This window comes from Oncorhynchus gorbuscha, linkage group LG02 (assembly GCF_021184085.1).
Source record: "Oncorhynchus gorbuscha isolate QuinsamMale2020 ecotype Even-year linkage group LG02, OgorEven_v1.0, whole genome shotgun sequence".
NCBI lineage: Eukaryota > Metazoa > Chordata > Actinopteri > Salmoniformes > Salmonidae > Oncorhynchus > Oncorhynchus gorbuscha.
In genome coordinates this window covers 64288946-64349775 of record NC_060174.1, presented here as the reverse complement: position 1 = coordinate 64349775, position 60830 = coordinate 64288946, and the positions used below count along the sequence as shown (strand labels likewise).

General features: G+C 42.4%; 4 protein-coding genes across 5 annotated transcripts; 2 read left to right on the top strand and 2 right to left on the bottom strand.

Annotated features, from left to right (window-relative positions):
- The first annotated feature begins 5801 nt into the window (after positions 1 to 5801).
- Positions 5802 to 14899, top strand: LOC123993739 (chordin-like protein 2). Its single transcript, XM_046296180.1, is given in 12 exon segments — positions 5802 to 5972; positions 6412 to 6524; positions 6789 to 6882; positions 6977 to 7122; positions 7377 to 7470; positions 7570 to 7631; positions 7953 to 8121; positions 12417 to 12605; positions 12681 to 12869; positions 13000 to 13022; positions 13024 to 13093; positions 13398 to 14899. Coding segments are annotated over 12 exon segments (1422 nt in total). The 5' UTR covers positions 5802 to 5824; the 3' UTR covers positions 13523 to 14899.
- A 12209-nt stretch (positions 14900 to 27108) lies between these two features.
- Positions 27109 to 38693, bottom strand: pold3 (polymerase (DNA-directed), delta 3, accessory subunit). Of its 2 annotated transcripts, none has more exons than XM_046296159.1 (12): positions 38561 to 38693; positions 38006 to 38061; positions 37794 to 37893; positions 37562 to 37601; positions 30151 to 30283; positions 29820 to 30066; positions 29653 to 29725; positions 29179 to 29326; positions 28839 to 28948; positions 28621 to 28721; positions 28414 to 28492; positions 27109 to 27726 (listed from the first exon to the last, which is right to left on the bottom strand). In XM_046296159.1, exons 1-12 carry the CDS (start codon positions 38615 to 38617, stop codon positions 27524 to 27526), a joined length of 1347 nt encoding a protein of 448 aa, XP_046152115.1. In that variant the 5' UTR covers positions 38618 to 38693; the 3' UTR covers positions 27109 to 27523. The 2 variants fall into 2 exon arrangements, with proteins under 2 accessions (XP_046152115.1, XP_046152123.1); XM_046296167.1 differs by having other exon boundaries at positions 28621 to 28712.
- A 14781-nt stretch (positions 38694 to 53474) lies between these two features.
- On the top strand, positions 53475 to 56223 carry LOC124007069 (sialidase-3-like). The gene is made up of 3 exons (XM_046317351.1): positions 53475 to 53667; positions 53880 to 54128; positions 54270 to 56223. Exons 2-3 carry the CDS (start codon positions 53898 to 53900, stop codon positions 55263 to 55265), a joined length of 1227 nt encoding a protein of 408 aa, XP_046173307.1. The 5' UTR covers positions 53475 to 53667; positions 53880 to 53897; the 3' UTR covers positions 55266 to 56223.
- Positions 56224 to 56305: 82 nt separating this feature from the next.
- On the bottom strand, positions 56306 to 58812 carry wdr73 (WD repeat domain 73). Its single transcript, XM_046317364.1, has 8 exons — positions 58687 to 58812; positions 58370 to 58437; positions 58174 to 58259; positions 57985 to 58073; positions 57836 to 57903; positions 57479 to 57643; positions 56984 to 57352; positions 56306 to 56836 (listed from the first exon to the last, which is right to left on the bottom strand). The coding sequence occupies exons 1-8, from the start codon at positions 58746 to 58748 to the stop codon at positions 56598 to 56600; spliced, it is 1146 nt and encodes a 381-aa protein (XP_046173320.1). The 5' UTR covers positions 58749 to 58812; the 3' UTR covers positions 56306 to 56597.
- Between the last annotated feature and the right edge of the window lie 2018 nt (positions 58813 to 60830).

The following is a 60830-nucleotide window of genomic DNA, read 5'->3' as shown; positions in this document are numbered from 1 at the left end:
CAAACTGAAATGGTCCACCCACACAGACAGCGTGGTGAAGAAGGCGCAGCAGCGCCTCTTCAACCTCAGGAGGCTGAAGAAATGCGTCTTGTCACCAAAAACACTCACAAACTTTTATAGATGCACAATCGAGGGCATCCTGTCGGGCTGTATCACCGCCTGGTACGGCAACTGCTCCGCCCACAACCGTAAGGCTCTCTAGAGGGTAGTGAGGTCTGCACAACGCATCACCGGGGGCAAACTACCTGCCCTCCAGGACACCTACACCACCCGATGTCACAAGAAGGCCAAAAAGATCATCAAGGACAACAACCACCTGAGCCACTGCCTGTTCACCCCGCTATCATCCAGAAGGCGAGGTCAGTACAGGAGCATCAAAGCAGGGACCGAGAGACTGAAAAACAGCTTCTATCTCATGGCCATCAGACTGTTAAACAGCTCTCACTAACATTGAATGGCTGCTGCCAACATACTGACTCATCTCTCACCACTTTAATAATGAAAAATTGATGTAATAAATGTATCACTAGCCACTTTAAACAATGCCACTTTATATAATGTTTACATACCCTACATTACTCATATCATATGTATATACTGTACTCTATACCAACTACTGCATCTTGCCTATGCCGTTCGGCCATCGCTCATTCATATATTTTATGTGCATATTCTTATTAATTCCTTTACACTTGTGTGTATACGGTAGTTGTTGTGAAATTGTTAGGTTAGATTGCTTGTTAGATATTACTATATGGTCGGAACTAGAAGCACAAGCATTTCGCTACACTCGCATTAACATCCACTAACCATGTGTATGTGACAAATGACATTTGATTTGATTTCTGTGTCTTTACAAATCATGTCCAATCAATTGAATTTACCACAGCTGAACTCCAATCAAGTTGTAGAAAAATCTCTAGAATGATCGATGGAAACAGGGTACACCTGAGCTCTATTTAGAGTCTCATAGCAGAGGGGTCTAAATACTTATGTAAATAAGATATTTCTGTTTATTACTTTTAGTACATTTGCAAAATGTAAAAAAAAAACTGTTTTCACTTCATCATGATGGATTATTGTGTGTAGATGTATGACGAATAAGGCTGCAACTTAACAAAAATGTGGAAAAAGTCAAGGGGTCTAAATCATTCCCGAATGCCCCGTACATGCCCTTCCCTTCAGTTGTGCTGTGCATTTTATCGTTCTACCAGAAGCATAACTGAGTAGATGTATTCAAAATGAAAATAAACTGAATTCATCCTATGTATCTGGCAAGAGTTTGCTCCATCAGACGATGAGCTGGAGGCTTACCAGAATGGAATGGAGTGGGACCCCCAGAAAGATGTTTACAGGCGCAGACTTAAAGTAAGACTGGAGACAAACACAGTCGCTCACATTCACTGAGGAACAAAACTGAAGAGCAGCACAGGACACTCTGCTTCCCACAATTGAGTCTTGCTCCAACTTAGATATACTCACTCTAACAGTACTCATTTGAGGTTGGGTTCAGAGCTGTTGTGTCATGTTTTGTCATTGGTTATCATGTCTTGTCTCTGTGCTTCCCTTCTATTCGTTTCCCTCTGCTGATCTTATTAGGTTCTTTCCCTCTTTCTATCCCTCTCTCCCCCTCCCTCTCTCCCTCTCTCGCTCTCTCTCTCTATCGTTCCGTTCCTGCTCCCAGCTGTTCCTCATTCTCCTAACTACCTCATTTACTCTTTTCACACCTGTCCCCTATTTTGCCCTCTGATTTGAGTCCCTATTTCTCCCTCTGTTTTCCGCTTCTGTCCTTGTCGGATCCTTGTATGATGTTCGCTGTTCTGTGTCCTTGTTCCGCCCTGTCGTGTTTTACCTTCTTCAGATGCTGCGTGTGAGCAGGTGTCATTGTCAGCTACGGCCGATGCCTTCCCGAAGCGACCTGCAGTCTGTGGTCGCGTCTCCAGTCATTCCTCTCTACTGACGAGTGGATTTCAGTTTTCCTGTGTTTGCTTTCACCTTGATAATATCCAGGATTATCGCTTTTGTCTAATACTGGAATAAAGACTCTGTTTTCGTTAAGTCGCTCTTGGGTCCTCATTCAGCTGCATAACATGTTGCTTTAAGAAAGTTTTTGATTGTGGAACTTGTGCACTGCACTTCAGGAACAAGCTGCGTTGGAAGAGGAGACAGCCAAACATACACAGAAGAGGGCAGTTTCTCCCAGCTCCAATTACCGTGACAAGTACAGCCATCTGATCGGCACCTCTGCTGCTAAGGATACAGCACATACAGTCTTATACTCAGCTGGACCCTCCCCAGATATTTGTGTTAAATGCTCTACAACAAAGCTTTCTCTACCCTTAACCTTGTTCTGAACACCTCCAAAACAAAGGTCATGTGGTTTGGTAAGAAGAATGCCCCTCTCCCCACAGGTGTGATTACTACCTCTGAGGGTTTAGAGCTTGAGGTAGTCACCTCATACAAGTACTTGGGAGTATGGCTAGACGGTGCACTGTCCTTCTCTCAGCACATCAAAGCTGCAGGCTAAAGTTAAATCTAGACTTGGTTTCCTCTATCGTAATCATTCCTCTTTCACCGCAGCTGCCAAACTAACCCTGATTCAGATGACCATCCTACCCATGCTAGATTACGGAGACATCATTTATAGATTGGCAGGTAAGGGTTCTCTCAAACGGATAGATAATCTTTACCATTCGGCAATCAGATTTGCCACCAATGCTCCTTATAGGACACATCACTGCACTCTATACTCCTCTGTAAACTAGTCATCTCTGTAAACCCGTCGCAAGACCCACTGGTTGATGCTTATTTATAAAACCCTCTTAGGCCTCACTACCCCTATCTGAGATATATAGTGCAGCCCTCATCCTCCACATACAACACCTGTTCTGCCAGTCACATTCTGTTAAAGGTCTCCAAAGCACACACATCCCTGGGTCGCTCCTGTTTTCAGTTCGCTGCAGCTAGCAACTGGAACGAGCTGCAACAAACACTCAAACTGGACCGTTTTATCTCAATCTCTTCATTAAAAGACTCAATCATGGACACTCTTACTGACAGTTGTGGCTGCTTTGTGTAATGTAATATTGTCTCTACCTTCCTGCCTTTTGTGCTGTTGTCTGTGTCCAATAATGTTTGTGCCATGTTTTGTGCTGCTACCATGTTGTGTTGCTACCTTGTTGTTGTCATGTTGTGTTGCTACCATGCTGTGTTGTCATTTGTTGCTACCGTGCTATGTTGTTGTCTTAGGTCTCTCTTTATGTAGTGTTGTCTCTCTTGTCGTGATGTGTGTTTTGTTCTATATTATTTATTTATTTATTTATTTTAAATCCCAGCCCCCGTCCCCACAGCAGGCCTTTTGCCTTTTAGTAGGACGTCATTGTAAATAAGAGTTTGGTCTTAACTGACTGGCCTAGTTAAATAAAGGTTACATACATTTAAAAAAACAACACAAAAACGTTCCAATAACAAAATATGCAGTAATTCCTTACTGCAACTAGATTATAGAATAGAATTATATAATTATTTTCCTTGTAAAGAGCAAAAACAAAGGCTAAACTCTCAGCAACCAACTGTTGGCCCTCATGGCTGTGCTCCGATCCTCTATACTTTCACTGGGAAAGGGACTCATTTGCGTGGGAGAAATGACAGGACTCTGGTGTAGACGGAAAGAATGCCAATAGAGAAAATTCTCTAAATTCTTAGACTTTCAAGTTACCAATTTGGTTGGAACATGGAATATGAAAATGTCAACCAGTCTAGGACAGAGGACATACATAATTCAAGAACCTTCCATCCATACCCACGAGTTTCACCTATTATATATGTCCTGGAAAACACGTAGGGTCTTTCAATATACAGCAGTAGGCCAACTGTAGGTTAATACTGTATAAGAACAGATTTGAGGTATTCCCTCTGTGCTCCTCACACATTTTCTCTAAATTCTCTTTTGCACTCAGTCACTTACTCATGCACACACACACACACACTCACACACACACACACACACACACACACACACACACACACACACACACACACACACACACACACACACACACACACACACACACACACACACACACACACACACACACACACACACACACACACACACACACACACACACACACACACACACACACACACACACACACACACACACACACACCCTCTCAGGAGGTGTTACTGCTGCCTGCCCCTGTGTCTTCCGCGCCTGTCTTCTGACCTTTCTTGGCCTGGATCTCATTCATGGCCAATCCTTTTGTTGGCCACTGGTACTGAGGGAAGAGAGACAAATACATGTTGTTATGCGAAGAACAGAGCACAGATCATGAGGAGATGTGATGCACTAAGGAATACAAATCAATACTGAGCCTCTTCACACTCAACCATGCCTGGTCGGCCTCTGGCATATGTTTATCTATTTTTGTATTTTTTGTTGAACCTTTATTTAACTAGGCAAGTCAGTTAAGAACAAATCCTTATTTACAATGACGGCCTACCGGGGAACAGTGGGTTAACTGCCTTGTTCAGGGGCAGAACGACAGATTTTTTACCTTGTCAGCTCAGGGATTCGATCCAGCTACATCATGTCTTTGTTATAATTTCATTGTTGGTGTCATATTCATGCCGAAGTGTCTCATTTAAAGACGCAAAACACTGTTTGGCATCGGACTGCCTATAAACCACTGTTGTGTAATCTCGTCTGGTCAAACTGAATCAGTGAGTCACACTTAAATGAGGATTGGAATGAGTTTCCTATGCTATGTGGACATTGCTGTGCTGTCGTTGTTTTATTCTGTGTTTTCCCCCATGCCCAGTCTGTAAAGATTTCAGCATGAAGGCATCTAGCAGTTTGAAAGTAATCGTTTTAATCCCTGAATGTTTTAATAAATGCTGGAGTAATGTTGAATAATAGTCTTTCCTCTCGTGTCCCATAACATTGCAGTGTGTTGGTAGCCCTACTAGGTGCGTTAGCCTTTTAGGAGGGAGGGTAGATGTCTTGAGACAAAAATACATTAAGGCCTAAAAGTATCTTTACATATGTTTTACTGCTTTGAGACCTAAAAAATTACACACTGTCATTTCTAATTGGGCAATTCTCCAACACGATTTACTGTGCATCGGCCCTTCAGTCTTCATCTCACATCTGCAAATTATCTTGACAGCGGAAGTGAGCTTAATCTTTTTCACTGCCATTTCAATTCCTCAACCATTGGACACAGTTGACAGTTGCCGTGGCCTCTCTCTCTGAGCCTCAGACTTTGTGTCCCTCCACCGCCGCCCGAACGCTGGTCGTTCCGTTGAGCAAACAGCGCACAGGTTCCATTGTGATCCAGTAGGAGCTTCGGTTCTCCCTATCGAAAGATCTTATCTGCCTTTGAATCTTTAACAAATAAGCAGCAGGCTTTTGACCTCAAGGTCATGTAATTTCCATTATGACATCATAGGCTCCCATCCCATTTTTTATTATGACATCACAGGCACCCATCCCGTTTTCATTAGGACGTCATCGAAATGTCTAGTTAGGGCTACTGTGCATTTTAGAGACAAAGTAAGTCTGCTTCATTTCTCCAAATAATTATTTGACAACATAGGGTTTATTCCTACTATAGGCCTACTTGACAACCAACACCCATAAGATGATTTAATATACTTGTATTAATTCTCATCCTCTATCTTTGAAAGCATATGATTTCAACGTCCTTGACGACCTGCATTTTGACAGCATCACGTCATTCATTTCACCCCAGTTTATAAATTGGCGTATTCTTCCTGTAGGAGGTGCCTTCGTGAAAACCAATGATAAATTAATGATTTTATGGGGAGTTTTACACGGTCCTGGGGTTTGCTGTCGCAGTTGCTGCTATTTCATTTCATATTGACAAGGAACATGAAGCATATTTTCTTATTAATTTGCATACGTATGTTCGTTGGTTGTGGCGGTGATGTTATAAGAACAAGGAAAGGTAGGACGGACGGCCTGCAAATCTAAAGTTAAATCGTTACCTGCTACTGATGAAATGCGTATATGATGTAGTTAAAAACAACATTTAACATTCTGAGTTTTACGATATAAAAACACAACAACCGCTACTTGCGATGATCTACGCTTGTGTCGTTTTTAATCTTCTGACTTTCATCATTGCAACTTTTTTTTTCTATATTTGGCAAGTGTACACAGTGCGTGTATTTCTGTCCTATCTATAAGGTTCGTGTAGTATTCATACAGTAACTTGTTTCACAACTTTGTTTAACTATCTTTATTCCCGAAGGCGTTATATTTTGATGAGATCAGTCTCTTACATTTTCTGTTGATGAAAACTCCTGCATTGCTTCATATGGTAAACGCTTCAGCTGCTCAAATGATTTCTTACCTTCCATCCTTCCCTTTTGTTTTGCATCCAGTGTCTTCAGTTTTCTGTACTTTCAAAGAGAAAACGTACAGTCCAGGAGACAGCTGGCATCCTTATCTGGAACCCTTTGGATTCATGTTTTGTATGCGCTGTTCCTGCACTAAGGTACTTTACCCATATAGTTAGAATACGCCATTAGTCCGTTTAGTCTCATCTGTGGGTTAACTTAATACAGTATGAAACCACAACACTGTCATATAGACTACTGTAATCAAACTGTCTGAATCTGAGTGATATTGGATCGTAGGCTACTGCATGCCGAGGATTTAGGCTACACGCTATCTATTATACTGGCAGTCGCTTGAAATGATTTTGGTGGGTGGGATTTCAAGGTATGCCTGTAAAACATGTACTGTTTCCCTCTCTTAGACAGGCCACGTGAAATGTAACACAATTAAGTGTCCTACTCTGCAGTGTGAGAACCCAGTGACTGACTCCGAGCAGTGCTGCCCTCGCTGTACAGGTAGGATCAGACATTGCCATTACAATACAGCAAGAACAACATCCTGCTTTGGCACTTGTGTACATTTATTTTGGGCTTGCCATTATCTCCTCAGATGAGCCTAGGATTCCAGCTGGCCTGAGAGCCCTGGTGAAGTCCTGCAAGTATAATGGAACTATCTACCAACCGGGGGACACCTTTGCCAACCACGACCTCTTCCCATCTCGCCAAACCAGCCAGTGTGTCATGTGTACATGTTCTGTAAGTCGCACTCTCTCTCTCTTCCTGTAGTTTACAGTGTTGATATTTTACAATGGAGGCTTGGGCGTTACAGCTTGTTATTCTGAGAATGTAACTGGGAGTTTTTCCTCGTGTGTCATATCTGACGACCTAGCCATAATACTGGAGCTGTTAATGTAGCTACAATGCCCGGTGGGAACCAATGCCACCCTATTCTGCAACGTCTGACATCCCTTCTGTCTCTCCTTCACCTTTTTGTCCACTGTTGTTTTTAGAATGGCAATATCTTCTGTGCTCTGAAAACTTGCCAGCCACTGACCTGCTCCTCGCCATTCTCAGTCCCAGATACCTGCTGTCTAGTGTGCAAAGGTGATCACATTTTATTTCTTGCAACATCAGATTTGCATCCCAACTTTCTGTTAAAGTAAATAAGTCAACGAGTATGTCTCCTGTTAACTCTGTGTTTAGATGGCGGCATTAATGTGTACACATCCGTGGAGCATAGAGGCCAACAGCTGAACCGAGGCGCTGTATGTCTTTTTCTGTTCATTCGTTAATGACTCTAGTCTTCTAGATTTGTAAAACCGTCATATCAACAAACCAAAAAAAACGACAACTAATGTTTCATCTTCATTTGTGAGACATGCAAATCAACTTTGATGAAACCGTGTGCGCAGGGGATTTTGATTTGAGGGGAGATATCTGTACTGTCCATATGTCCATGTTCATATCTACCTGTGTTACTGTATTTTAGAAGGGGGGGGTGGTTCAACTCATTGGCATTGGAACTGCACGTGAATCGAAAATAACCCCGTAATAACTGTGTCTATTTGTGTCCGTGAATATACAAGAGGCATTCATTGGACCAGTGTGCTGGAGAGCAGCTCCAAGGGCGCTCTGTCCGTTCTACTCCATCCACAGTCAGGGGTACTCCCAGAGGCCTGAGCCTGCCCAAACTCCACTTCAAAGGTGCTGCAGAGACCACTGTGAATTTCCTGCTGCAGAAAAACCACCAGAAGGGTGAGAATTTAATGACAGCCCTACATTGATAATAGACTTATTGATAATTCTCCTATTTTCAATGCCTACAATAGGCGACCGGTTCTCTGGTCATTGAGCAGTTCCATGTAATACAGTTTTCCACAAGTGTTTCCACACGCTTGCTGAATCTTTGGGCCATGTTCCCAAAACTCTCGACACAAAACACAAAACCACAAACACAAAATGCTAAACTCTATCTCTAGCAAAAGCAAACACTGCATTCAAAACTGTTTTATCTCTTTCCAAAATAGTTTTTTTGCATCAAAATCATACACACACACGTCATGAATAGATCTGTCTACCAACCAACAACACACGGATGTGCTCAACACAAAACACTACCATGAATATCCCATCAGTAGGTTTATGCCTTTTGCATTTTCCGTGTTACACTGTAGCTGGTTGTAAAAGGTTGTTACAGTAATGTATACCTACTCAAATATACAATATTAAACACACTCACATGCAATACCGTATGTCATTTATTTCCAACAATTGTGTTTTGTATATAACACTTTCCATACCCAAAAGGAGAAAACCAGGGAAAAAAATTCAGTAAGATAAAGGGTTTTCTGTACAAAAATGTAAAAAAGGAAAGTGGCTCATTCTTTCAAAACACAAAAAGACAAAAACACGTGCAAAATGTAAGGAATAAGACATTAGGCTGCATCCTGCCTCCTATTTGGATCTGGCCACAGCACCTCAATCTATAGTCGTGGCCAAAAGTTTTGAGAATTAGAATGTATGCACACATGACTGTAAGTCGCTTTGGATAAAAGCGTCTGCTAAATGGCATATATTATTATTATTATTATTAATTACACAAATATTAATATTCACAAAGTCTGCTGCCTCAGTTTGTATGATGGCAATATGCATATACTCCAGAATGTTATGAACAGTGATCAGATGAATTGCAATTGATTGCAAAGTCTCTCTTTGCCATGCAAATGAACTGAATCCCCCAAAAACATTTCCACTGCATTTCAGCCCTGCCACAACAGGACCAGCTGACATCATGTCAGTGATTCTCTTGTTAACACAGGTGTGATTGTTTAAAGAGGACAATGCTGGAGATCACTCTATCATGCTGATTGAGTTCGAATAACAGACTGAAAGCTTCAAAAGGAGGGTGGTGCTTGGAATCATTGTTCTTCCTCTGTCAACCATGGTTACCTGTAAGAAAACACGTGCCGTAATCATTGCTTTGCACAAAAAGGGCTTCACAGGCAAGGATATTGCTGCCAGTAAGATTACACCTAAATCATCCATTTATCGGCTCACCAAGAACTTCAAGGAGAGCAGTTCAATTGTTGTGAAGAATGCTTCAGGGCACCCAAGAAAGTCCAGCAAGTGCCAGGACCATCTCCTAAAGTTTATTCAGCTGCGGAATCGGGGCACCACCAGTACAGAGCTTGCTCAGGAATGGCAGCAGGCAGGTGTGAGTGCAGTGAGGCGAAGACTTTTGGAGGATGGCCTGTTGTCAAGAACGGCATCAAAGAAGCCACTTTTCTCCAGGAAAAACATCAGGGACAGACTGGTATTCTGCAAAAGGTACAGGGATTGGACTGCTGAGGACTGGGGTAAAGTCATTTTCTCTGATGAATCCCCTTTCCGATTGTTTGGGGCATCCTGAAAAAAGCTTGTCCAGAGATAACAAGGTGAGCGCTACCATCAGTCCTGTGTCATGCCAACAGTAAAGAATACTGAGACCATTCATGTGTGGGGTTGCTTCTCAGCAAAGGGAGTGGGCTCACTCACAATTTTGCCTAAGAACACAGAAATGAATAAAGAATGGTACCAACACATCCTCTGAGAGCAACATCTCCCAACCATATAGGAGCAGTTTGGTGACAAACAATGCCTTTTCCAGCATGATGGACCACCTTGCCATAAGGCAAAAGTGATAACTAAGTGGCTCGGGTGGCCCAGAAGTTAACTGACAGCATGTCAGTGTGGATTGCAGAGGTCTTGAAAAAGAAGTCAACACTGCAAATATTGACTCTTTGCATTAACTTCATGTAATTGTCAATAAATGCCTTTGACACTTATGAAATGCTTGTAATTATACTTCAGTATTCCATAGTAACATCTGACAAAAATATCTAAAGACACTGAAGCAGCAAACTTTGTGGAAGTTAATACTGTACATCACAAGCCATGTTCTCCCTGGCTAAACAGCAGGGTGTCACACCTTGGTCATTGTATTTTGTGTTTTTGGTATTTGTTTGGGTAGGCCAGGGTGTGACATGGGTTTATATGTTGTGTTTCGTATTGGGGTTTGTATTAATTGGGATTGTGTATGATTAGGGGTGTGTCTAGTTAGGCTTGGCTGCCTGAGGCGATTCTCAATTGGAGTCAGGTGATTCTCGTTGTCTCGGATTGGGAACCGTATTTAGGTAGCCTGAGTTCGCGTTGTATTTTGTGGGTGATTGTTCCTGTCTCTGTGTAGTGTTCACCAGATAGGCTGTAATAGGTTTCACGTTCCGTTTGTTGTTTTTGTATTTATTCAGTTATTTCATGTACCGCGATATATTTCATTAAAGTCATGAGTAACCTACACGCTGCATTTCGGTCTGACTCTCTTCATTCAACAGACGAACAACGTTACAGAGGGAAAGAATATTCTGGAGTGACGGATCCAGCCTCCGAAAGGCCCCACATCAACTTCACCACATGCATCCTTCATTGCCTGGAGAAGAGGCATGCGTGTGAGGGGATGGCGTTCATCCACCTTCCATCACCAAAAAAACTATTCAATTGGATTTAGGAATGGGAAACTCATGTTGTCCCAAGAGACAACATAACTGGACTGCTCTGGTCCACCCCTCTGCTCGGCTGGAATGAGGATGCCATGTAGTGTGTCCAGGAATGTGATGAGAAGGGCGGTGTTGTAGGGACCAAGGTTGGCATGGTGATGGAGGATGCCTTGCTGGCATCGCACGGTTGCGCACATGGTGAAATTCCCTCCACCCTGTCCAGGGACATTCACAATGGCACAGTGGGCAATAATGTTCCGTCCCCTTCTTTTGGCTAGGTTGAAGCCAGCCTCATCAATGTAAATATAAACGTGCAGAATTGAAGCGGCATCCAGCTCCAAGACTCTCTGAAACAGACAACGAGACCATATGTGACATAGACCGAGAGTGGTCAATGTGGTGAGGCACGATACACTGGATTACAGTACTGTAATGTGTCTATACAGTGCTGATATGATAGTAAAATCACAGTATATAGTACTTGCACATATTCATAGCGCTGTTCTTTAACCCTCTGAGTTTCGCTGAAATGGCACCCTGGAGACCCGTTTCATCCGGATTCGGTTGCGTTGTAATACACGGTCCAATGTTGACAAGCCCACCTGGTGAATGTTATTGTATATTGTGTTGTCTGCAATTATTTGGTTCTGGATTTCTCCTAGTCTAATGGTGTTGTTTGCCACCACCATGTTCACCATGGCCTGGGTCTCTGTTCTGGTGTGAACGGTGTCATCCACCATGGCCTGGCCGTCTCTGTTCTGGTGTGAACGGTGTCATCCACCATGGCCTGGCCGTCTCTGTTCTGGTGTGAACGGTGTCATCCTCCATGGCCTGGCCGTCTCTCAGTTCACAAATATGATATGATTGGTTACAGTAAGCTAAAATAATCTATTTTCTTTCAATATGAAATGACATTACTGTAACATTGGCCAACAATCACTGAGTAACAAAGGCCTTACTAATATGTCGGACTGCAGTATACTACAGTATACATACATAAAGAGCATAGTGTAGATGGTAGGTAACTTACTGGTTCTCATTTCTGAGTGTACGGATGATGTATGCAACCGTGTAGCGGCTCAGATTGGGCTGAACTCTGCCCAGCCTCCCTCATACTCAATCCATGGTTGAGCACATGGTCAACCAATGTCGCCCTGATCTCATCTGAGACCACTGTCCTTCCTCATCCTCGTCCTCCTCCTTACTCTCACTCCTTCACCTCTAGCTCTTGCTTCTCTTTGACTTCCATTGTCCTCCAAAACAGGAGAGCTCATCTGTGGCCTTTTTATAGTGCTATAGCTCTGATTTTTAAGTGAGCAATTCAGCAACTAGTGTTTACACCTGTGAGGAGTGGGTGTTGCCAATTGGTGTATAGAGCCTGGCATTGTGATTGGTGTTGCTTTCCAAAGGGACGAAAGAGATTTTCATTTTCATTGGGGAAAAAACTATATAACCCTTACAGCTTTGTGATTTGTAATAATATTTAATACAAGTTTTTTTTCATTTTTCTCTCAGCATGCCAATACAGCGGCAAGACCTACTCTCATGGTGATGTGTGGCACCCAGTCCTGGGGAAGGTCCTGGAGTGCATCCTGTGTACCTGTAAGGATGGCATGCAGGACTGCAAACGCCTCACATGTCCCAGCCAGTATCCATGCCAACATCCCATGAAAACCGAGGGGAAGTGCTGCAAGATTTGTCCAGGTAGTAGTGAACAATCATTTTTTTTCACCATAGGGTTTTTACAAGACAAGTAATCTCTCTGTTTCTTGCCCCTAGAACTTAAAGCTGAGAGCAACGGGACTGACTGTTACATGAACACAAATCTTGGACATGACCATAACAAACTCTCGGTGTACAAAGTTAAGCCACCGTCAAAGGATCAGACCGAGGACACCGTTAGGATAATTGCTATTGAAAGTCAAGGGACTGCTGAAGTTGAAGTGCAAGTATGGAAGACTGTAGGAGGTAATAGGAGGGGGGGGGGGGGGGGGGGGTATTAGAGGGCACTAGCATGGCAGTGTTAATAACAAAGTTACAGCAGTGGATTACCTTACTATTCGGAATATCACCCATTTTGTATTTTCACTTTTCCCAGGAGTTGTACAATTAATGGAAACGGGGAGAAGTTCTGAAGAAAGATCTTCTAGATAATCCAGATAACTACACCTTACTGGCAACATTAGGTGAAGGTGAGTTTATGTGATGTTTTCCAGTAATTAAAAGTAGAATAGTCCTCTAGTTATAAATCTTGTAATCCTTTTAGTTTCTTTTTAAGGAGAGCTTTTCCTTGCCAATGTGAATAGTTGGGCAATACAGCTCAAACCATTTCTAGACATAAGGTCATAGACTAGACATATTGTAGACCAAAGGAAATTTCATTTCACCAGATTAAAAAAACAACTGTTTTTCTCTGTGACCATCTTGTTTCCTGCTGGGGGGGGTTGCTTTTTGTCTGCTGTTGAATAGCCACATGTCTTTGTTCTTTTTACACAGAGACTTGGAAAAGATTCAAGGAGGAAGAAGACTATCAGAAGAGATTTCCCAATCCCAGGACCTGTGAGGATGGGATCAGGGAGTTAGTGAAGTTCTTGTATCCAGACCAGCTGTGCTCATCTTAACTTTCATTCTCTGACTTTGAAGTGACATATTTACTACAGAGGACATTGGTGGAAAATGCACAGCATTCATATCTATTTCATTAAACATGAAGCAAACCATTGCTTATTGGTTAGAGAATAACAAGCTTTTGTTTCTTTTTAAATGTCAACATAACTCATAACAATGTGATGTCCCATATTCTCAGTAACAACATTGTTGGTAGCAATTTGGTAGTAGAAGACACAAAAATAGGGGAGAAAACTGCAATGAATTTAAAGCATTATCTCATTTTTGTTTTATGGCATGCTGGAATACAGTAAATCTGGTATTATCTAAAAATACAGGTGTACATGTATATATTAGAAAAATACTGCCAACTGGCCATAGCATGTTTTTATAGAGTAGGCTATATTCACAATCACTTTACTCTTCTGCAAAATACTGCTTTTTGAAACCATATGCCTTTTCTGAATGTACCAAGAAATATTAATCAACATATTTATTGTAAATACAAATATGTTAACATATGTAATTTTGGCAGAGTTTATAATATTGGTTTGTTTGATATGTTTGTACATTATGTATACATTTGAGTGTGTACTGGAAGGTCCTTGTCTTGCTTTAGCTTATTGGGCTATACACTAGTGATTTCTGCAGAAAATGTGGATTTGTTATCTATGCATTGGTACTGCCCTGAAAAAGTTTTCGTATGTATTCTTTCATGAGAGTGATTACTTTGGTTTGGGGAAACCACTTTCCATTATGTTCTCTGATATATTTGTCATTATGCTAGGTCAGTTTTCTACAGGCGAATTTTCCATATGATTCTGTGCGATTTCAGTGCTTGATGTACACGTCTTTCCCTTTTGCACAGTTGCGAGGCGTTCTCGCACGTAACGACGAGGCTAAAAGTTATGATATTGTTGAGCTCTACCTGAGGCGAGAATTCCAGCGCAAGACGGGCTGTTGTTTCTCCTTTGACTATCCTCCAGTGAACACAGTCGACCAGGAGGATTTCGGCTTTATAAATTGTGCCTGTAATTTGGCTTTGTTCTCCAGTGTTATAGTTTGTTTTCTCAAGGGTTATAATGCCCTAACAGAGATGAGCACAACAATAGAGCACTGTTCATTTGATTTGATATATATATATGTGTGTGTGTGTGTGTGTGTGTGTAAGTCAGGAGTTGGAAGGACACCAACATTTTCCAATAAAGAGAACTGAAGAAGAGATGTCTCCGGGAGGAATTATATTGAAAAATAAAAATAATATTGCTGGAGGCCCTAGTCTTTTGGAGAAAAAAAAGGTGTAGAGCACAACTGTAACAGGATTGTCAAATAGTTCAACATAATTTGATTATTTGCAGGATGTATAATCTACCAAAACCAAGAAAAATAAACCCTTGGTCTTTAAAAATGGAGGATATTATTGCTGTTTTTCCTAGCACATCAAATACCTATTATGACAAGTTACTGAGTATGTCATTACTGTTCTACACACATTGAGATAGCTGGCTTATGACCACATCATCTGAGGTCCATGTTTGCCTTAGAGTTGAGTTGTCCTGTCAACAGCTTGTCAACAGGCTTGTTTAGGTCAACAGGCATAAAAATAATAATAATAATAATGAAAAGGCCCCATTGTCCCTGTGCCATATTCTTTGCGGTAGACTAGCCGCACACAGAGTCCTGTCGATATGGGAGCAGTGCACTGACTTGTGACTAATATCCCTCCTCTGTGAATTTCAACAGTCCACTCTCTCCCGTCACAGCCACAATGACTCATTGTGTTGGCCTCACACATTGCGCCAGACAGTGCTGCACATCTCTCACTAAAGGCCTGACAAAATATTTTGAAACAGAAGACCCTCAGTTGTAGACCTTAATAGTTTCACAATGAAGCTGTGATTTATTTCTGCTGGCTGTTGGACTTGACAGTTCCTGGCAATATCTTTTTTGGTGAGGTTCAAGGTGGTCCTCCTCAATGAAGAAGGTAGATGTGTCCTTTTCAGCTTCTCCATTATAAACCCTTCTCCATTATAAACCCTTCTCTGTTATAAACCTTCTCCATTATAAATCCTTCTCTGTTATAAATCTTCTCCATTATAAAACCTTCTCCCGTATAAACCCTTCTCCATTATAAACCCTTCTCCATTAGAAACCTTCTCCGTTATAAACCTTCTCCATTATAAACTTTCTCCATTATAAACCCTTCTCCATTATAAACCCTTCTCCGTTATAAACCCTTCTCCATTATAAACCTTCTCCATTATAAACCTTCTCCGTTATAAACCTTCTCCATTATAAACCTTCTCCGTTATAAACCCTTCTCCGTTATAAACCTTCTCCATTATAAACCCTTCTCCATTATAAACCTTCTCCATTATAAAACCTTCTCCATTATAAAACCTTCTCCCGTATAACCCTTCTCCATTATAAACCTACACTCCTCCTGACAAGGACCTGATCAATGATAAGGAGTATTTGTCATCAGAGGCCAGAACAGTGCTGCTGACGGGAAAGCCAAAGCCATCTCCTGTCTTGTCTACAGTGAATAAGACTCTGACGGTGCCAGGTAGGAGAGTCTACAACAAGACCACCGGCTCAGACAGCAACACCAGTACCCACTCCCAGCCCAGCTCTCCGGTTACCAAGACCAGGGATGTTGTGACGGAGTTGTCAGAGGGCGGGGCGAGAGAGAATGAAGAGAACCCTGTTATCACCAAGACGGACGATGGGAAGAAGGAGGACACAGTGACCTCTGACCTCGCCACAGGTGTGTCAACCATCCCCAAACCTCGCCGCGGACGCCCCCCCAAGGCCGCACCCTCCCCTCTGGCCAATGAGAAGGAAGGAGGGGCAGGCAAAGGCAGGAAGAGGGCGGCGCCTGCTCAGGACTCCGCCCCCTCGGGGGAGCCAAACTCCATCAAGATCCCTAAAGCTGAGGATGTGACGCAGATCCTAGACCTGCAGAGGTAAACAGCAGACCACTGCAGCCCAGATCAAGACCCTAAAGAAACTCTCTCTCTCTCTCTGTCTCTCTTTCTCTCTCTCTCTCTTTCTCTCTCTCTCTTTCTCTCTCTCTCTTTCTCTCTCTCTCTCTCTCTCTCTCTCTCTCTCTCTCTTTCTCTCTCTCTTTCTCTCTCTGTGTAACTCTCTCTCTCTCGTAGTCCTGATCTGATTCTCCATTGTATGTGGGTCTTAATCTCAAACATTGTTTTCGTTGCTCTTTATCTTTTGTGGAGCAGTTGTTTTGAAAAGAAATATTTCCAAACCGTTTTAATGTGGTTTTGTAAGTCGCTCTGGATAAGAGCGTCTGCTAAATGACTTAAATGTAAATGTAAATGTAAACCCTTCTCCATTATAAACCTTCTCCATTATAAAACCTTCTCCCTTATAAACCTTCTCCATTATACACCCTTCTCCATTATAAACCCTTCTCCATTGTCAACACAGCTTATTTCTCTTCCAACTTGATATGTTATTAGTATTTGCTATATGCCAGATTGTAATGTTATATTTTGAGAAAGTAACTTAATCCTGGAAAATAACGCCAAGTCCAGCATCTCTCATTGTGGCAGTTAGTGGACAGGGTGGTGGAGCTGACAGTTTTAGCACGTTTTCACCTAAAGATTATATATTATATTGCTGGTGGAAAATCTTGAAACTTTTAGCATTTATGTGGCCTGTTCATTTTTTGAGTGGACGTTTCAAATTCCCTCTAGGTAGCATTTGGCCAATTCAGCTATGCATGATTAGTTTTGGCTCAGGCAATAGTAACAGCTGGGGGCACTTAGTGGGTATAAATCAGCTAGTGGGGTCAGTTCTCTGTAGGAGCATGTCTAGTCAACCCTGCTGCTGCCCGTCGTTAAAGAACATGTCAGACCAGAAAATTCTCCCAGACCTGAAGAAAACCTCACTAGATGTCAAGTAAATCAAAGGTTAGAATCGGAAGTCAGAATAGTTACTGTGCTCACCACAATACCGCTATTACATCTGCATTTTGAAATATTCCCTTCTCTGGTGTTTGATTGAAAAGTGTCTCAACATGTGGTGTGGCAACAATACATTATTGTACTCTAGGTAGCTACAGTATATGGGCCTACTGTACGTGCCCACGTCTTACTATCCTAAATGTAGCCATTTCCTGTGGATAACGGTGCTACAGCGAGCTGTTCGTTGCAGTCGATGGAGGCTGGTGAGGTGAGCAAACAAAAATAAATATCAGCAATATCTGCCCCTAGGCTGCACCATCAGATGGTGCCTCACAGATACCGTGTTTGTGAGGAACTGAAGCAGGCAGTCTTTTGATTCAAAGCGAGCCAACTTGTGCTCAGTTAATTCACTCTGATAGGTGTGTTTGCTTTCATAGCTGGTTAAGGTGTTCAAGAGAACCCCTGAGTTTATGCTTCATCAAAATACTTCCGAAATCTATTGAGGGCACTGTTTTTTACACCCTTCCCCTCTCCTTAATTAAGTTGGCCCCGATCACTTCAGCTGATGATCAGGGCCGTGCCAAGAAGATATGGACAACACTGGGATTCATGTCATAAACACTTCCGTCATTACAGCCTCTTTCCTGAACCCCACTGTTAGAGGTTCACGTTTTTCAAACACATGCTTGTAATGGATGCATGACTGACAGACCAAGGCCACACTTCAGTAGAACGACTGTTGTTCAAGGGTTTAGGAACAATGGAGCACAAGTTACAGTTATGGAGGCATCTATTTAAAACATGGTCAGACCACTCAATCACTCTCCCCATGATTACGTACTAAGTGTACTACAGTTTCCAAGTACTGTATACTTGTGCATCAAAAAGACTATGATGAATGGGGCAATCTTGAATGAACTCATTTGGCACATTGATTCATGAGTGTTAGTGAGGCAATTAGCTGCCTGGCCTCAGAGCCAAATGTATTGTTTCAGCCTCCCCACACAGTAGTATTCTCCAACAACTCTTATGTCTCAATGTAAGAGCCCCCCCCCAAACAGTTGTATCCAAACATCTCTCAGGCTTGATTGCAACGATTATGCCAGATGTGGAGATACTGGCGCACACAGATACACTGAAATGGACCCGAGGATATAAATTCCGGAAGATCCTCCGAATCCTCAATGCCTTCATCGACACTGTGTCTTTTGGATAGAGAGCAGAGAGGTTCTCTCTTGCCAGATTCTATTAAATCGCCAAGTCCTAAGAGCACGCATTGAAAAAAAACCTGGTTTCAATTAATTATTTACTGTTGAAGAGTTTTTCTAAAGAGAAAGAATGGGATTATGAAAGTAAATGACCGGTGCATGTTTATTTGCATTAAACGTTGTTAGTTGACTTTGACTTGAACAAGAACTTAAAATAGAAATAAAAACAACAAAATATGTTTTCTCAAGTGCTTGGTTGTAAGCAATTCACAGCTTCATGTTTCACTAAGATCTGGAATCAGAGAGAGAAATCTGTTAAGTAAATATTTTTTTCCTGGCAATAAGTGCCTTTGCAATTGAATCACTAGTATCAAGAAGTTGAGCAGTGACTATGCTAGTAGTCAAATGTGTGCTGTATTTATATAGTGTAGTATGTCCTCATAATGTAGACACACTTGTATATTACAGCATGCTTTACCTTGGAATAACTTCATACTTATGGTTTTCTGCCAGGCCTTAAAATAAACATAAATATAATATGGAACAGTCTTTTATACACAAAAACAAACAGAAGGGAAATTAACCGTCTAATAACCTCCAGATGTCCTCTGTAAATCATAAGATTTCATGTATTTAAACATACAGGACCGCAACTACAGGTAGCTGCCAAAATAAAGGAAACACCAACATAAAGTGTCTTAATAGGGCATTGGGCCACAATGAGCCAGAACAGCTTCAATGCACCTTGGTATAGATTCTACAAGTGTCTGAAACTCTATTGGACGCCACTCTTCCACTAGAAATGCCATAATCTGGTGTTTTTTGTTGATAGAGGTGGAAAACGCGGTCTCAGGTGCCGCTCCAGAATCTCCCATAAATGTTCAATTGACTTGAGATCTGGTGACTGAGACGGCCATGGCACATGGTTTACATTGTTTTCATGCTCATCAAACCATTCAGTGACCACTTTTGCCCTGTGGATGGGGGCATTGTCATTCTATGGGGTATAGTCATGATAGCCAAAATAATGGCCCGCCCAGTATTTTTATACAGGACCCTAAGCATGATGGGATGTTCATTGCTTAATTAACTCAGGAACCACACCTGTGTGGAAGCACCTGCTTTCAATATACTTTGTATCCCTCATTTACTCAAGTGTTTCCATTATTTTGGCAATTACCTGTATTTCTTCTTTGTATGCATGGCATCTATCATAGATGTATTTCTACAGGCAAGTGATTTTTAATCATCTTGTCCCTGTAAGAATGAAGTCCACACTTTTAACCCTTTTTTTACTCCAACATTTGCAGGTAAATTACCATGACATCTTTTCTTCGGATTAGTGTCATGCATTTCTGCTTGTTAGAGTATGAATGTATGTTCGGGTTTTGTATGTGAGCATTGACAGAGATACTTGTAATGAAGACTGGAGAACAACAGACAACATCATATTTAATTTATTCAGAGACTAGCATGAAATCAAGTGCCCAAAGCCTGTTTGAATATAATAATGTGGAATCACTTGATATATTTTTTATAATTTTAAATGCCTATTGATTTATTCCACCTGGGCTTAAAAATGCATTCCACATCTGCCGAGCTGGAGTATAATTGAAATCGTACGGTGGGCAAGACCATGAAATCAAGGAGAGGGAAAGAGAAACCAAATTGTGGAAAAAACTGAATAGTTTGGGGTTTGAAATGACATGGACCAATTTGGGTGCACATTCAGTAGGGGAGACCGGGGATGGTTGTAACAGTTTTCACCTTTTCATCAGTTTCTCAGAGATCGTTTGTGGTAGTGTGTTCACAACTTGATACAAACAACCTACACCTGTCCTTTATCAAATCCTATCAAATCACATTTTATTGGTCACATACACATGGTTGCAGATGCTAATGCGAGTGTAGCGAAATGCTTGTGCTTCTAGTTCTGACAGTGCAGTAATATCTAACAAGTAATCTAACAATTCCACAACAACTACCTCATACTCACAAATCTAAAGGGATGGAATAAGAATATGTACATATAAATATATGGATGAGCGGTGGCCGAACGGCATAGACAAAATGTAATAGATGGTATAAGATACAGTATATAGATTATGTAAACATTATTAAACACAAGATGTGAAGTGATACAATATACCCCATGGTCTGGGTTAGTTGTAACAGTGCTTGGGGTGAATTGTAACATTGAAAAAGTGCATAAATCATGACATGCCTTTATTGAGACAATGAGAGCAACATTTCCATGTTTAACATTTTGTTTGGCAGAAATAATAATACATCTAAATAATAACATGTTTATTATTTACCCTCCACTAAATGGTCTTTCTCAACCAAACAACAACTAGGCTGAACTAAACACCTGAATGTTTCTGGTGCGTGTGTTTTTATTTTACCTTTATTTTACTAGGCAAGTCAGTTAAGAACAAATTCTTATTTTCAATGACGGCCTAGGAACAGTGGGTTAACTGCCTGTTCAGGGGCAGAACGAAAGATTTGTACCTTGTTAGCTTGGGGATTTGAACTTGCAACGTTCTGGTTACTAGTCCAACGCTCTAACCACTAGGCTACCTGTGTGTGTGTGTGTGTGTGTGTGTGTGTGTGTGTGTGTGTGTGTGTGTGTGTGTGTGTGTGTGTGTGTGTGTGTGTGTGTGTGTGTGTGTGTGTGTGTGTGTGTGTGTGTGTGTGTGTGTGTGTGTGTGTGTGTGTGTGTGTGTGTGTGTGTGTGTGTGTGTGTGTGTGTGTGTGTGTGTGTGTGTGTGTGTGTGTGTGTGTGTGTGTGTGTGTGTGTGTGACTGTGACTGAATGTTGGACATGTTCAATTAATCAGAGTCACAGTTGTGACAGTGGTACAGGCTTGGTGGGACCATAATTTTATTTCCAGCACTGCAACCAGACCTCATTAGACTTGGAATTGTTAAAGTACTCCATGCACACAATGCAGGAGTTTTCCTCATTGGAGGAATCTGAATCTTCTGGTTCAATTTTTTTTGTTTTTGTTGTTGATCAGTGTGGTTTGTTTTGGCTTGCTTCTTTCCAGCTATTATTCTAGGCAGGGAACAATTTGCCGTTTGAGTGCTTGAATGGGTGTACATCAACTGGGTTGAAATCAGAAGAGTAATCAGGTGTTTCCAGCTGGCCTGGAAGGCAGTTGGAGAGGTGGCCTGGAAGGCAGTTGGAGAGATGGCCTGGAAGGAAGTTGGAGAGGTGGCCTGGAAGGCAGTTGGAGAGATGGCCTGGAAGGCAGTTGGAGAGGTGGCCTGGAAGGCAGTTGGAGAGGTGGCCTGGAAGGCAGTTGGAGAGATGGCCTGGAAGGCAGCTGGAGAGGTGGCCTGGAAGGCAGCTGGAGAGGTGGCCTGGAAGGCAGTTGGAGAGGTGGCCTGGAAGGCAGTTGGAGAGGTGGCCTGGAAGGCAGCTGGAGAGGTGGCCTGGAAGGCAGCTGGAGAGGTGGCCTGGAAGGCAGTTGGAGAGGTGGCCTGGAAGGCAGTTGGAGAGGTGGCCTGGAAGGCAGTTGGAGAGGTGGCCTGGAAGGCGCTTGGAGAGGTGACCTGGGAGGTATCCGGAGAAGTGGCCTGGATAGCAGTGGGCACAGTTGGCATAAATCAGCTGCCCTCGAGATACACTGACAACTTCTGCTCCTGCTCATCAATGAAGACCCCGTTTCCACTACGGTAGCCTACAAGCTCTCTCTGCACCCCTTCTGCTCCTGCTCATCAATGAAGACACCGTTTCCACTACGGTAGCCTACAAGCTCTCTCTGCACCCCTTCTGCTCCTGCTCATCAATGAAGACACCGTTTCCACTACGGTAGCCTACAAGCTCTCTCTGCACCCCTTCTGCTCCTGCTCATCAATGAAGACCCCGTTTCCACTACGGTAGCCTACAAGCTCTCTCTGCACCCCTTCTGCTCCTGCTCATCAATGAAGACCCCGTTTCCACTACGGTAGCCTACAAGCTCTCTCTGCACCCCTTCTGCTCCTGCTCATCAATGAAGAAACCGTTTCCACTACGGTAGCCTACAAGCTCTCTCTGCACCCCTTCTGCTCCTGCTCATCAATGAAGACACCGTTTCCACTACGGTAGCCTACAAGCTCTCTCTGCACCCCTTCTGCTCCTGCTCATCAATGAAGACACCGTTTCCACTACTGTAGCCTACAAGCTCTCTCTGCACCCCTTCTGTTCCTGCTCATCAATGAAGACCACGTTTCCACTACGGTAGCCTACAAGCTCTCTCTGCACCCCTTCTGCTCCTGCTCATCAATGAAGACCCCGTTTCCACTACGGTAGCCTACAAGCTCTCTCTGCACCCCTTCTGCTCCTGCTCATCAATGAAGACCCCGTTTCCACTACGGTAGCCTACAAGCTCTCTCTGCACCCCTTCTGCTCCTGCTCATCAATGAAGACACCGTTTCCACTACGGTAGCCTACAAGCTCTCTCTGCACCCGTTCTGTTCCTGCTCATCAATGAAGACCCCGTTTCCACTACGGTAGCCTACAAGCTCTCTCTGCACCCCTTCTGCTCCTGCTCATCAATGAAGACCCCGTTTCCACTACGGTAGCCTACAAGCTCTCTCTGCACCCCTTCTGCTCCTGCTCATCAATGAAGACCCCGTTTCCACTACGGTAGCCTACAGGCTCTCTCTGCACCCCTTCTGCTCCTGCTCATCAATGAAGACACAGTTTCCACTACGGTAGCCTACAAGCTCTCTCTGCACCCCTTCTGTTCCTGCTCAATAATGAAGACCCCGTTTCCACTACGGTAGCCTACAAGCTCTCTCTGCACCCCTTCTGCTCCTGCTCATCAATGAAGACACCGTTTCCACTACGGTAGCCTACAAGCTCTCTCTGCACCCCTTCTGCTCCTGCTCATCAATGAAGACCCCGTTTCCACTACGGTAGCCTACAAGCTCTCTCTGCACCCCTTCTGCTCCTGCTCATCAATGAAGACCCCGTTTCCACTACGGTAGCCTACAAGCTCTCTCTGCACCCCTTCTGCTCCTGCTCATCAATGAAGACACCGTTTCCACTACGGTAGCCTACAAGCTCTCTCTGCACCCCTTCTGCTCCTGCTCATCAATGAAGACCCCGTTTCCACTACGGTAGTCTACAAGCTCTCTCTGCATCCCTTCTGCTCCTGCTCATCAATGAAGACCCCGTTTGCACTACGGTAGCCTACAAGCTCTCTGCACCCCTTCTGCTCCTGCTCATCAATGAAGACCCCGTTTCCACTACGGTAGCCTACAAGCTCTCTCTGCATCCCTTCTGCAGTAGCTTCTTTCTCTCTTTGCAGAATCTGCACAGCATCACATGATATATGCCATACAATTTTGCAACCGATCTGATTGATTTCCCCTGCCCTGTTACATCATTTGACGGTCTTTTCAGTGTGTGGAGAGGTACTCCCCTGTCTGTCTTTCTTTTCCATGATCTAGGCATGCTGAAAGTAAAAGAAAAAATGTACGGAAACATCTTCACATTTTATTGTGTTACAACGTGGGATTAAAATGAATTGTATTTTTTTTACTCAACATATTCTGTAATGTCAAAGTGGAAGAAAAATTACATTTATTTTGTAAAGATTACTGAAAAATAAAATACTAATATACCTTGATTAGATAAGTATTCACCCCCCTCAATATATGTTAGAAACACCTTTTTACAGCCGTAGCCATATATTTTTTAAAAGCAGATTTAAGTCAAAACTAACTTGGCAACTCAGGAACATTCACTGTCTTTCTGATAAACAACTAGGAATTTAGGATGTTGCTTGTGCTTAGCTCCAACATGTTGTGTTTTGGATCTGCCCCAAACATAAGGCTTTGCATTTAGGTCAAAAGGTGTATTATTTTGTAGTTAATGTTTTGTTGTTGCAATATTACTTTAGTGCCTTGTTGCATACAGGATGCATGCTTTGGAATATTTGTATTCTGTATATTTGTATTATTCTTTTCACTCTGTCATCTGGGTCATTATTGTGGAGTCACCACAATGTTGTTGATCCATTCTCAATTTTCTCCCATCACAGACATTTAACTCTGTAGCTGTTTTAAAATCACCAATGGCCTCATGGTGATGGTATCCCTGAGCAGTTTCCTTCCTCTCCTGCAGCTCAGTTCAGAAGGACTACTGTATATTTGTTGGGTCTAGGTGGTTTAATACATCCACAGCTTAATTATTAACTTGACTGTGCTTAAAGAGATGTTCGATGTCTGATTTGTTATTGTTACCCATCTAGCAGTCACTACCCCTCTTTATGAGGCTTCAAAAACCTCACCTCTTTGTAGTTTATTCTGTGCTTGAAATGTTATACTTGACTGAGGGACCATACAGATGTTGTATGTATGAGTGACAGAGGAATGGGTAGTTATTCAAAAATCATGTCAACCCATATTATTTCACATGGTATCCATGTAACTTATGTGATTTGTTAAACCAACTTTTACCCTTGAACTAATTTATGCTTGCCTAAACAAAGGGGGTTGAATACTTATAAACCACTATATATTTTCACTTCGACATTGAGTATTTTGTTAAGATCATTGACAAAAAAATAATAATTGAAATCTATTTCAAACCCACTTTGTAACGCAACAAAATGTAAACAATTCTGAAGTAAAGGCAATTATTGAGAAAAGTTATGTCCCTCCTTTTCACTAACACACAGCTGACACTGTCTCTTAATTTCTTTCTTTCCTTGAATTAAGTTTTAAGGAATACTTTCTTTAAAAAAAAACTTAAACCACCAGCAGGCCAGATTGGACCCACACGCGGGTTGTATGCTTGACACCCTTGTTCTAGACTCGGGTAATTATAGAGTATATTTGATGTGCTGTTGTTGGGCTCTGAAACTTCAGATCTGCAAATAACAAGTCCTTCAAAGTGTTGCAACTTTTATTTGCCTGGTTTCCTTTGTTTTGCCATTGTTTCGTTTTCATGCTTTCTGTTTCTTTGAGGATAGGTTTTTGTCAGTCTAGATGTAGACATGTTGACAGTATTATTGTTTTATGTACCAAACTACAATTCATTAGTCCAAAATACATACCTGCATGCCCCATCCCCTCAAAAAGATTTATAACCAACTGCCTGCTTTTTGATTGTAAATGTATCACCCAAGTCCTCCCTCACACAAACGTACCTTTGAAGAAACCTGGAAACCGTTTATCATTGTTCCCTCATTGTATAGCCAAGTCTCGGAGTTGGACCATCCATGGCCTGTTTTTCCATTGCATGTGTTTGCTTAACAGTTGCCTTTTACTCATGAAAAAAATAACTTATTTACTCATTATTATTCACTTTTATAAATGTGACGTTAATTATGTTGGCTGCTAAAATGACACATTAACCTTCATGTTCGTGACTCAGAATCTGTTTACACAAGCAGCTCAATTCTGATTTACCAATAATTAGCCTAGTCTTTGACCAATCAGATCAGACGTTTTTGCCAATAATTGGGCAAAAGATCAGAATTGTGCAACCTGTGTAAACGCATCCAGAGCACCAAAAGTAAGATTGGGGTTAGTTCAGATTTTGTTCCTGGCGGTCAAAGTTGAACTACTGTACTGCGCAAACGTTGTTTCCATTGAATGTATTAAATTAATCCAGACATACATTCCCAAAACACATGAACGTTGTTACAAGACCATGGTGCTTGCCTACGGAGCTGTGAGGGGAACGGCACCTCAGTACCTCCAGGCTCTGATCAGGCCCTACACCCAAACAAGGGCACTACGTTCAACCACCTCTGGCCTGCTCGCCTCCCTACCACTGAGGAAGTACAGTTCCCGCTCAGCCCAGTCAAAACTGTTCGCTGCTCTGGCCCCCCAATGGTGGAACAAACTCCCTCACGACAGCGGAGTCAATCACCACCTTCCGGAGACACCTGAAACCCCACCTCTTTAAGGAATACCTAGGATAGGATAAGTAATCCTTCTCACCCCCCTTTAAGATTTAGATGTACTATTGTAAAGTGACTGTTCCACTGGATGCCATAAGGTGAATGCACCAATTTGTAAGTCGCTCTGGATAAGAGCGTCTGCTAAATGACTTAAATGTAAATGTTGTTTAATCTTATCCTGGGAATTTCTGAGAGCCAGTTGGTTTATAAATTATCAGACTACAGCCTGTCAAAGGGTTTTCTCCTGCATCAACGTGTGTAGTAAGCCATGCAGCAATCAATAACACCGCTATGGCACTGGATCAAACACTTCATTTGATTCCAAAGTGTGCTTCCAGATTCAAGCCTTGCCAACGGCTGTCCATGTTCTAGCAATCACAATCGGAGAGCCTGAGTGACGTGTCAAACCCACAGGAAGCAAACCTATTACACAAAGAGAAGACCGGATACAGCTGAAATGCCACACCTGTATTTTCAACACAAACCAGTTACGTGATTGTTCATATACTGTGAATATTGAACACGGTTCAACTTGGCTTTAACATATTGTACAGAACACAATATATGAAAATAGATTTAATGAACATACACGTTGAAACATTGAAGAACATATTCTACCAGCAAAAAAATAGCATCATAGACATGTTTGTTTGTTTTGTACTGGTTCACCACACCATGAACCCTTCAATACTTGCAGAATTGTAAACTAAACGTAAAAACCAAATATAAATGCTGCCAGGATAAAGTAGCTCCGATGGTACTTCACAATGCAAGTGGATATATTTATTCAATCATATACAGTAATGTGGAAATTATTTGATAAGTGTGATTTAAAAAAATGAGTAGAGCATTCTACCAAATGATAGAACATCCACCCACCCATCCTCTGGAGCGTTTGAAAATGTGTCCGTCTAGATTCTCTTCACTTGGGCCTCAAGCTCCTTATCAGTGTTCAGTACAACGACATGAGTAGGTCTGTCATTTCTTCTGGAAGAATCCCATAATAGAAGCCTGCTTAGTAGATTTATTAGAGGCTGCAGCAGCTTTCTTACTTTTCTTCTCCTCCTCTTTTTTGCCCGTTGATGGTTTTGGTGGGTTTGGATTCTTCGGAGTTGGTTGACTGAACTTAAAGTCATCCTCAGTCTCGGAGTAGGATTCACTCTCATAGTCTTTCTCGGTCACTGGAAGGTAGACAATATTTACATGATTTTCAGATCAGACAGCCTATATAATATATATTTTTATTATGTATAGAAAGAATGGATTTAGTAACTTTGGGGAATATACAGTACCAGTCAAAAGTTTGGACACACCTACTCATTCAAGGGTTTCTATATTTAAAACAAATATATTTTCTATATTGTAGAATAATAGTGAAGACATCAAAACTATGATATAACACATATGGAATTATGTAGTAACCAGAAAAAGTGTTAAAACAAAAATATATTTTAATGAGATTCTTCAAAGTAGCCACCCTTTGCTTTGATTACAGCTTTGCACACTCTTGGCATTCTCTCAACCAACTTCATGAGGTAGTCACCTGGAATGCATTTCAATTAACAGGTGTGCCTTGTTAAAAGTTCCATTTGTGGAATTTCTTTCCTTCTTAATGCGTTTGAGCCAATCAGTTGTGTTGTGACAAGATAGGGGGGGGGGGGGGTTACAGAAGATAGCCCTATTTGGTAAATAGATGTAGACAATTGTAAAAATGAAGAAAAACCCTGGAATGAGTAGGTGTGTCCAAACTTCTGACTGGTACTGTAAATGCCCTTCATGTTTATATCAGAGGAGTTAGGCCTAAGCAAAATGTTTTGATGTCAAATTTAAATAGAAACAAAAACTCCCAACACAACTCAATATATTACCAATGCATCCTTCGTCATCCACAAATGTGCGCGATTTCAAGACACGTCTCCTCTTCCTTCGTTTACAACCTGAAAGCTCCTGCATGGATCGACAGGTCGTCGATCACAAATGGGTGATTAAAACGAAATGAAACACGCCAATTATACATCCTGCAACGTCGACAGTTTAGTACCCAAATTAAATAGCAGTAAAATGTGAAAGCTTACATCTGAATGTGAAACAGCAACTGGTTCTTTCTTTACTTGAATCTCAGGACTTGGTGATGGGTCCCTCTTTTCTTGCAACTGTGGAGGAGAGTCTGGAATAACTGTTAAAATAGAATAGTTCTGTTTTCAATCATGAACAATTGAATAATTGAGGTCCAGTGTGAATGTCGAGGGGAGCCCGAGCAATACGCTTCCCCTCCCTTTACAGCTGATCTTACCCTCATCGCCACTACTGTCTGGCTCGGGCTTCTTTATCCTCCGTCTCTTCTTCCTCCGACTCTCGTTCTTCTCCTCTTCACTATCAGAATGTTCAAGACGCTTGGTCTTACTATCGAGAGGAAAATATCCCGTTAAAGCATACTCCGTTCTAAATGTCAATGTCGACCGCAAAGACAAGATTTTAAAAAAGAAACAACGTTTTTGTTCTGAGATACTACACAACCATAGTGTCCCAAAAAATACTTCCTTATATAAATCGCTAAAGTACCCATTTGACTTTTGTTAGGACAAAAGTTGTATATTCATACAAGGACTCCTACCAGGTTTAATAGTACACACCTTGTATCTTTCTCAACCACAGCATCCTTTGCTAGTTCCTCCTTGACAGGAGTCTCTGCTTTAGGAGGTGGACTTGAGGGCTTCTCATCCACCGAGGAGGATGTCTGGGCTATTTCTACCTCTTCCTTGATGGATTTGTCAGGTTTTTCTGTGGTGGATATACAGGATTTATTTTAAGAGATTTAAAAGACAATAGTAGTATTTACATGTGAAACTATAGAAAGGCATCCACCATATACAGTGGGGAGAACAAGTATTTGATACACGGCCGAAATGCAAATTAATTACTTAAAATCATACAAAGCGATTTTCTGGATTTTTGTTTTAGATTCCATCTCTCACAGTTGAAGTGTACCCATGATAAAAATGACAGACCTCTACATGCTTTGTAAGTAGGAAAACCTGCAAAATCGGCAGTGTATCAAATACTTGTTCTCCCCACTGTATATGATATGGGATTGTTGAAATACTTACTGGCTGCTTGTTTCGCAAAGAAGTTAGCCACAGGATTCGTTTTCGGAGCAGGTTTAGTTTTGGAGGTCTCAACCTACAATATCAAACAAATGTGACATCGGAAGTGAACATTACGTCTTGCAATTTAGAGCACATGTACACACGAACCAAAGAAACAAAACACATACCACAGGTGTAACCTCTTTGTGCTCCAATTTAATCTCTTTGCTTGAATCTGGATTCTTGGAGACATTCTTGTTTGCAAACATTCCCATAATGCCTTTGGGTTGCTTGGAGGTGGGTTTAGAGGCCAGATTCGAATGGTTTGCTTTGATTTGCTCCGTCTCTGGTGGTGGGGCCTGTGTCGTCTCACAGGCCTGCTGCACCTCTGCAGAGGACCTAGGCACCGCATCAGCACAACGAATTGCACTGTACCTGCAAATAGATATTATGTTCTGATAAATAGCCTAGGTCACTAAACCTTTGAATATTTCGCTTTAAGTGTAAATACCGATGTACCTGCTGCAATTTCTTAGATTCTCTTTCACAGTGTCATAATCAGCACTGTACAGAGGACCACTGTCTTTCAGCACAGCCTTCTGAACACTGTACACATGTACGCTGACCGTCAGGCTCATCTTTGACTTCGCATCTAGAAAGGATGACAGATTGTGTTTTGGTGACAATTTCAGAAGACTTCATATTCATCTTGATGAGAAGGAAACACCATAACAAATCAAGTCAGGAAATGAGGCAGGTGAACAGAACCCTAGTAAGTTAGGTGAATCTTTCCTCTCAAGCGCAATTCGATACACATTCATTGTAGATATGCCTTCAGAAGGTATTCCTACCTAGACTTATTCCACATTTGTGTTACACCCCAAATTCAAAATGGATGAAATATATCTACACAAAATACCCCATAATGACAAAGTGAAAATTAAGACATTATGGCAAATGTATTGAAAATAAAATACAGAAATCTAATTTACGTAAGTGCTCACACCCCTGAGTAAAGACTTTGTAGAAGCACCTTTTGAGTCTTTCTGGGTAAGTCCCCCGGAAACATTCACTTCTTGGTAAGCAACTACAGTGTACATTTGGCCATGTGTTTTATGTTAATGTCCTGCTGAAAGCTGAATTAATCTCCCAGTGTCTGGTGGAAAGCAGACAACCAGGTTTTCCTCTAGGATTTTTCCTGTGCTCCATTGTTTTGTTTTTTTTATCCTGGAAAAACTCCCCAGTCCTTAACGATTACAAGCATACCCATAACATAATGCAGCCACCACTATGCTGGAAAATATGGAGAGTGGTACTGTGTAATGTGTTGGATTTGCCCCAAACTTAACACTTTCTATTCAGGAATATAAAAGTGAATTGCTTTGCCACATTTTTTTCAGTATTACTTTTTATTCTGTACAGCCTTCCTTATTTTCAGTCAGACAATTAGGTTAATATTGTGGAGTAACTACAACATTGATCTATCCTCAGTTCTCCCATCACAGCCATTATACTCCAACTGTTTCAAAGTCACCATTGGCCTCATGGTGAAATACCCAAGCGTTTTCCTTTCACCAGTATCTTTGTAGAGACTCCATCCACTGCTTTTTAAAACTTCTACCCAGCTACCAATAGGTACCCTTCTTTGCGAGGCATTGGACAACCTCCCCTAGTCTTTGCGGTTGAATCAGTGTTTGATATTCACTGCTCGACTGAGGGACCTAATTGTATATGTGGGGTACAGAATGTTAAAGACTATTATTGCACAAAGAGTGAGTCCATGCAACTTATTAAGCACATGTTCACTTCTGCTTATAACAAAAGGGGTTGCATACTATTGACTGACGACAGTTCAGCTTTATTTAGTTTTATTAATTTGTCAAAATAACTAAAAACATAATTCCACTTTGGCACTATGGGGTATTGTGTGTAGAACTGAGACAAACAAACACAAATCACAAGTGAATACATTTTAAACTCAGGCTGTAAGACAAAAATGTGGAAAAAGACCAGGAGTATGAATACCTTCTGAAGACACTGAAGATACGGATAGTTTCAAACTATCTGGTTTGATTTAGCTTTTTGATCTTAAATCATTTTTCGCCCCATTTCAAGGCTTCCTTGTCGAGATAAGATTCTTGAATCTTTAGTCAAATGTACAACTTTGCTCTTTTTTTTCATCTGAGAAATGTATTTAGAATGTAAACCAATCAGGGTTTAGGCCTGGACATAGCACCATCACAGCAACCACTTTAGTTGTTCATGATCTCATCCATGCTTTAGACACTAAAAATGAAATGCTGCTTTGTTTGTGGACCTGTCAAAAGAGTTGATTCTGTTGATCAGGCCATTTTACTGAATAAGTTGTCCTCGATAGGCATGAGCTCTGACAGATAATCATGAAACCATGAACAGCCAAGTGACAGAACTCAGGCCATCGTGATTGATGGGGTTAAGTCGGAGTTTCCTGACGTACATAAAAGATGTACCACAGCGGGCGTTTTTTGGCACAGTTCCCCCCCCCCCCTCACTATTTATACGTACACACCATTGGTCAATCTGCACTTCCTCTACAGTGCATTCGGGAAAGTATTTAAACAGCTTCAATTGTTTCACATTTTGTTACGTTACAGCATTATTCTAAAAATGGATGTAAAAAAACTCATCCTCAGGCCTCCCGAGTGGCACGGTGGTCTAAGGCACTGCGTCGCAGTGCTAGCTGTGCCACTAGAGATTCTGGGTTGGAGTCCAGGCTCTGTCGCAGCCGGCCACGACCGTGAGACCCATGAACGCACAATTGGCCCAGCGTCGTCCGGGTTCGGCGGCAAGGATGTCCTTGTCCCATCGCGCTCTAGCGACTCCTGTGGCGGGCCGGGCACAGTGCACGCTGACAGTCGTCAGGTGTACAGTGTTTCCTCTGACACATTGGTGCGGCTGGCTTCCGAGTTAAGCGAACAGTGTGTCAAGAAGCAGTGCAGCTTGGTTGGGTTGTTTTTCGCATCTCCCAAGTCCGTATGGGAGTTGCAGCGATGAGACAAGACTAACTAGCAATTGGATACCACGAAAAGGGGAGTTATAAAAAAAAATACATTTAAATAACTTTCCTCAAACTACACACAATACGAAAACAAGTTTGACATGTTGGAAAATGTATTACAAATAAAAACTGAAATATATATTTTTTTTACATAAGTATTCAGACCCTTTGCTATGAGACTCAAAATTGAGGTAAGGTGCATCCTGTTTCCATTGTTCATCTTTGAGATGTTTCTACAACTTGGGAGTCCACCTGTGGTAAATTCAATTGATTGCACATGATTTGGAAAGGCACACACTGGTCTATATAAATGGTCCCACGGTTTACAGTGCATGTCAAAGCAAAAACCAAGCCATGAGGTTGAAGGAACTGTCCGTAAAAGCTCAGAGACAGGATTGTTCGAGGCACAGATCTGGGGAAGGGCACCAAAACATTTCTGCAGCATTGAAGGTCCCGAAGAACACATTGGCCATCATTCTTAAATGGAAGAAGTTTGGAACCACCAAGACTCTTCCTAGAGCTGGCCGACCGGCCAAATTGAGGAATCGAAGGTGGTCAGGGAGGTGACCAAGAAACCAATGGTCACTCTGATAGAGCTCCAGAGTTCCTCTGTGGGGATGGGAGAATCTTCCGGAAGGACAACCATCTCTGCATCACTCCACCAATCACACCTTTATGGTAGAGTGGCCAGACAGAAGACACTCCTCAGTAAAAGGCACATGACAGCCCACTTGGAGTTTGCCAAAAGGCACCTAAAGGACTCTGACAATGCGAAACAAGATTCTCTGGTCTGATGAAACCAAGATTGAACTATTTGGCCTGAATGCCAAGTGTCACGTCTGGAGGAAACCTGGCACCATCCCTACGGTAAAGTATTGTGGTGGCAGCATCATGCTGTGGGGATGTTATTCAGCGGCAGGGACTAGGAGACTAGTCAGGATCCAGGCAAAGATGAACGGAGAAAATTACAGAGATCCTTGATGAATACCTGTTCCAGAGTGCTCAGGACCGCAGACTGGGGTGAAGTTTCACCTTCCAACAGGACAACGACCCTAAGAACACAGACAAAACAATGCAGGAGTGGCTTCGGGACTCTGAATGTCCTTGAGTGGCCAAGCCAGAGCCCAGACATGAACCCGATCAAACATCTCTGTAGAGACCTGAAAATAGCTGTGCAGCAACACTCCCCACCCAACCTGGCAGAGCTGGAGAGGCTCTGCAGAGAAGCAGGGGATAAGCTCCCCAAATACAGGTGTGCCAAGCTTGTAGTGTCATACCCAAGGAGACTCGAGGATGTAATCGCTGCCAAAGGTGCTTCAACAAAGTACTGAGTAAAGGGTCTGAATACTTATGTAAAATTCATATTTCAGTATTTAATAAATTATTTTAAAAATTCTAAACCTGTTTTTTGCTTTTTCATTATGGGGTAGTGTCTGTAGATTGATAAGGAATACATTTTTTTATAATCCTGTAATGTAACAAAATGTGGAAAAAGTCAAGGGGTCTGAATACTTTCCGAATGCACTGTATATGTGGATGATACTAGTATGTATGCCATTTCCCCGACTGTTGATCTGGCTGTATCAAAACTAGTCAGAATTTATAGCTGTGCATGAATCCCTTGACGATTTAAAACTTGTGCTTAATACAGGCAAAACAAAATATGTTTTTAAACTCTCATAAGAATGTTTCAGATGAACTACATGTTCACTCATTAGATGGCTCACCAATCATACCTGTTCCCGCATATAAATACTTAGGCATTTGGATCAGTGGAGGACGACTCATAATAATGGCTGAAATGGACCAAATGGAATGGCATCAAACACCTGGAAACCATGCGTTTGATACCATTCCACTGATTCCTCTCCAACCATTACCACAAGCCAGTTCTCCCCAATTAAAGTACCACCAACCTCCTTTGATTTGGATTGATATGGAGCTGACGTAAAAATAATAAAAAATAAAACATTGACGAGTTGGTTAAGTCAAGATTTAACGTAGTCTTTTTCTACCTAAACAGATCATGCCCCTAAGCAGTAGGAAGCAGATTATTCAGTCAATCTTTATCAGTTCTTGATTATGGTGATATTATTTATCAAAGTGCAGCTGCTGCTACTCTGAAACCTTTGGATGCCCTTTTCTGATACTCACCACTGCATCCTGTATCAAAAGGTTGGCTGAACTTTGCTAAAGACCCGTCGATCTCTACATTGTTTAGAAGGCCCTACTTCATAAACGTCCGTCTTATCGAACTTTGCTGCTGAAGTATATGTATCAGAGTTACTTAACCCGGTCACATGATTGGTTAACTCGAGGTTCCTAGGGTCTCCGACTGCGCAAGTCTACTTTTAATGCACTGTATTCCTGGAACAGAATTCAAAATACATTTCATGTTGATGTTCTGGTGCCATTGGGGCAATTTAAAGCTTTGATTGGGGACGTATTTGGGTAGGAATGTAACTATTTTTCTGGTTGATTTGCAATGTTTTATCTGTGCTTCCCATGACTGTTTATACAGACACACACATAGTACCAGTCAAAAGTTTGGACACCTACTCATTCAAGGGTTTTGCTTGATGTTTTTACTATTTTCTACATTGTAGAATAAAATTGAAGACATCAAAACTATGAAAACACATATGGAATCATGTAGTAACCAAAAAGTGTTAAATCAAAATATATGGTAGATTCTTCAAAGTAGCCACCCTTTGCCTTGATGAAAGCTTTGCACACTCTTGGCATTCTCTCAACAAGCTTCCCACATATGCTGAGCACTTGTTGGCTGCTTTTCCTTCACTCTGTTGTCCTACCTCATCCCAAACCATGTCAATTGGTTTGCGGTTGGGTGATTGTGGTGGCCAGGTCATCTGATGGAGCACACCATCACTCACCTTCTGTGGTCAAATAGCCCTTACACAACCTGGTGGTGTGTTTTGGGTCATTGTCCTGTTGAAAAAACAAATGATAGTCCCACTAAGAGAAAACCAGATGGGATGGCGTATCGCTGCAGAATACTGTGGTAGCCATACTGGTTAAGTGTGCCTTGAATTTGAAATAAATTAGATTTATTTGGGCTGCAGATAATTTCCGATTTCTGAGGCTGGTAACTAATGAACTTATCCTCTGCAGCAGAGGTAACTCTGGGTCTTCCTTTCCTGTGGCGGTCCTCATGAGAGCCAGTTCCATAATAGCGCTTGATGGTTTTTGAGACTGCACGTGGCGAAACTGTCAAAATTCTTAACATTTTCCAGATTGACTGACCTTTGTGACTTCAAGTAATGACGGACTGTGGTTTCTTTTTGCTTATTTGAGCCGTTCTTGAAATAATATGGACTTGGTCTTTTACCAAATAGGGCTATCTTCTGTATACCAAACCTACCTGTCACAACACAACTGATTGGCTCAAACGCATTAAGGACAGAAATTCCACAAATTAATTTTTAACAAGGCACACCTGTTAATTGAAATGCATTCCAGGTGACTACCTCATGGAGCAGTGGATGTCTTCACTATTATTCTACAATGTAGAAAGAAATAAAAACCCTTGAATGAGTAGGTCCAAACTTGTCCAAACTTTTGACTGGTACTGTGTGTATATATTAGAGGTCGACAGATTATGATTTTTCAGCGCTGATACAGATTATTGGAGGACCAAAAAAAAAGCTGATACCGATTAATCGGTCGATTTTTATATAGATAGATATATCTATCTTATCTATGTGTGTAATAATGACAATTACAACAATAATGAATGAACACTTATTTTAACTTAATATGATACATAAATGAAATCAATTTAGTCTCAAATAAATAATGAAACATGTTCAATTTGATTTAAATAATGCAAAACCAGTATTGGAGAAGTAAAAGTGCAATATGTGCCATGTTAAAAAAAGCTAACGTTTAAGTTCCTTGCTCAGAACATATGAAAGCCGGTGGTTCCTTTTAACGAGTCTTCAATATTCCCAGTTAAGATTCCCAATATTCACAGTTCGCAACAAGCCAGACGGCCCAAACTGCTGCATATACCCTGACTCTGCTTACACTGAACACAAGAGAAGTGACAATTTCAGGCACCGCATTGATTATATGCAGCGCAGGACAAGCTAGTTAAAACTAGTAATATCATCAACCATGTGTAGTTAAACTAGTGATTGTGTTAATATTGATTGTTTTTTTATAAGATAAGTTTAATGCTAGCTAGCAACTTACCATGGCTCCTTGCTGCCTGCACTCACGTAACAGGTGGTCAGCCTACCAGGCAGTCTCCTCGTGGAGTGCCATATAAATCGGCCATAATTGGCAATTGTTATTAAAACTTGAAATTGGCCATTCCGATTAGTCGGTCGACCTCTAGTGTGTGTGTGTGTGTGTGTATATTCATGTTGTATCATGCAGGGCATATTTGAAGAAGAAAAAAATACCCAGGTGTCAATAGGTCTTCCCTGATAAAATAAAAGGCTAAATACCAACAAAAAAAACATCAATTCTACCACAGCTTTAGATTTCACCCAGTCTCAAAAGCTAATAGTTTTGATAATTTGGAACTTGCATAATGATTGCTGTCCTCGTCATGAAATTACAACTTTACCCTGTTCATGTAAAAATGACCAAATGCACTTGTAGATCAATGGCCTACATAGTTACACGCATAAAGGTTTGATAGGCTACAGAAGGAGAGGACGCATCAATTCAGTCAACAGATTTGAGGTATTTTCAGAATCGGGCAGAAAGAAAATAGTATGATTCATAGCTTTTTGAATCCATTTTCTGACCAATGAATACTTCATTCGGATCGGTTTGGACTCCAGCGGACCGATGCGCTCATATCTTAAACATTTGAAACGGTATCGATGCATATGGGTGAATTGTTAAATCCTCACAACTTACCCTCCAGCTGATCCTCTCGCACTACTGACACCTTGTGACTCTGAAAAGAAAGCATTCAAAAAAGATAAACATTGAAAAGACCTAAGCACTGCATAGAACACTGGAACTAAAACAAAGTAAGAATCCTAAGTCCAAATAGGCTTACTGCTTGCTGTATGTCATGTTCTGAAGGGGCATGAGAGCAGTTGTGTGCATTGTGCATAAAAATTGGTGTTTTGGCTTGTTCTCTTACCGTGGTACCATTCTCAACAAACTTGCCAGACACAAGGTAGGTAGCATGGAGCCGAGCCGAGCCTTCTTTCCTCTTTTGATCCAAGTAATGGTAGAGCATCCTGAAATAGACACATTGTGGTGGAACCATAGACTCATTTACAGGTGGTGGTTTAAACACAACAAAACGTTGGAAGGCAAGTAATGTGGGTGGTTCTGGATAACGTTACTCACTGTTTGGCTAGGTTGACATGGACCCCAAGGGTGAGACTCAGCCATTTGTAGGTCACCTGTTTGAACACACACACACAAGAGAACACAACAGTCTGTTGTCAACATAGATATGGCCGGGATACACTAAACTCGGTTAACCGAGAACAAAAGTATTGCGTAATTGGTCAGACGTTTACGCAGCTAACGTGGTCTGTCCATGAGAGATTGGGGATGCATAACTAACTACAGTACCTAAGTAACGACGTAATTTACACCACAACAATGTATTTAATCCTGACAATTTCGCAAGCTCTGGTGTACTCCGATCTTCTAGGATTGCAGCTCCAACCTTCCCCAATTCAACCAACTGTAGCTAGTTAGCTAGTCTCAAAATGTGGGGCCTGCTGATGCTGTCCAAACCCACTGCACCATTCAAACTGGGCGAGTGATGGCTAAAGTTAGCTAGCCAGCCTGAGCACAGTCAGATAGCTACTGTAGCTAACTTCTATTGGCCCCAGCAGCAAGCTAACAGTAGGTGGATAGATCGAGATATATTAGTTAATTTAGGTGACTTACGATTTTATTCTGGTCGTTGACAAATTCATCAATATTATCCAAGTAAAGGTCATCCATTGTGCAATGTATGAAGCTAACGAGTCGATAGCTCTTCTACCCCCGTTTCTGTTTCAGGCGGGAAGGGAAGACACTGACGTCACGGACGCGCTTTATTTACTTTCTTTCATCCGTTAGCGTGGGATGTGTTCAAGAGCATCAAGGGTTCGGGGTCTGTGCATTGCATTTGTACGGAATCATCATGACACACAAAGTTTATGCTATATCACATTGGTCCCTTGTAAGATGGACAGTTTTATAAACTCATTTATTAACACAGATGTTATTGCTACCCAGCTGAATTGTAAAAATATTCCACAAGCCTGGGTGACAGCCCAGGACATTTGCAAGATCCACTGTCACCCTCTTGTCAAGGTTGAATAAAGTTTAAACAGCTATTTGAAATAACACGACAGACTATCAAGGCAAACAAATGCATGATGTCATACATTACAGTTGTAATAGGCTAAATAAACTCAATCAAGAAGGTTTTCCCTGCTTTTCATTGCTTTCATGTGAACCATCTTGCAGCCTACTTTTTCTTCATACTCCTCAGCAAAGTCAAAGCCTCTTCCTTGAAAAACACCCCTGCCCTCTAAGACGCTGGCTACAAAACAAACAGGATTACATATTCAACTAATACTATTACATACAATAGATATGCACTTCATGTAATCGATGAGGATAAAAATAGGTTTAGTAGGCCTACCTACTTAGAGGGATTTCGCTGATTGTTGTCCTCTCCTTTATTTGTGTAAGCATCTCCAACTATTTCCCCTCTCTTCTGTATTGGTCTCAGAAGATAGATTTCCAATCTGAGAATTAAAGGTTGTTGTTTCATTATTAAATATGGATGACTGTCATTACATTTGAATGCAGATACCTCGTGACAGATAAAATCACATGTTGACATCTTCATTAGGCACATCCTTCAATAGTTATTCACATAGCTCACCTTTTGTCCCCCCTCTTCTATATGGTTTCTCTATGCAATCAAGATTAGGTTTGGGATTTCTTTAAACTTGGAGATTCTTGAGTGTTTGTTCCAACATTCTCATCACATGTTCTATTCCTGTATGACACACATTTACATTACTTAAGGTACTGCAGTGTAGCATTGAAAGTGTACAAAATTGCTTTGACTCGTAGAAAAACTTGACTTCAAGTAATCATAAAAGGGCCCTCACCAACAGGCTCTGCACTGTTTGGCAACCAATATTTTTGAATTTATTTATCCATTATTTTACCAGGTAAGTTGACTGAGAACACATTCTCATTTACAGCAACAACCTGGTGAAAGGTTACAGGGCAGAGGAGGGGGATGAATGAGCCAATCGTAAACTGGGGATATATTAGGTGACCGTGATGTTTGAGGGCCATATTGGGAATTTAGCCAGGACACCAGGGTTAACAACCCTACTCTTACGATAAGTGCCATGGGATCTTTATTAACCTCAGAGAGTCAGGCCACCCATTTAACGACCCATCTGAAAATCGGTACCCTGCACAGAGCAGTTTCCCCAATCACTGCCCTGGGGCATTGGGATATTTTTTTTAGACCAGAGGAAAGAGTGCCTCCTACTGGCCCTCCAACACCACTTCCAGCAGCATCTGGTCTCCCATCCAGGGACTGACCAGGACCAAACCTGCGTAGCTTCAGGACCAAACCTGCTTAGCTTCAGGACCAAACCTGCTTAGCTTCAGGACCAAACCTGCTTAGCTTCAGGACCAAACCTGCTTAGCTTCAGGACCAAACCTGCTTAGCTTCAGGACCAAACCTGCTTAGCTTCAGGACAAACCTGCTTAGCTTCAGGACCACACCTGCTTAGCTTCAGGACCACACCTGCTTAGCTTCAGGACCACACCTGCTTAGCTTCAGGACCACACCTGCTTAGCTTCAGGACCAAACCTGCTTAGCTTCAGAAGCAAGCCAGCAGTGGCATGCAGGATGGTATGCAACTGGCTATAGGAATTTATAGCTATTTATAGCCTCTGAATTTTCCTGGAATTGCATTTGACTAATTTTTCTCAAACTCTTTGACTGGTCTCATCAGATGGTATTCAGATTCATTGGGGAAATCACCTGAGAACAAGTTACCTATTATACTCATGTCACCATACTGTACATAGGCATGTTAAACAAAGCAAATAACTATCCTCCTGAATATCATGAAAGAGAACATGACAATCACCTGTCACAAATACAGGTTGGTGGTCTTAATTGGGGAGGGCGGACTCATGGTACTGGCTAGAGCTGAATAGATGGAATGGTATCAAATGGTTGTGTTTGATGCCATTCGCGCTGTTCCTACCATTATGAACCAGTGGAGGCTCCTCAAAGGAAGAGGACCATCCTCAGTGAATTTCATAAAAATAGTAAAACTGAGACCGTTGAACTTTTTCTTAAAATGAAGCAGCAAGAGTCCATTTTTCTTCATCTCCACTTAGCAAATGTAGCTGGGTAGTTTAGTTACTCAAACACATGGCGTTAACAGAGGGATGCCATGTTAACTAGCTTGCTATGACTAACAACACTAGTACTCTTTTTAAGGTAAGCTTTTGGTTTTACAAATTGCCACCGGGGTCCGCTGGTGTAACTGCTAAACTGCTTACTGACTGTACACTCACGTTACTGCATGATTGTGTGGTTACTAACACGTTAGTTCTATTAGCTATGCTGACTAGGACGTTACTTTAGCTAATATGGGGACAACGATGTAGGCTGTGTGTAGCAGATATGACATGATTTGGCTTGGAATATCCCCCCCCCCTGGTCACATGCAGCTGATGTGTTCTTTTGTGGATTTCAATGAAGGGGAAAGGTGAAAGTGCATAGAGGTGAGAAGGAATACAACGAGGCTGCTATGAAAGTGTGCTTTGTTTATTCGTGATCAGGAGTTTATTCATGCTGATGATTCTGTTGAAAAACATTACTTAGATGGAAGCAAACAAAACAGGGATAAAAAAAATCCTGAATTTGTCCAATAGAAACTGTTGGACTAATGATTACACCCTAGATAAGATAGCTGTAGGCAAGGCAGTTTTGAATGAATCACCAATATCAAATTACATAAACTAAGTTGTAGCAATGTCATGATGGGTATAGGGAACATTTGAGAATACTGTAGTAGCCTAAACCCATCGATGTTACACTGAACTGGGTGAATAGAATATGAATGATATCATCCAACATTCTGTAATAGAGGACATGCTCATGAATTTTTTTATTATCTTCCTCATCATAAACGGCACTGTCCTCAGCAGCCACCACAAAAAATGGCTCCTCATTTTGGAAGGTGTCATCTGATGACCATTGTAATCTTCAAAATCTTTCATCTCCAGAGAGCATCAATAAAGGCACCTTTGGAATCTATTTTTACCTAGAGAAAGATTCATGTTCATCAATTAGTTTCAATATCAAAAGTTAGACCAAAATGCAGTGTTTACAAAATATTGAAATGAAAACAAAGACTGTGCAGTCATATTTAACTTTCCAGGTGAATGCAAAGCCCAAATGTGGATTCAATTGTTTTTGCATTTGAACCTGTCGTTTGGAATCAACACATAATATCAAAAGGTTTCACAACGTCTGGTGCCAGTTTCCTAGACACAGAAAGCCTAGTCCTGGACTAAAAAGTATTTAATGGAGAGTCTATTGAGGATGTGTTTTAGCCAAGGCTTAATCTGGGTCTTGGAAACCAGCCCCTGATGTCTTCTTGCACCTAATTCTAATACCCAGCCTTTCCTGGAGGAAGTCAGTCGGCAGTACGGGGGGAGTCACATGGATGGGAATACAATGAACGATAAGAAAATATTTAAGTTAATCAAATCTGTTAATACTTAATAATGGCTTCACATAAGTGGAGTTAACATACCACTTCCCCCGTGTGGTCAGTGGGTTGGAGTGAATAACAAGCTCACTGAGCATAGGAAAACACAGCTACAGACAACAGTGCTTCTTCCTCAACAATCTGGAGGCAATAACGAGACAAGGGACTTCACTGACTCGCAGTATATAGTCGTCCCGAAATATATCTTGACAATGTACATACCTTATGATCAGCTACATTGAGGAAACTAAGCTCTGGTAGTAGCAAACCGTACGCTCCATACAATTCCTGTCCTCAGCCCCAGCATCAAGGAATATGTGAGTGGGGGAATCATTTTTGGATTGACCACACTCATCCTATAAGAGAATAAACATGCAGAAAACTAGTACATGTTGGTTTTATAGGGCATGAAGTAGTAATAAAAAGCAAAGTGAGCAAAATCAACTTTATACAAGCCAGCTACGTTATTTTGACAATATAGTATACCAACCATTAATGTATTCAGTCTCCAAACCCTCAGAGAGAGGAGGATTCCCAAAGTTTAGTTTAGTTTATTATTTTTATTTTTACAGGGACAGTGCACATTAATCAACGTTTCAGTAAAAGTGCCGGTTTTAGCCAGCCGGCTAATTTTCAACCGCAGTCCCTTGGCAGGTTATTAAAAACAATTACAATATAGACAATAGCAACATAGAACAAGCAAGACATAGCATACAGATGAGCAACATAGGACATGCAAGACGTAGCATACAGACAGAGCAACATAGAACAAAAAGCAGCAAGACAAAATTCATAAAAGCAACAAAGTGTTTACACACCTCACAAGCTACAGACAACAGACAACATGGAAAGCGGCAACACACAGCTAGGGACCATGTTCACAAATCTGATTGACCTTTAGCCATGTTTTCAAGCATTTTGTGAAAGTGTGATATGTGGTGCAGTTATGTGTGTCTGATGGCAGTGTATTCCAGACATGGGAAGCTCTCACAGAGAACGCAGATTTACTAAAGGTGTTTTTCCTTAGGGGAACTATACAGTCACCTCTCATGGCAGACCTTGTGGATCTGCTGCCATAATGTCTGGGTTTTCTATTTAACAAAAATATTGAGTGGAGGGGGAGCCAGGCCATTAAGGATCTTGAATACAAGACATGCGTCGGTGTATTGCACAAGATTTTCCCAACTCAAGAGCTCATGCTTTCTAAGGATGTGACAATGATGATGGCTATTGGGCTTCCTATCAAGCACTTTGAGAGCCTGTTTGTAGACAGACTGAATAGGTTTTAATGTTGTACAGCAAGCTTGGGCCCAACTAGTCAAGCAGTATGTTAAGTGGGGGAGTATCATAGAGTTGAAGTACAGTTTTGCTACCTCTGTAGTCAAACAATTTCGTATAAATCGGAAATTAGCTAGGTTGAATTTAGTTATTTGAATTACCTTTTTCACATGCTATTTAAAAGAGAGGTTGGAATCAAGTATGATGCCAAGGTACTTAAAATCGGATACCACCTGGAGCTTCTCCCCTGACACATAGACATCTGGCTCAGTAGCATCTGTTGCCCTCTTTGTGAAGAACATGCAAACAGTTTTTTTCACATTGAGATGCAAACACGAGTCACTGAGCCACTTTGTAACCTGGACCATTACAGTAGTGAGTTCTTGTGCAGCTTGTTGTTTGCTCTTTGCATGCACATATATCACTGTATCATCTGCATACATTTGAATTTCAGACCCAGTACAGACAGAAGGCAGATCATTAATGTACAGGCTGAACAAGAGGGGCCCCAGTATTGACCCTTGGGGCACGCCCACATCATAGCTACGAGTGGGCGACAGCTCATTGCTCACTCTGACACACTGAGTTCTGCCTTCAAGGTATGATTTCATCCATCTCAAGGCATCTGTCATGCAGGTGAAAGAGGACCCAAAAGCGACTTGGCGAAAACAGAGTCTTTAATCCAGTAAAGTAAATACAAACAAAAAACACAACTTTCACTCGAAATGACGAGGACAAACTGGAGACTCGATCTTGAACAGCAGGTGAACAGCAGGTTGCCTCGGGAAGGCACTTGAACCAGACAGACTCAGACACCTGCTCACCACGCAGCATCTGAGGAAAACACGACACGACAGGGCGATACACAAACACAGCACGGTGAATTCTAGACAAGGAACCGACAGGACAGGAACGGAACACAAAGGAAGAAATAGGGACTCTAATCAGGGGGAAAGGATCGGGAACAGGTGTGGGAAGACTAAATGATTGATTAGGGGAATAGGAACAGCTGGGAGCAGGAACGGAACGATAGAGAGAAGAGAGAGCGAGAGAGTGAGAGAGGGAGGGGGAGAGAGAGGGATAGAAAGAGGGAAAGAACCAAATAAGACCAGCAGAGGGAAACGAATAGAATGGGAAGCACAGGGACAAGACAAGATAATAAATGACAAAACATGACAGTACCCCCCCCACTCACCGAGCGCCTCCTGGCGCACTCGAGGAGGAATCCTGGCGGCAACGGAGGAAATCATCAATGAGTGAACGGTCCAGCACGTCCCGAGACGGAACCCAACTCCTCTCCTCAGGACCGTAACCCTCCCAATCCACTAAGTATTGGTGACCCCGTCCCCGAGAACGCATGTCCATGATCTTATGTACCTTGTAAATAGGTGCGCTCTCGACAAGGACGGGAGGGGGAGGGAAGACGAACGGGGGTGCGAAGAAAGGGCTTGACACAGGAGACATGGAAGACAGGATGGACGCGACGAAGATGTCGCGGAAGAAGCAGTCGCACAGCGACAGGATTGACGACCTGGGAGACACGGAACGGACCAATGAACCGCGGAGTCAACTTACGAGAAGCTGTCGTAAGAGGAAGGTTGCGAGTGGAAAGCCACACTCTCTGGCTGCAACAATACCTTGGACTCTTAATCCTGCGTTTATTGGCGGCTCTCACAGTCTGTGCCCTGTAACGGCAAAGTGCAGACCTCACCCTCCTCCAGGTGCGCTCACAACGTTGGACAAACGCTTGAGCGGAGGGAACGCTGGACTCGGCAAGCTGGGATGAGAACAGAGGAGGCTGGTAACCCAGACTACTCTGAAACGGAGATAACCCGGTAGCAGACGAAGGAAGCGAATTGTGAGCGTATTCTGCCCAGGGGAGCTGTTCTGCCCAAGACGCAGGGTTTCTGAAAGAAAGGCTGCGTAGTATGCGACCAATCGTCTGATTGGCCCTCTCTGCTTGACCGTTAGACTGGGGATGAAACCCGGAAGAGAGACTGACGGACGCACCAATCAAACGACAGAACTCCCTCCAAAACTGTGACGTGAATTGCGGGCCTCTGTCTGAAACGGCGTCTAACGGGAGGCCATGAATTCTGAATACATTCTCGATAATGATTTGTGCCGTCTCCTTAGCGGAAGGAAGTTTAGCGAGGGGAATGAAATGTGCCGCCTTAGAGAACCTATCGACAACCGTAAGAATCACAGTCTTCCCCGCAGACAAAGGCAGACCGGTAATGAAGTCTAGGGCGATGTGAGACCATGGTCGAGAAGGAATGGGGAGCGGTCTGAGACGACCGGCAGGAGGAGAGTTACCCGACTTAGTCTGCGCGCAGTCCGAACAAGCAGCCACGAAACGGCGCGTGTCACGCTCCTGAGTCGGCCACCAAAAGCGCTGGCGAATAGACGCAAGAGTGCCTCGAACACCGGGATGACCAGCTAACTTGGCAGAGTGAGCCCACTGAAGAACAGCCAGACGAGTGGAAACAGGAACGAAAAGGAGGTTACTAGGACAAGCGCGCGCGACGCAGTGTGCGTGAGTGCTTGCTTAACCTGTCTTTCAATTCCCCAGACTGTTAACCCGACAACACGCCCATAAGGAAGAATCCCCTCGGGATCAGTAGAAGCCACAGAAGAACTAAACAGACGGGATAAGGCATCAGGCTTGGTGTTCTTGCTACCCGGACGGTAAGAAATCACAAACTCGAAACGAGCGAAAAACAACGCCCAACGAGCTTGACGGGCATTAAGTCGTTTGGCAGAACGGATGTACTCAAGGTTCTTATGGTCTGTCCAAACGACAAAAGGAACGGTCGCCCTCCAACCACTGTCGCCATTCGCCTAGGGCTAAGCGGATGGCGAGCAGTTCACGGTTACCCACATCATAGTTGCGCTCAGATGGCGACAGGCGATGAGAAAAATAAGCGCAAGGATGAACCTTATCGTCAGACTGGAAGCGCTGGGATAGAATGGCTCCCACGCCTACCTCTGAAGCGTCAACCTCGACAATGAATTGTCTAGTGACGTCAGGAGTAACGAGGATAGGAGCGGACGTAAAACGTTCTTTTAGAAGATCAAAAGCTCCCTGGGCGGAACCGGACCACTTAAAACACGTCTTGACAGAAGTAAGAGCTGTGAGAGGGGCAGCAACTTGACCGAAATTACGAATGAAACGCCGATAGAAATTAGCGAAACCTAAAAAGCGCTGCAACTCGACACGTGACCTTGGAACGGGCCAATCACTGACAGCTTGGACCTTAGCGGAATCCATCTGAATGCCTTCAGCGGAAATAACGGAACCGAGAAAAGTAACGGAGGAGACATGAAAAGAGCACTTCTCAGACTTTACGTAGAGACAATTCTCTAAAAGGCGCTGTAGAACACGTCGAACGTGCTGAACATGAATCTCGAGTGACGGAGAAAAAATCAGGATATCGTCAAGATAGACAAAAACAAAGATGTTCAGCATGTCTCTCAGAACATCATTAACTAATGCCTGAAAAACAGCTGGCGCATTGGCGAGACCAAACGGCAGAACCAGTACTCAAAATGCCCTAACGGAGTGTTAAACGCCGTTTTCCACTCGTCCCCCTCTCTGATGCGCACGAGATGGTAAGCGTTACGAAGGTCCAACTTAGTAAAGCACCTGGCTCCCTGCAGAATCTCGAAGGCTGATGACATAAGGGGAAGCGGATAACGATTCTTAACCGTTATGTCATTCAGCCCTCGATAATCCACGCAGGGGCGCAGAGTACCGTCCTTCTTCTTAACAAAAAAGAACCCCGCCCCGGCCGGAGAGGAAGAAGGCACTATGGTACCGGCGTCAAGAGACACAGACAAATAATCCTCGAGAGCCTTACGTTCGGGAGCCGACAGAGAGTATAGTCTACCCCGAGGAGGAGTGGTCCCCGGAAGGAGATCAATACTACAATCAGTGACCGGTGAGGAGGAAGGGAGTTGGCTCGGGACCGACTGAAGACCGTGCGCAGATCATGATATTCCTCCGGCACTCCTGTCAAATCGCCAGGTTCCTCCTGAGAAGTAGGGACAGAAGAAACGGGAGGGATGGCAGACATTAAACACTTCACATGACAAGAAACGTTCCAGGATAGGATAGAATTACTAGACCAATTAATAGAAGGATTATGACATACTAGCCAGGATGACCCAAAACAACCGGTGTAAACGGTGAACGAAAAATCAAAAAGAAATAGTCTCACTGTGGTTACCAGATACTGTGAGGGTTAAAGGTAGTGTCTCAAATCTGATACTGGGAAGATGACTACCATCTAAGGCGAACATGGGCGTAGGCTTCTCTAACTCTCTGAAAGGAATGTCATGTTTCGAACCCATGCTTCGTCCATGAAACAACCCTCAGCCCCAGAGTCTATCAAGGCACTACATGTAGCACGCCAACCGGTCCAGCGTAGATGGACCGACAAAGTAGTACAGGATTTTGATGGAGAGACTTGAGTAGTTGCGCTCACCTGTAGCCCTCCGCTTACAGATGAGCTCTGGCTTTTACTGGACATGAATTAACAAAATGTCCAGCAACTCCGCAATAGAGGCACAGGCGGTTGGTGATCCTCCGTTCCCTCTCCTTAGTCGAGATGCGAATCCCTCCCAGCTGCATGGGCTCAGACTCTGAGCCAGAGGAGGGAGATGGTTGCGATGCGGAGCAGGGAAACACCGTTGATGCGAGCTCTCTTCCACGAGCCCGGTGACGAAGATCTACCCGTCGTTCTATGCGGATGGCGAGAGCAATCAAAGAGTCCACTCCTTGGTCGGTTCCTTCTGTCATGCAGGTGAAAGAGGACCCAAAAGCGACTTGGCGAAAACAGAGTCTTTAATCCAGTAAAGTAAATACAAACAAAAAACACAACTGTCACTCGAAATGACGAGGACAAACTGGAGACTCGATCTTGAACAGCAGGTGAACAGCAGGTTGCCTCGGGAAGGCACTTGAACCAGACAGACTCAGACACCTGCTCACCACGCAGCATCTGAGGAAAACACGACACGACAGGGCGATACACAAACACAGCACGGTGAATTCTAGACAAGGAACCGACAGGACAGGAACGGAACACAAAGGAAGAAATAGGGACTCTAATCAGGGGAAAGGATCGGGAACAGGTGTGGGAAGACTAAATGATTGATTAGGGGAATAGGAACAGCTGGGAGCAGGAACGGAACGATAGAGAGAAGAGAGAGCGAGAGAGTGAGAGAGGGAGGGGGAGAGAGAGGGATAGAAAGAGGGAAAGAACCAAATAAGACCAGCAGAGGGAAACGAATAGAATGGGAAGCACAGGGACAAGACAAGATAATAAATGACAAAACATGACAGCATCAGGGGAAAAGTTGAACTTGGACAATTTTGTGATGAGAATCTCATGGTTAACAGTATCAAAAGCCTTCCTTAGGTCCAGAAACACAGCCCCAACAGCACCCCCTTTGTCCATCTTGGACTTCACATTTTCCAGAAGAAAGCAGTTGGCCGTTTCCGTGGAGTGTTTCGCTCTGAAGCCAAACTGCATGGAGTGTAATGTGAAGGGGCTGTTGTTGAGGTGGGCAATCAGTTGTTCTGCTACACACTTTTCAACAACCTTTGACACCACAGGTAGTATACTAATGGGCCTGTAGTTACTCACGTCAGCAGGGTCGCCTGATTTATAGATGGCCGTTATTATGGCCGACTTCCATACCCTTGGGAAACACACCGAGACCAATAGATGTGTTGGTGACCTTCGTAATGGGGCCAATGAGTGACTCTTTGTAGTTTTTAAGAAAGGTAGAGTCCATCCCAAACACATCTTTGGCTTTAGAGTTCTTTAGTGAGCTAATCACCTTGTTCACCTTTGACTCAGAAACCTCCCTTATGATGAAGACAGGTTGAGTGTCATTCACTAGCACTGAGCCCAAGAAACCAGTGGAGGGGTTCTGTGTCAGTACAGAAAAAAAAGTCCTGTTCAATCATAATTTTGTTCCAGACACATCTACTGGTGTTACAAATATCCCTTCTGTTGCAAGTTCCTCGGTAACACCTTTGGTACTACTGAGATGTGGTTCTCCTGCAGGTGTAAATGCTGTAGACTAAAACAGACAATGACCCACACTGAGTTTACAAAGCATTAAGTGCACCTTCCTAATGTTAAGTTTCACCATTACCACACCCTGTTCAAAGGCATTTCAATATTTTTTGTCTTGTTGCCCATTCACCCTTTGAATGGCACACATAGACAATCCATGTCTCAATTGTCTCAAAGCTTAAATATCCTTCTTTAACCTGTCTCCTCCCCTTCATCTACACTGATTGAAGTGGATCTAACAATTGAAATCAATAAGGGATCATAGCATTCACCTGGTCAGTCTAAGTCAGTGGTTCCCAACTCCAGTCCTTGAGTATCCCCAAAAGCACATGGTAAATGGAAGAAAACAGTGCATAATGCACACCTACCTGCATATCTGTAAACTGCCGTGGTAATACACTGAGTGTACAAAACATCGATAACACCTGCTCTTCTGTGACATAGACCAGTGGTTCCCAACTCCAGTCCTTGAGTATCCCCAAAAGTGCACATTTTTGTTGTAGCCCCGGACAAGCACACCTGATTCAACTCATTGAGGGCCTGATGATTAGTTGTCAAATTGAATCAGGTGTGCCTGTCCAGGGCTACAATAAAAATGTGTACTGTTGTGGATACTCGAGGACTGGATTTGAGAACCATTGGTCTATGTCATGGAAGAGCAGGTGTTCTCAATGTTTTGTACACTCAGTGTATTACCACGGCAGTTTACAGATATGCAGGTAGGTGTGCATTATGCACTGTTTTCTTCCATTTACCATACTGTGGACCGGAATAATACTACGTTTTGAAACTATGACTGACCTGTTCAGGTTGGCAAGGCTTCTGAAGACACCAGGGGACAGCTTATTGTCATCTACTGTAGCATCAGCACCTCAAGAGTTTGAAATCGCATGCCATTATCCTTTTCCCTATTCAGTAGGAGTAAATATGAACATATTCCACACACTTCTAGAATTCAAAAAGTTACTTAAGTGTCTATTACTATTAGCAGGTATTCTGTTCAAACGTGTATGAAGAGAGAACACTTGGTAAATTTCTCCTCTTTGTCATCCTATATTGCCACCCAGTGGAACGTAAGGTACTACACCAACTTTTACCAGATAACAAACCATAAGAGCCACATTTCTGAGCACATGCACACCAGGAAGCCACTCGTTTCATTCTAGTGGTTAAACCCTGTTGAGCAGGAAGGTTTCATCTATGACTGAGGGAACTAAACCAGAAAACTGCACTTACCTACAGTTTAAAATCTACAATAAAAACAATGTGATTCCAATATGAACATGAACTCACAGCTGTGAGGGGTCATGGCGGGGGGCAGCCTTGTTGGGAGGAAGGCCTGAAGCTGATTTAGTTTTGCATGTTATTTTGGCATTAATATGTGTCACATATACATTTGCAAACAATGTAAAAATATATATTGAGTTAATACAAACATGGTCTCTTTTTTTGTTTTCTTGTGTAAGGCAGCTCCAAAATGCAGGTGTTTCAGCATAGCTCAGTGCTTTCTGTGGTGGTGGGGCAAGTCAGCAGAAAATATGGAGCATTGCGCCATGATTGGCTCAGTGTTCTGTCACTCATGGGGACACTACGCCACCGCCAAGTCTTAAGGGTAGAGCTAGAACAATCTAGCCCCGTGGGTGCTGCCATAGAGTTACATTAGAAGTGCCCATCCAAGAAGAGTCAAGGTCATTGGCCACAGATAAAATTACGGCAAATCACGTTATATGTACAGAAACTTTGATTGGACTGATCATGTCAACATCATACTTTCAAAATCTTATCTAGCAGTCATCATCATGAATCAAATCGACAATCTACTGGCAAATCCTTGTCATATGAAGAGAAATTTAGATAAAATGTATCGTTGCTCATCGGCCATTGAACATAAACATTACACAACAAGTTGAAAATCGCAACAATGAGTGGTTTGGAAGGAATCAGTGACAGTGGCTAACTGCAAGCATTGCAAAGCAATCAGTAGCCTGCTATTCGGTGGAGTGGCTGTGTGGTCCCATATCTGGGATTAAGGGGCTCTTTTCCAAGTTTAAAATGATAAACATTCAACATTGGCCATGCTGTCAATGAAGCATGATTTGTGCTGCGCTCAAAACAACCGTTAACTCTGATCTGCGAAAACTTGACTTCAGTGAGCTCAAGACAACTGGGAAGTCGGGAATAAACGAGCTCCGACTGGGAAAATACGTTTTGAATGGTCATCCAACTCAGAATTGTAAATCCAACCTCTTTCTAGCGCTACGACCTGAAGATTATAACGTCATCATGATTCAACAATGTTTTTTTATGAGTTCCCAGTACATTACATTTAAGTCATTTAGCAGACGCTCTTATCCAGAGCGACTTACAAATTGGTGCATTCACCAGTAGTTTTGAAATCATTTTTTTATGGTGCTGCATAAATGATGTAATATACCAGGGAGATATGTATACTGTAGCTAAGAAAGTAATACTAAGTGCATGTTGTGTAGTAAGATGTTAGTAGCCCATGTGCCTCACCCTAATAATTTGGTCTATTTACACCTCTTAATTTTGCCTGCTTTTCTGACTTGGTGGTGCACATGTAGCCTATAACCTGTTTTAGAGAAATGTAATCATCGAAAATTGTAAGAGCTTTCGATAACGACACAGGGTGAGACCCAGATGCAAACACAGGAGGCAGATGCGTCAAGTCTCTGATATTTATTAGACAACAAGGGGCAGGCAAGAGGCAGATCGAGGACAGGCAAAAGTTCATAAACCAGGTCAGAGTCCAAATGGTACAGGGTGGCAGGCAGGCTCGAGGTCAAGGCAGGCTGAATGGTCAGGCAGGCAGGCTGTGTCAGGGCAGGCAAGAGGTCAGAACCGGGAGGACTATAAAACAGAGACTAAGAAAAAACAGGAGTTTGGAAAAACACTCTGGTAAGCAAGACGAGACACACTGGCGACAGACAAACAGAGAACACAGGATTAAATACACTGGGAATAATGGGGAAGATGGGTGACTCCTGGAGGGGGGTGGAGACAATCACAAAGACAGGTAAAACAGATCAGGGTGTGACACTCATTGTCTGCTTATATACCCCCTTTGTTTATCCTAGAGTTCTGACTTGGTGAACAGGTAGAACACTGTAAGAACGGCCCATGTTCTGAATTCTGTAACTGTACATTTCAAAAGTGCTGAACAAATAGTTATATTGACTACGTCCGTCCTAGCTCGCTCATTAATGTCTTAATCGAAATTACAGGTTGCTTGTCGTCTCCTTGTGTCATAGTTTGTACATCTGAATTGGCATTAGAAACCACATTTGTTTAAGCAAGTCAGCCATCAGCTATGTTTTTTTTTTTAAGGCAGTAAATGAGGCTGAATGAACTGTTTCGCTGCCAGACAAGGCTCTGCTGAGAGCCAGGTGTAGCAGTGGTAAGATTTTGGGACTGCTGTTGGGACAGCTTTATGTAGGCCCTAACAGTTTGTGGGCACCGTTTGTCGGCGTTATAGTGCAATTAATGTATTGTTTAGTATTGTGTAGTGGCTTTGTTGGCATGCATCCCAATTCCATCCCATACTCAAATCGCCACTGAGTAGGCAACCTATGTTTGTTGTGAGCTGGTTAAATATTTGTAGGTATCCTAGCAACACGGCAACATTTGCAGTCTCGTACCACATTCCCGCCAGCGGTTGGCGGTATAGAATGATTTTGGTCTCTTTTGCGGCGCTACTGACGTTACACAGCACAAGCGATGAGCCAATTACTTCTATTTCACGACACGCTTCCAAATTTGCGTACAAATTGTTTAAGAGATAGCTAAACTTTGACCGTTTTAACTGGGTCTCACGACACAACGGTGTGATTTGTAGCCTAAAAAGCCAGCTCCCGTAAGTGTGTTTTGACTAATTTCGACGTTAGGATAGTATTATCTTTTTGCATGTTGTTTATTATTTTTCTTGAACGTCAGCTGTCGCGATATACCAGCATAATGTTAGTCGATTAAACTGAGAAACAGTGTTTTCATGTCCAGGCAGGGAATATTGTGAAATATGTGTCTAAGGTGATTTGTCATGTGTGTAAGTAATCCCTCTGTTTGCAGGAACCAGGACATTTAGCTATGGGGAATACCTCATCAAGGAGTTATTTCCCGGGAAACAAAATGCAACCTGCTAAAACGACTCTGTTCAAACGGGAGCAAACTGGGACGACATACAGAATCCCAGCTCTCATCTACCTAAAAGAGAGTCAGACATTCCTTGCCTTTGCAGAGAAGCGCTCTTCCCCCAGTGACATTGATGCAAAACTTATTGTTATGAGGAGAGGCACTCAACAAAATGGATCTACTCAGGTAAATGTAGACTTCAAATCTAAACACATCATAGTCATAATACACAGTTGAAGGTTTTCATGATTAATTTAGTTGAGTTACATGCATACATTTTTTATTTCCTATTGATGATTGTTTCAATACTTTCACATTGTTCCCCAGTGGTCAGAATCCCAGGAGCTATTATCAGCATGTTTACCAGACCACCGCACCATGAACCCCTGCCCGGTGTATGAGAAGAATACCAAGACTCTATTCCTATTTTTCATCTGCATTTTGGGTAACACTCCAGAGCACCATCAGATCTGTACAGGCAAGAATAAGGCACACCTGTGTTACATCACCAGTAATGATGAGGGCCAGAGCTGGAGCCAGACAAAGGACTTGACAGAGAGTGTGATAGGCAAAACGGTCAGAAGGTGGGCTACATTTGCTGTGGGACCAGGCCATGGCATTCAAATGGAGAGTGGAAGATTGATCATTCCTACCTATGCCTATTATATCCACTGCAAATGCTTCTCCTTCCCCTTCCCCTTCACGGTACAGCCACATGCTCTCTCAATATACAGTGACGACTTTGGTCAGACATGGCAAATGGGCAGGATGCTTCAAAGAAAGTCCTGTGAATGTGAGATGGCAGAGATCATAGACCACGAGGGCAGCAGTCACCTGTACTGCAACGCCCGTCATAGAGGTCACAGAGTGGAAGCTTTGAGTGAGAGCAGTGGGGTTTACTTTGACAAGCCCCGCTTGGCTCCAAGGTTAGTGGAGCCGTGCCACGGTGGTTGCCAAGGCAGTGTGATTGGCTTCCCTGCCCCTGAGCAAGGTGAAGAGAGCATGGGTGGTACCACATCACCACCGCTGGCCTCAGACACGCAAACCTGGCTACTCTTCACCCACCCGACCAATAAGAGGACGAGGAAAGACTTGGGAGTGTATTTGAACCGGTCCCCACTGCACACGTCAGGTTGGGACCGGCCCTGGATCGTCCACAGTGGACCCAGTGGCTACTCAGACCTGGCCTACAGTGAGGACACCGAGCACTTTGCTTGCCTGATGGAATGTGGCGAGAATAGTGAGCTTGAACAGATTGCCTTTGTGTCTTTTCCCCTCAGTGATGTCATGCAGACCGTTGACGAGAAAGGAAATACCTTCTAGTTTGTTGTTTTTATTTAAGTACTACACTCAAATTCCAATCAGATTCAGTGGTCAGTTGAGGCACACGATCATCTTTATCCTCAATTTATATAAAAAGAAGTCATCTGAAAATAATGAAACATGATCATTTATATGAAAGTTGTTTTGTGTAAAAAAAGGCATCTGACGCTACGATTTCTTGAAATGCAATCATAGTTGAATCAAATGTAATATAATATGTAGATGTGATCATTTTATGAAGTCTGACTGTATGCACTGCAATGCATGCTGTCATTGGATGCTAATCTCTAAGCAGTGGTCTATTTAAACGGCATACTTTTACTTGCAGTTGTACAATGAAACTCCTTTCACCTCAATGTAGTCATGCAATTCCTTATGTTTGCCAAGCACCCTATGAAGACTACAACCACCTACAGGCCATGATCAGGCAACACTTCTGCTCCTCAGGCATTACTTTAAGTCATGTGCCCTATTGAATGAACAGACATCCCTGTATCATCAAGTGGTTGCTCCCTATTGAATGAACAGACATCCCTGTATCATCAAGTACCGTGACTCATCTGTTCCAACTGCATTGACTTCCTAAACCCACACTCCATTCTGGTCTTTAAGCACTTTCTATCTTATGTTTGACAGTCCACAAACAGTAAATGTAGGACTACTTAATTTCTAAATGTTTTTTTTGTTAAAAATGTATGGTGTTGTTCAGACCCTATGTAATGCACTGACAGTGAACCTCTCTGTAGTGCCTGCTAATGCACAGGTGATAACTCCAATGTTCAAGATCAGTTGAATATGTTCCTTATCTCTAAATGATGCTACAATAGTAGTTCTGCCTCAACTACCTCCACATTACTGTCCTGCCTGCATCCTTGGCTATGCAGAAGATGCATAAAAACATTGTTAATCATTCATGTGAATGGCATGCAGAGCTCTCTTTTGAAAATAAAATTCTAACAAGCTGTGTTTATCTTTTTGATTGGCATAATACTGTGAGCGAAGAAACTGCGATGCAAGTGATACTGCCATCCACCTTTAGGTTCATGGTCCAGGGTTTGTCTTATTTAGCAGGTACATGAAGAGATCAGTTTAATGTTGTAGTCAAATGTCTCTTAAAAAATATAATAGTACAAACCCAGAATACCTCTTCCATGCAAATGTGTGTACAGTATGGGAATAACAACTACTCATAAGAATGGGAAAACAAACAAGTGGCATCTTATCACAAATAGTGCTTTACATATTCCTTACATAATGAAAAGGACATGTCGACTTCAGGCAAGGTTCAACGCTGCGTAATGATTAACATTGAGCTGTAAGTGTGTTTGAATGTCAACAGCTGGCAGTGGCTTTGTCGACCCAGTCCCATACATGCACAGACCCGTCTACAGCAGCAGAGAGGACAGTCCTGGGTCGACTTGGATGCCAAACATGAGTGGTGACCACAGCTGATGAAGTGTCAAACTGATCATCGGACATCATGTGACCTCGGTGGATAAAAAGAGGCTGGAATTCCATCAACTCTGGTCTCCAAGAGGCAGTGTCGTAGATTTGCACCATTCCATCAAAACCTAGACGGGAAGACAAATACAATGGAAAAGTTCTGTATTACAAGAGCCTTCAATTGGAACATATATTTAGAAAGCAAGAAATTTGTACAATCCATAAGACATGAATTCATCACATAAAGCAGGATGAAGGCGTGACATTTTGCTCACCTGACACAGCAAGACAGTTGTCTAAAGCGGGCGCCCATGTCACCTTCATGAAGTCATCACTGGTAGTTTTCCTCTGGACATGAAACTGGACTTGACACAAGGGGGCTCTTAGATCCCTTAGATCAGACACAACCACTTGGCAGGCAGAGGAGAGCCTTGCTACACTACAGGAGGATGGATCTGATGAGGACAGGTCTGTTTTAACACCCATACACCAGTGGACGCCCTCTCTCCCTCCAGCTGGGTTATTCTGAAGACCAGAAGGATTCCGTGTGTCCCCCACATACAGGTCACCATTGCAGGCACAAGCGAGAAATACACTGCCATTCACAAATTGCAGGGAGCTTAGTAAATCTGGAATGTCTTTCCCTGAGATGGAAGGAAAAAAAGATATCCGTGACTGTTATACACGTGTTTGTACACCAACATTATACTCTATAGGAAATTGGAGTTGCCTGGAATGCTTCAGTGTCACTGTATAAAACAGGCTATTACCCAGAGAGTAGAGTGGCTTCCCTGACGTCAGCTCAGTCAGTTGAATGTCGCTGATCTGAGAGCCATGAAGAACACATGGGCCTCCAGTTAACCCAGGGGCTATTTTGACACCTTTATCTGATGATGCACTCTTCAGTTGTAAAACTCCTGTCCTCTTTATGACATCTAGCATTTGAAGACAAATCCCGCAAGAGAAATAAGATTTCAATGTGGGTAAGGCCGATGCTGACTGGGGCCTAATCAGGTTGTAAATCATCATTTGAATGTGCAGTATAAAGTGGAGAGTAGATAGGAACTGCAGTCTTATTATACTGTAATACACAGAAAAGGAGACAAGGAAACAGTAGGTCTACTCACCACAATCGTCTCCTCCTAAGTCCCACACCTGGAGATTGGAGTTGAAGCCATCATTGGTAACGACACACCTTTACGAGAAACAACAGTTTGAAGATGAAAGCTCATGGCAAGAAAAGGAAGTTACATAATCAATGGCTACTATGATATACCTTGTTCCTGGAATGTGTTTGAGGCAATGAATGGAGCCATCTGAGAAACCTCCATGGACCACTTTGAAATCTCGTTCTGCACAAAGACCCTGCCCACATTGAATAGACACATTGGTAGTCTGACGTTCCAATACATAATTGATATCTTGAAACGTTTTGTTTCATGCTTTAATCATTTCAATCCATTACCTGATTATCATCAGTGAAAAGTTTCAGTGGCAAAAGCAGCTCTAAAATTTCATTTTTATCTGAACTGTAACCTGCAACACATATAGCTGTGGGGTAAAGACAAAAAGTAATTTAAACACAATCAATGTGGTTGGTTGGTTATAATCCAAACATACTATATAGCCTTGTAAAATGTGAAAATTATGAAAAGGCCTACTTTTTTCTGATGTCCATTCAATTACTCTTGTAGGATGTTCAAGTTGATACTCGTGAATATTATTGTATCTGAAAGAGAACTACGTGTGTAAGGTGAACTCGGTTTAGAGCAGGTGCATCACATGTAATAAGAAAAGCAGCAAGTATATACTGTTAAAAGATATTCTAGTCTTATCTGGAACGTCCTAAAACATTGCGCCTGTGAATGTACCCCTAGTGTTTTCCCACAGAGACACGTGAAGCATGATTTAAGCAACTTCAATATATCAAGGAAGTCTCAACTCACTTTCACTATTTCACAAAATAATTCGTACTTACATTTTCAAAGACTCGATAAACCAGTCATCAAATTCATTCTCAACCGAAGAGGTTTCACCCATCTCGTCCACCGCTAAACAACTTCTGTACCTCCGCCTGTATTTGATTAGTAGCAGATAAGCAGCCGTGTTGCCACCTAGCGGATTGGAGTGTAGATCAGAGCAACTTTCTGTAATGCGCATCCAGTCAAAGAGTGGGCCATGTCCACCAACCAAAACATAAACAATGAAGCAAATACATCCACCCCATTACATTTTCACATGCAAATAGCACTTGATTTAATATTTAATATGACAACAAAAATATAAGAATGTTTTTACTGCTGCTCTTGAATTATTTGTTACTTTTATTTCTTGTTTTTTTGTTTTGTTTGTTTTTTTCTTTAAAAAAATAAGTGCATTGTTGGTTAAGTGCTTGTAAGTAAACATTTCACTGTAAGGTCTACAACACCTGTTGTATTCGGCACATGAGACAAATAAGATTTGATTTGATTTAACAGGTTCGATTGTTCATTAGTTGAAATTCCTGGAAATCTTTACAGACTGTCGCTGTAAAAACCATAGTCAAAAGTAGTGGTTGATTAGGAGCTTGTCCAACTTGACGGCAAGTCAAGAAGTTGGCTGTGTGATGTGTCATGGTTGCAACGTTACACTTGGTTAAGAGCATAAAGGTTAGCAGGTTGGCTATCTGCAGAGATACAGGTTAGCAGGTTAACTATCTGCAGAGATACAGGTTAGCTATCTGCAGAGATACAGGTTAGCAGGTTAACTGTCTGCAGAGATACAGGTTAGCAGGTTAGCTATCTGCAGAGATTCAGGTTAGCTACAGGTTAGCTATCTGAAGAGATACAGGTTAGCTATCTGCAGAGATACAGGTTAACTATCTGCAGAGATACAGGTTAGCTATCTGCAGAGATTCAGGTTAGCTACAGGTTAGCTATCTGAAGAGATACAGGTTAGCTATTTGCAAAGATACAGGTTAGCTATCTGCAGAGATTCAGGTTAGCTATCTGCAGAGATACAGGTTAGCTATCTGCAGAGATACAGGTTAGCTATCTGCAGAGATACAGGTTAGCTATAGAGATACAGGTTAGCTATCTGCAGAGATACAGGTTAGCTACAGGTTAGCTATCTCTGATACAAGTATAGCTCTCAGGTTTGCTAGAGATACAGGTTAGCTACAGGTTAGCTATCTGCAGAGATACAGGTTAGCTATCTGCAGAGATACAGGTTAGCTACAGGTTAGCTATCTGCAGAGATACAGGTTAGCTACAGGTTAGCTATCTGCAGAGATACAGGTTAGCTACAGGTTAGCTATCTGCAGAGATACAGGTTAGCTACAGGTTAGCTATCTGCAGAGATACAGGTTAGCTATCTGCAGAGATACAGGTTAGCTACAGGTTAGCTATCTGCAGAGATACAGGTTAGCTATCTGCAGAGATACAGGTTAGCTACAGGTTAGCTATCTGCAGAGATACAGGTTAGCTATCTGCAGAGATACAGGTTAGCTACAGGTTAGCTATCTGCAGAGATACAGGTTAGCTACAGGTTAGCTATCTGCAGAGATACAGGTTAGCTATCTGCAGAGATACAGGTTAGATACAGGTTAGCTAACTGCAGAGATACAGGTTAGCTACAGGTTAGCTATCTGCAGAGATACAGGTTAGCTACAGGTTAGCTATCTGCAGAGATAAGGCCATGAACAGTCATGACATGGAGGTAGGTTTGTTCTGCCAGTCAAAAATATACGTATTTTGACTCACTTTCATACATTTAATTATCTGCCCATAATTGAATCTTACTCTTTAATGTTAATTATTTTAATACACATCAAACAGTATAGTACTAAAGAGAAAAATATCCAAAGTTACACCGTGTTGTTCCAGAAAAGAGCATTCATGATTCTGTTAAACAACGTTCAACTCGGCACAATTATTCTTAATTTCAAATAGAGCAGGGTATTTGTTAAAGTCTCTTTTCAAAAGAAAAAGTTTCAGTTGATCAAAATAAAGTACTAGTGAATAACATCAGAAACCCACCCTGTTCACTCCCCCTAAATTGCTGGGCTAAACCAGCTGGTGTAAGGTCTGTGTGGTTTACTGTGATATAACTGTGACGATAGAAAGCCTCATGTAAACAGATTTG

What these genes read in the sequence shown, in the direction of transcription:
- pold3 (XM_046296159.1), bottom strand. Translation starts at nt 38,617, where the DNA reads ATGGATGACCTTTACTTGGATAATATTGATGAATTTGTCAACGACCAG. An exon ending in GCGAGAGGATCAGCTGGAGG is followed by an intron (nt 30,284 to 37,561) that starts GTAAGTTGTGAG and finishes CATCCTTTCTAG; the next exon opens with ATGCGAAGTCAAAGATGAGC. An exon ending in TTGCTGTTTCACATTCAGAT is followed by an intron (nt 28,493 to 28,620) that starts GTAAGCTTTCAC and finishes CGATCCATGCAG; the next exon opens with GAGCTTTCAGGTTGTAAACG.
- wdr73 (XM_046317364.1), bottom strand. Translation starts at nt 58,748, where the DNA reads ATGGGTGAAACCTCTTCGGTTGAGAATGAATTTGATGACTGGTTTATC. An exon ending in TGAATGGACATCAGAAAAAA is followed by an intron (nt 58,260 to 58,369) that starts GTAGGCCTTTTC and finishes TTTACCCCACAG; the next exon opens with CTATATGTGTTGCAGGTTAC. An exon ending in CAACTGTCTTGCTGTGTCAG is followed by an intron (nt 56,837 to 56,983) that starts GTGAGCAAAATG and finishes CTTCCCGTCTAG; the next exon opens with GTTTTGATGGAATGGTGCAA.
- LOC124007069 (XM_046317351.1), top strand. Translation starts at nt 53,898, where the DNA reads ATGGGGAATACCTCATCAAGGAGTTATTTCCCGGGAAACAAAATGCAA. An exon ending in AACAAAATGGATCTACTCAG is followed by an intron (nt 54,129 to 54,269) that starts GTAAATGTAGAC and finishes ATTGTTCCCCAG; the next exon opens with TGGTCAGAATCCCAGGAGCT.